General features: G+C 39.3%; 1 protein-coding gene across 1 annotated transcript; it reads right to left on the bottom strand.

The window, feature by feature from the left end:
- Positions 1–41,118: 41,118 nt before the first annotated feature.
- Positions 41,119–55,765, bottom strand: LOC139745198 (monocarboxylate transporter 2-like). Its single transcript, XM_071655604.1, has 6 exons — positions 55,170–55,765; positions 54,550–54,838; positions 53,717–54,071; positions 47,915–48,140; positions 46,797–46,940; positions 41,119–46,060 (listed from the first exon to the last, which is right to left on the bottom strand). Exons 1-6 carry the CDS (start codon positions 55,525–55,527, stop codon positions 45,684–45,686), a joined length of 1,749 nt encoding a protein of 582 aa, XP_071511705.1. The 5' UTR covers positions 55,528–55,765; the 3' UTR covers positions 41,119–45,683.
- Between the last annotated feature and the right edge of the window lie 16,324 nt (positions 55,766–72,089).

Below are 72,089 nucleotides of genomic sequence, written 5' to 3'. Positions count from 1 at the left end.
TTGCTTTGTCACATTTCATAAATTGGCCGTAAGACAATGTAAGAGGCAGGGCACTATAACTGCTTTCTGATGTCGCAATTGCCATGTGACATCATTTCAGAAATAGTGCACTATTTTGAAAATGTCATAAACAGTATGCCATAAAAGAGTGTCCAAAATGCTATTATTTTGAAAATAAATATAAACATTAATATATGCAATCATGTGAAGCTCTTTCAACCGATCACTTTTATAGAGGAACATTGTACAAAGCATGTATACAACTGCGATGTAAAGGCTCGAAACACAATCGCATGAATATTTCAACAATGCCTGACGTTTTGTCTTTGTCTGTCTTTGTGACATCACATTAACAAAGTTTTAAACATGGACAAATTGTGGGAGAGGGTATCTCACCATCCCACAGTAAACAAACCAAAAAAAAAAAACAACAACAACAACAACAACCCGAAACTATATGGGTCAGAATTTTGAACGATGTACAATTGAGCCAAAACAAGGCAAAATTTAAAAAGTAGGAAATTCTCCAAATCATTCATCTTGCCTGAAAGAGTATAACTCAAGCTTTAATATGAACCCAATTATACTAGGATTTTCCCAGAGGAACAAGTTTTTATTCACCGCTGAAGTTTACCATGTCCAGACCAGCGAACGTCCGTAAGGAATAGTACTGCACATACATTTGAATACCATTTAACATAGTTTCCAAAGATCTGATTCAATTCAAAATCCTAACGAAATATCTTAAGGGACATGTGAACGTGATTGCAGAATATTAAGCATGTACTCTTAACCTGTACGTAATGGTAGACAACTGATGATTTAACTAAATTCGTAATTTCTGTGGAAATATTGCTCTTCCGCTAAACACTTTCTTAACTTTACGCGCATTTTACAGAAACTCAATATTTTCACCTCTTCTTTCACTATCCCATACTTTAATCCTCACTCCCAAATAATAATATACCTTTTTAAGATGTATCTGATCTGGGCAGTCTCTATAACCCAACAAACATAGCATAGTTTTCATCACGGAGGTTCGCATGTAGGTCACGGACGTTCGGAACAAACAAGATATTGAACAATGCAGCTCTCTTGAGTTGGAAACGCATTCTACTCACAACAAACAGCAATTTCATGTCGAGAACAAATTCCTCTGCAAAATCCTGAATAGATATTACCAATTCTCAATTATATAAGCTTGTTTATCTTCTCATACTGAGGAATCAAAGAAAACAATTTTTCCATTTCTCGTAAATGAACGTACAAACGTACGTGTAATCTCAGTGACGCAGTCCATCCTTGAGAACGAATATATTTATCAAAATTTCGTTATCATGAAGTAAATATTCAGGTCCTAAACCTGTTATATGAAGTCTACAATGCAAAATTTGCTTTTTATATAACGAACATGGTCACAGCTAAAATTATGACAAAGAATTAATATAGAAAAACAGAAGAAATGTGCTCCGTTATAGAAGTACGAAGTTTAGCTGGGGAGGGCAAACGAATACGTTAGGAAGAAATCCCTCTGTGTTTGCTCTTTGTGTTACACGCTGTTACCGAGGAGAATTTGTGTTATTATATTAGTCAGAAATGATTACAGGTTCGATACTGCGAAGTTTCGTCATAACAAGACAAAATAAGTCCATATAGCTTGGATGGATGTTTGTGACTTTGATATTATACAATATGGTTTTTTATAACAAACCTTTTGTAGCGCGTCATTTCGGAGGCTCGTTATTCATACAGTTTGTCAATACGAATTCGTATAATTATGAAGCTTTTTTTATTCGGTAAATGATAGGAATCTCCGAATGTTAATCGAAAGGCTTATTAATTGGAACATGAAAAATTATATTCGCTTATCCAAATGTGGAGAAACAACTTAACGACTAAAATCCTCCAATTTCAAAACCTCATAATAACCGTTTTCACCTAAACGAATAACATGCCCATTCCAATTTTAGAAGAACGGACCTAAAAATAATGATCTTTAATATCTGTTTTTCGACGAACATTTCTAATAACAAAACTCCTGAATTAACTACAATTTTTTTTTTCATTTTGGAATAACAAACCTTTGGACATCGGAGTAACGAATCTTTGGAAGAGCGAACGTATCAAAGTGCAACCTTAAACCTATTCTTAATCATTATTTTTTTCAAATGTATTTTCAAAGTAAGCACAAAAGCACAAACAAACTGACGATCTCTCTGTCTCTTAAATGTAAAATGAAAAAAAAAATCTTGGAAAAAATTACAAATGAATATTGCTTTTCATTGATGAGTATAAAAAAAACACCATGTGATGATAAGCGGAGGATTTGTGTGTTTTCATCAGACAATAATTGTATACTGCATGATTTTTGTTCGCTTGTGACGGCATTTCGATGAATAAAAAACATAAACAAACAAACAAAAACTTCTCCAGAGGAATTTGGTATAACGGCAGTGCACTGGCAATTCTTTTCTCTGTGTGTTGGAGCTCGATACCTTCTCTGTTTCTCAGTCATTTTCATTCAACTGTTTCCACGTCCTTTTGAAACTTTTCCGTTTCTTATTCAACACATGCTCATTACAGACTTTTTCCGTCATTATCCTGAATGTGATTGCGTAGAACTTTTCGGATTTGTTTTGGTTTGTTTTGTTTTGTTTTGTTTTTGCTTTCTGTTTGGTCGCAGCATGTTCAGGCTATTGAGGGAATGAGAGAAAAATCGTCATGAAGAGAAAAATAAGAATGAATTAAGGCATTTAATATCATGACAATTACAGCGAACGTCCGTTATGGAGACCAAAACTGGATGTGTTCTGTTTGAGACGGCAGCTACCATACTCAAAAGATAAACACTTAGAGCACCTGTCACTAAAAAATGGCACTGATCTTCTTTCTCCTACTATGTAATCCATTGACTTATTCAACCAACGAACATCCGTGAAAAAAACGTTTTCCGTTTGTTATTACAGGTAAATTGAGTGCTGACCGCTATTCACTTTCGGGTATGAGCGGCTCGGTGATTTGGTAATATTTTCAACTAACATTAATCTTATGCGCAGTGATATATTTGTAATTGTCAGAAATTTCCTTTCTCGGACAGAACGTCCGTGAGCCAAACTTTCAGAACCTGTAACAGTACAAATTGTCTCCAGAACCTCATTAGAAAGAAATTTAAACGCACAGAAATTACAGATTACGCAAAATTCCATTTTCCTATAACTTTGTTTTAAGTGTTTAGTTTTTTTTTTTGTATAATTAGAGGGAAAACAAGCGTAAAATTGTGAGTAACTTTTCAGTTGTTTGTTCATCATGATCACATAACACCTTAAAAATTCTGAAACTACTGCTCTAAACTCATTGTTTACTTTGTTAAAAACTTTATTTGTCGCTATTCGAGCCAAAAGTTTTAAAGAATACAGGTCACTTTCGGGACAAGTTATCCCTATCGGAGGGATTGCATACGTAACGGACGTTCTCTGGAATTATCACGGACGTTCGTTCTACTACTAGGGTCATGTTCCAGGACGGATAACTAATCGGCAGAGAGTACCTAGCCTTCCTAACTCTTTCAAAAATTTGAAAAGGTATTGTCAATGCAAATTATAAGAAATTTGACATCCTTACAACATATGTATTGCTCAGAGGGGGATCAGGAGGTGAATTTTCAGAGAAAATATTAATTATTTGCTTGGTTTTTGGTGAATTACATGGTCCAAAAACTGCGGACGAACCTCAGTCCGCTCCAAAAATGACATGCAGCTCCACGGCTAGAGAGCCAAAGGTAAAATGCACCTTCACCATCAAAGCAAGATGGTGTCCCACTCGAAAACGTTTTAATCATCACGGACGTTCTTTCTTTCTTGGAGGTTCGTCTAAAAATATAATTTCGGTTCCTATTTGACAAAGGATGGACAGAAACTCAAAACAAACATATTATCGTGTTGCTAGATCTTAGTTGATTACGACTCAGAACAATATCGCCAATAACGTTTCATGGGCTACGATCTTTATTAGAAAATAGCGGAAGCACGTCCGTGACCAAAACTGAGTATAATTTTGCATAAAAGAATATTACGTCCCATGTACAGCCAGCAGACGTACAATTTTTGCAGGATATGTTCATTAGGTGGAACACCAAATTTTCGTATACGTTACAGTTGGGACAACAAAGTAGAATTTGCAGCAGCGATAGAAATAAAAGTATCACGGACGTTCGTCTGTTTAGGACTTTGATATTTTAATTGTTCTCTGTAATTTTATACGTGCTCATTAAGTTCTTATAATTTTGTGGTACATACCCATGATATGTCAGATCCAGAACATGGTCAGATATTAGATGCCACGTACCATTAAAAATGCGCATCATCAGTTTGAAAAACAAAAATTATTATGAAAATAGCGTTTTTACCGTATTTTTACGCTGTAAGTCCTTGTGAAATGAAAAATATCAGGCAAAAGTCAACCAAACCATATATTTCCTGAAAGGAAATTTACCAATCTTTGAGATGACATGAGAAAATCTGGTTTCTTAGATCATCCTGGCGTGTTCTAAGGGAAAGAATGTCATAAGGTACGAAAATTGGCAATTGTACATCGTTCAAAATTCTCACCCATATACATTGGGCACATTCAGATTTTTTTTCATAGAAAATAGACAATTTACTTAATCCCTACAAAAACATTGAAATCTATACATTTTTTTTACTTCACCTATAAGCAATGTCTTTCATAGGGACACATTTTATTATCATTTTGTAACTGATTGAAATCATAAATATATGTTGTAAAACAAGAGTCCCCTGAGAAAGAGACTAAACAACGCAGTGATGTTATAGGAATGCTGTTATTCAATTTTATATCCCTCATGTAAAGCTTCTTGCCATAGGATTGTACAGAGCACGAACATGGTGTAGTTTTACTAGCTAGCTACGAGCAGCTGGATGCGGTGCAATTGGTTACTAGCCAGCGTGATATAGTACTTTTGGGAATCCACGATTTGCACCCATCGTGATCGTGTGATCGATATCTACATTTCTCACTTAAGAATGTACGCAGTGCGCGTAGTAGCGATACTTTTGAGCGACAGTCCTGTGGCTTGTAGCTAGCTAGCTAGCGCTATAAGAGAGCGCGCGGTGTGATGTGCGACAGCATTACAGAAATCTGTGTGGTGCGATGGCGTGGCCGGTCGGTGTGTAACGTGTGGACGTGTGATACGTGATCAATGCATTCAGCTCAATTGACAAAGTGACTGCTTCCAGTAACGGAAGAATGATCGCAGGAGGACACCATATCAGGTACGAATTAGGAATAAAATAAAACCGATTTTGAAGATGATCTGGGTAACGAACAAAGCCGCTTTAGGCCTACTTCTAACGTAGTCCTGGACCTCGATCTTTCGGAGTTTTGCACGCTGTAGTGTAGCTCGTGTGTAGGAATCAACAACAGCGCAGCGGTGTCGTTCGCTACGCGCTGCACGCACTGCTGCTGCACTGCTACAGCCTAACGTTAGATTTATCGTTCACGAAACCTGCACACTTTTCCAAAAGGGAACCGTCATTACTCTAGTAAAATGCTCGAGAGGGATATAAAACAAATATCGACTGCTTTCTTTCGGGCCATGGTAAAACTATTTGACCTCGGTGATGTCTCAACAGTGCCATGTCCCTCGACTTCGTCTCGGGACATAGCACTGTTGAGACATCACCTCGGTGCAAATAGTTTTACCATCTCCCTCTGCAGCAGTCGATATTTGTATAATACCTAACGACCTTTGTACCGGGAAGGCCGTTAGCGATCGCCCCGTCATTGTACAGGCATGCTTACCTGGAAACATTAAACTGCACATTACCTGAATATGAGACCATTCTGAAACAAATGATTTTCACACAACAATAGATATATAATGCATTCTTAAATGAGTCCCACAAGGATTGGAACAATCATCCCCAACATTCCCACTGATTCCTACTGATCAGTTACTAGCCATCCCCTTTAATTCCCCTTACCACGGACGAGCCCCCTAGAGTTTATCACCCCAAAGTATAGACTCTCTGTCCCAAGACCAGACGACAAATGGTCATCCCTTACGGTCACTGCAGAATAGAGCTTTTGTTCTTAAAGTAGTTTCTTGCATAGACGAAGGTGATAAATGATATTTTGGCTTTTGTAAGAAATTAAAAGTCCGTCTTGAGGAGTATAACTCCTTTGAAGTTGACTGGAGAGGGGGAGTTTGGGTATCAGCACTGGTGTGTGACAGTCATATAGTCTTGGGAGCCCGAATAAAACACTGGATTGAGACATGAGCCATCGAAATGACTGGTTTGCCTGATTTCTTGATGTGTCCTTAGATGTGAACTCTAACTGTCTTGGGTACCACCGCAGCGTCCCAACACTATAAACATACTGCATTTTCATTTCATTTCATTTCATTTATTTCCACAGGGTAGATAAAAAGACATACAAACATTACGTGAGCGCAACTTACATCATGCAAGATGCAATGCAATAAATATATAACACGTGGAGGAATCAACAATAGGCCATAAAGGCCTTTCAAAGGCTGATCCCTGACAATTAAAAATGGTACAATTATTAATTACTATCACAGAACAAAACATTACAGAATACATGGGACTATACAGATGACAAAACATTACAATAAACAAGTGATTAGGCAAGCAAAATATTATCTAAGTCATTCATGCGTGTCTCAAACGAGATTACTAAATCAAAAGAAATTGTTTATACTTTCTTTTAAATGACGAAAGACTAATGGTACTTTTAATGTTGACTGGTAAGTTATTCCACAAAAGTGGGCCAGCACACCTTATAGTACGTCTAGAAGCATTGTATTTATAAAATGGAATATATAACTTATTACTTTGACGAGTACTGTATACAACACGAGTATTGTTTTCAATGAAGCAGTTGTCTAAAAAATGTGGCAAGATATTGTTAATATAGGAATATACAAATGTGCAGGTAACAAATTTATTAATTTCATACACAGAAAGCAATTTCAGCTTTTTAAACAAGGGACCTGTGTGGGTTTGGGGCTGTGATTGGGTAATAATTCTTATTGCACGTTTTTGTAAAATATAAATACGGTTTAAAAGAGATTTTGCACAGTTCCCCCAGATGATATTGCAATACATGAAATGAGGCAAGATCATGGTATGATATAAACTGAAGAGTACGGCAGGAGGAACTATTGCACTTATTCTATTTATTGCTTCAATTGCCCTAGCTACTTTAAAACAAACATCCTCAACATGATTTTTCCATGTCAGATGATCGTCTAGTATAACTCCTAAAAATTTTACTGTATGTACAATGGGAAGGCTGATACCTGCAATACAAATATCAATATCATTAACTTTTATCACTTTCTTTCTTGTTTTAAATATCATACATGATGTCTTGTCAATATTCAGCTTTAATTTGTTTGCTAAAAACCAATCTTGAACTTTGGCTAATTCATTATTCAATATTGCACAGGTACTAGTGATATCATTGCCAGAGATAAATAGATTGCTATCATCTGCATATAAAATTGAGTGTAAAATGTTACTTGAATACTGCAGATCATTTATGTACAATATAAAAAGTAACGGACCTAAAACAGAGCCTTGTGGCACACCAACATTAATGTTCTGAGTAGGAGAAGAATAACCATTTACATATACATACTGCTTACGATTTTGTAGATAACTTTTAAACCATTCTAAAGCGATACCTCTAACACCATAAAAACTTAATTTGTGTAAAAGGATATCATGGCTTATACAATCGAATGCTTTAGAAAGATCTAAAAAGACACCAATAACAAACTCCTTTTTCTCAAATGCCTGTGCAATTCTATCACAAAAGTCAAGGAGAGCCATATACGTTGAGTACCCAGGTCTAAATCCAAATTGTTTGGGATATAAAATCCTAGCATGACACAAATAAGAAAGAAGACGTTTATGTACGAGTTTTTCGAATAGCTTGAAAAAAAAAAAACAGATAGAATAGAGATTGGTCTGTAATTTGATATACTAGAAGTATCACCTTTCTTATAAATTGGTATAACTTTAGCAGTTTTTAATGATGTGGGAAATACACCTTGTTCAAGAGATAGATTAAGAATACTGCACAGTGGTTTGGCAAGATTTTGAATAGATTGCTTTAACACATAAGAATCAATTTCATCACAGCCTGGACTCTTGTTGTTTTGAAATGTTAAAACAACATCAAATAATTCTTTTGGCTTTATAGCTTTCATGAAAAAAGAAGCAGAAGACTTTCTAAAACACAAGTAATCATTGAATTTTCGGTTCGGTGTAAAAATGGCAGAGGTAAAAATGGCAGGGGTAAAAATGGCAGGGGTAAAAATGGCAGGGGTAAAAATGGCAGAGGTAAAAATGGCAGGGGTAAAAATGGCAGGGGTAACAAGAGACCCGCGGGTCTAGCGCTCACCTGAGTATCGCAAGTTCACCTTTCACGCAGTCACTAATCTTATTCACAGCTCTACCAAAATTTGACCAGGCATTCTCAAGTAGAAGATGAAAATGTACAATAAGGGCCCAATTTTTTTAAGATTCCTTAATTTGGGGGGATTGGGGCCCCCGGGGCCCTCTGGGTGGGGCATGGTGCCCATTTTGATAAATTGAGATCCTGACCCCCTAGGGATGCTACCTGCCAAGTTTGACAAAAATCCATCATGAGGTTTTCAGGAGGAAGATGAAAATGTACAATTCAGGCCCCCATTTGGACCCTTCCAACCACACCCCCCCCCCCTACCCAAGAGGGGCACCCCTGGATCTCCTATGAACAAACTTGAAACTACAGTCATTAATGCACTCACTCATAGTATTATCTCAGCTCTATAACTTCTGATTCTAGAGAAGATTTATAAAGATTCCTTCATTTGGGGGGTTTGGGACCCCTGGGGGCCCCCTGGGTGGGGCATGGTGCCCATTTTAACAAATTGAGATCCTAACCCCCTAGGGATGCTACCTGCCAAGTTTGGTGAAAATGGGTCATGGGGTTCTCAAGAAGAAGATAAAAATGTACAATTTAGGCCCCATAAGGACCCCTCCTCACCCCCTCCCCTGGGTCCCAAGGGGGGCACCCCTGATTCTGCCATGAACAAACTTGAAACTACAGTCATCAATGTACTAACTCATAGTATTAACTTAGCTCTATCACTTCTGGTTCTAGAGAAGAAGATTTTTGCGGATTCCTTAATTTTGGGGGGTTTGGGCCCCCTGGGGGCCCCCTGGGTGGGGCATGGTGCCCATTTTAACAAATTGAGTTCCTAACCCCCTAGGGATGCTACCTGCCAAGTTTGGTGAAAATGGGTCATGGGGTTCTCAAGAAGAAGATGAAAATGTACAATTTAGGCCCCATTAGAACCCCTCCCCACCCCCCTCCCCTGGGTCCCAAGGGGGGCACCCCTGATTCTGCCATGAACAAACTTGAAACTACAGTCATCAATGTACTAACTCATAGTATTAACTTAGCTCTATCACTTCTGGTTCTAGAGAAGAAGATTTTTACAGATTCCTTAATTTTGGGGGGTTTGGGCCCCCCTGGGGGCCCCCTGGGTGGGGCATGGTGCCCATTTTAACAAATTGAGTTCCTAACCCCCTAGGGATGCTACCTGCCAAGTTTGATGAAAATCGGTCTTGGGGTTTTCAAGAAGAAGATGAAAATGTAAAAAGTTTACGCACGACGCACGACGGACGACGGACGACGGACGACGGACGACGGACGACGGACGACGCACGACGGACGCCGGACGAAGGGCGATCGCAATAGCTCACTTGAGCCTTTGGCTCAGGTGAGCTAAAAATGGCAGAGGTAAAAATGGCAGAGGTAAAAATGGCAGAGGTAAAAATGGCAGGGGTAAAAATGGCAGGGGTAAAAATGGCAGGGGTAAAAATGGCAGAGGTAAAAATGGCAGCGGTAAAAATGGCAGAGGTAAAAATGGCAGCGGTAAAAATGGCAGAGGTAAATAATTATGTGGTAAAAATGTCAGAGGTAGAGTTGTCAGTGGTCGAAATGTCAGTGGTCAAAATGCTAGAGATAAAACATGCCATTGATAAAAATTTAGTCGTTGAAATGCAAGAGGACGAGGTAAAAGTGACAGAGAATTTTTTTTTTTCTTCATGTTTCTGACACCTTTCTCGCAATACGCGCTTTTCGTGCCTTCTCCTGAAATAAAGCACAGGGAGACCGGGGAGAAATGGGACACGGGGAGAAATATGGGACACTCATGTAACTTAAAAAATGCTCGGCCAGGCAACAATCCAATTATATCAGTAAAAGATGAGCCTCGGTATACACCTAAAATGGACATATTAAAATATTATACAGCTCTATAGGTATCTTGTCCGTAAAATATCAAACTTACTTTAGATCTGGTAGGTCCTATACCAGGTTAATAAGTATTTTAAAAAGTGTGCAAACTTCTGAAAATAAAATTGCTTGATAACAGACATGCAGGTATGAAAAATTGGCAGGGATCTTTTACTGTTTCTGTTACCACTGGGAGAAATTTAAAAGGGCAGTGTTACATTTCTCCCCGCGGCACATGTAAAGAGAGTCTTGCAGAGCTTCAGCGATCCCTGTGTAAATTGAATCGCGATCATAGTGTCATAGGCGGTGATTTCAATCTATACCTGGATGGGGTTGGATTGGATTTTCTTACTGTTGTTGCATAAGGAGGGAACAACGTCATTTTCGGTGGCTGAATCTACCAATCTTTAGCAACACACCATGTTGATAACATAATGGAATCTGACTTTGGAGCAACAGCTAAGTTTGAAAGGCATCAAACATTTACATTTTTTTCGCCTGCGGATTCATTCAACAATGATTGAAAGAAATCCCGTGGCAAACTATCAGTTTTTACTCTCACTAGAACAGTTTATTGCTAAAGTTAGTCTCCAGTTTTAATAGGCATAAGTTTGTAAAGTGACTACAAAGTGTTCATTAAACTTCGAGATATTTGTTTTTGCGCCATGTGATGCTTGAACAATGTAATAAAATATTTTGCAAGAGCTTATTTATTTTTGCGTCATGTGATACTTGAACAATGTAATAGAATATTTTGCAAGAGTTTACTTATGTCTGCCGATACATCTGCTGTAGTTTATTTTTTGCGTTTTGTATTTTTACTTCTACATTATGTCGTGATCAGGCCTTGTGAGATAAACAGGCTCCTACGAAACCTGAATGTGAGAAAATAATATTGAACAGGTGAAAAATTAGTGGTTTGCTTCGACTATGTCTCCTTCACTTCTTTACACTAAACAGTTCAAAAAATGAAAAGTAATGACAATATACTAGCCTGGACGTGAGCGGAATTCGTTTGTGTAAGAGTGTGTATGTGAGAGTATGTATATCTGCGTATATGTTTATACCAAAAGTGGGTTCGTGTGTGTGTGTGTGTGTGTGTGTGTGTGTGTGTGTGTGTGTGATAACTTCATTGGGCGAAACAACGTAGGATTATACTGTTTAAGGGTTTTGCATCATTGTTGGAACGCCCTTATAATGATAAATGATAATAATAATAATAATAATAATGATAATAATAATAATAATAACAATATTAACAATATTACTGAATAATGAAAATAATTTCCCATAGGCCTACTAGGCTCTTAGCTGGTTTATTATTTCTCTGCACACAGACAGATTACGCCACTGCACTTGAATCAAACTCAGAATAATGAGAGTGCTCTAATCTTTTTAAAACATAATTAAATCAATATTCTTCAAATCTGCAATTTGGATTTGTTAATTCGAGAAATACATTTTGCTCTGACTAGGATATCATTCAAGACCTCTTCATACGTTTATATCTGACGAAATCGCTCTCATTACTTCTGACATTTTACCTCTGCCATTTTACCTCTGCCATTTTTACCTCTGCCATTTTTACCCCTGCCATTTTTACCTCTGCCATTTTTACCCCTGCCATTTTTACCTCTGCCATTTTTTACCTCTGCCATTTTTACCCCTGCCATTTTTACCCCTGTCATTTTTACCCCTGCCATTTTTACCACTGCCATTTTTACCCCTGCCATTTTTACCCCTGCCATTTTTACCCCTGCCATTTTTACCTCTGCCATTTTTACCCCTGCCATTTTTACCCCTGCCATTTTTACCTCTGCCATTTTTACCTCTGCCATTTTTACCTCTGCCATTTTTACCCCTGCCATTTTTACCCCTGCATTTTTACCTCTGCCATTTTTACCTGGCACCGAATTTTCTGGATGTATTCGGTATCTTATCTACTATGTCGGACCCAATAAACCTGAAGTAATCATTAAACAAATTAACAATTTCTTGAGGATCAGATATGTCCTTATCATTGTGTTGAAGATGTATATATTGCACTTTGTCCCTTGTTTTATTCAAAATATCATTTATTATACGCCATGTCCCGTACACGGAGAGCGGTGTAATCAACTGTGGAGGTTACTGACATGCATTCGCCGTATGCAAATCGGGCTCGGGCAGACAGACACGCTGATTAGTTGACTTTTGCTCCCGAAATCGGGGAGCAAAAGTCGGTAATTTAAAGGGCTTACAAAACGATGCAAGTCAGATCTCAAAAGGCCCTTGCGCAACCCAACTATGGGCTGGGTTCTCTCCACCAGAGAGCCAGAGGACATTGAAAAAAAGGCTACGGTTGAGGCAGATTCGCAGCATCGTCTTTATGAATCACATTGATAAAAATTGCAGTCAGTCGCTAAACCTCCGCCAGCAAAGTAGAACTACATCTCGTTTGCGCGTCCTAATCTATAGACCAAATGGCTTCATTTGAAGAACATTTGACCTGTCCAGTGTGTCGGGACAGGATAGTGGACGCGAGGCAGCTACCATGCGGTCACTCTTTCTGCAACACATGTATCAATACTATAATATCAAACAAGCGACGATTGGACCAGAGAGATATAGAGTGTCCATATTGTCGAGATATTACAAAAATGTGCGACTTGGGGAGGACTCTGAAACCAAATTACATGGTTAACAATATTCTCGATGCCATCAATTCTGCACAGAAGAACATGTGTGTTCGACACCCGAGAATTGCAAGGAAATACTACTGCGAGCAGTGTGAGGTTGTAGTGTGCAGTGAGTGTGTTGTCAAAGATCACTATGCTCATGGTAAGGCGCCAAAGGCACTCGACGAAGTAGTAGGGATTATCACAGCCGATATGGATGCTCTGCTCGTGCAAGGAGAAGAGCACGAAATTCAGCTTAACACATACAGCAGCTCCCTGAGAAATATCCAGTCAGAAGGAGACAAAGAGTTACAGCGATTAGAAGACGAAGTCATGGCCGAGTATAACATCCTCCAGAAGCATTTAGACGAACAAAAGGAACGACTGCTTTCCTCAATAGCAACCATGAAGTCAGATATTCAGCAAAGGGTCACCTCGGCGTTGTCTGCCAATGAAGAACTCACTTCACGTGTTTCGAAGTCTCTCCGTACAGCCAGAGAAAAATTGTCCACGTGTAATCCAGTGGATCTCGTCTCTTCATTCAAGACGTGGGCTACACAGCTGAAAACTGATCTTAAGAAAATACCGAACACGAGGGAAGAAGAAGGGGCGCTTGAAATGGTAAAGCTCCTTCACTTCCAAAAGAGCACGCTATCCCAAAGTCGCACGCTCGAGTTTGGTTCTATTGGACATCGCGAGCCAGTCGATCTGGAGGGCGAAGCGAACGATGTCAATCAAGACGGTTTCAAAGTGGCACACAATGAAAATGGCCATGAAGTTGAAGGGATCAATGAGGCAAATGACTCCCTTGAATCTGTCAATGGCGATGAGGGAATTGGTCATTCCTGTTCGGACCCTTGCCCAGAGATTTCAGATTTAGATGCTCTTCTTGCTGCGCTCTCTAATGCTACAGTCACACACGGCCGGATTTCGAACCGCCGCCATAAGAAACTCAAACGGTTTCAACCCGGTTCGAGCCGTAGAGACCCGCATTGAACCGCAACATATCCTGTGTCAATTCCTGACGGATTCCGGGGACTACGATATACGGCGGTGAAATTTTTTTGGTCATGTTCAAAATTTTCTAACGGATTTCAATTCCCTATTGATATCCGATTTGACCCGGTTCGAACCGCATTGACTCGCATCGACCCGCTGCACTTAACCCGCCACGTAAAACCGTGTGACCCTTGCCGTATATCGCATTGCCGTCATGCAACGGATGATGACGAGGTTTACATCCGGGTAGGTACGAGTCGAAGCGGGTTAACACGGGTCGATAGGGGTCGGAAAGGATTCAGCTAAGGATTTAAAGCGGATTTTTTTATACGGCTAGATTCGGGTCAATACTTGTCTCTACGTCACGAACCGGGTCGATCCGGTTTGATTTCCCTTTGGACCCGGTTCGAAATCCGGCCCTGTGTGACTGTAGCATAAATTACCCTCGATTCCGGGACTAATCCGTCTCATTTTCACCCTGATCAAATCCGTTTTGGGACCCGGCAGTGTGTGACTGTAGCTGAGGCATATCATTTTTACTGCTTATACTATACGTGCCCTCACGGAGTAGATAGTCCGTTCCGCTGGAAAGCATTTCGACACTGTATCACTTTCGAAGACGCTTTATACATAACACTTGGCTAATTTTCTCTGTGTGCTTTGGCCCTTGGTGTAAGCATCAAACCGATTTGGGTTTGGGTTTTTTTTTTCTCCCTCTCTCTCTCTTCCTCTCCTCCCTATTTCTAGTTCCCCGTTTTCACAATTTTTTTTAAATATATTCCCGATTTCCCCAGTTTCCCCGCACTCTTTGTAATAGTAAGCTTTTCACCCCCCCCCCCCTTTCCTCCTTCCCTCAGAGGTACTCACATGACATGCATGATACAAGCATAGTCTTTTGAGTGGGTACTTCCACTTTTTCGCAGAGTGTATAAATACGATTGTATATCTCTTTTTTGTACTGATCATGTAGACATAAAATTGTTGTTATCCCAAGCTGGCTACTCAGTATGTATATTTTCAGTGACACGCATGTCAGATTTATTATATTTCTTTCTACATTCTGTTGATAAAAAGGGAAAAAATAAAGTTTGAATTTGAATTAGAAATCTGAACGTAATCCTTACGTCAAAATTGGCGAGCAAATAGTTGACGTTAGTTTTCCACTCCATTGTAAATGGTAAACATCATTGCTCAATTTGGTTGGATATGACATTAAGTAAAAGTGCTCGAAACATAACTTTTGTGGCAATGATATCGCACATTATGATATGAAAAAGTATCGCGACCGCAATACCGTGTATCCAATTGATCTCAATGTCTTAATGTCTTCCGACTGCAGGCAAACCCAGCTGGCTAAATAGGTTTGGAGCTCTACTCGTTACCAGTAACTGATTGTGCGTAATTTGTTTACGATAAACCTTGAAACTTAATTTTCAATTTCAAAAAGAATGTTGTCCCAACGAAGAGACTAATTCCAATTTGTTTCCATTGTCATTTCCAATCAGTAGCCTACACGCCAAAACATTTGCAAATGCGTACCACTTTTGCGCTTAACTTCACCTTACAGTTATCATGTTCACTCTATCAAATATTCATCCAGTCTCCACCGTAACTATTGTAGGTCTACATGGTAATTACGGTATGTATCGGCATATACTAGTAAGTCTCACATTCAAATTCTGGCTCTGTGCTGATGAGACCATTAATTACAACTGTACGACTAGTTTTCATGACACACAACATCAACTCAATGTTAGGTACGATGGGTGTCAAAACAGATTATATACTTCATTTTCTATTCCCGCTACCAACACATGTATAAAGATACTCTCCTGCAGACCTTTGATTGGTCTTATGGTCGCATAGTTTGCTGGTACCGCATATTATTAGCCGTTATCGCCTGAATGCAAACATTCGTTTTGATACACTAGTATATAATGGATTTAGACTTCGGGGAATTTGGAGGGAGGGGGTCTTGTTCTGCATGTTCCACTTCATGTAGGTTCTATAACGGTGTCTCGTTTGCTTTTGCTTATTAAGCTCCCTGATAGTGATGCATAGGAGTTGCTTTATAAAGGTCGCATTACTTATTGCTTCTTTTGCCTTACTTTACGCAAATGCACTGACAACCATCATTATGTGTTTGTTTCATTCTTTTGTCATTTTGAGCAGGACTTATCACAACTTCAGGTGAATTTGAATGATTGTTGTTAGGGAACGGAAGTACCATTGAGCCTGCAGTCACTAAATCATGTAAATGATGATCAAAGACGGTTAAGAGAGGGAAAAAAGTTTAGCGGCTGAAGAGCGTTCTCTTCTCCACTTGTAAAAATGAAATCATTTTAACAAATCAGCCATGTTCTCATTGAAGCATAATGTAAAGGAGTAGTTAAGGAGTATCGAAAGGAATATGTATATAAAGAACGTACATTGTATCGTACCTTAAGGTACAGGTGGATGTGACCTTGGGTACGTTCGAGCGCACTAAAGCGAAATAAAGCGAACTGAACCAAAAAGTACCGTACCGAACTGAGCCAGTTTTGGAGCGTTCAGGCGCTCTGTGGAGAAAGCGTACACCACTAGTTATTTTTAGAAAAGGTCACGCTTGCTTGTAGCAAGAATGTCATTCACCTGGAGCTTTAAACTACTTTTAGTGGGGCAGATATGTAGCAAAAATTGGTCGAGATGCTCACATCGGCAGGAAAGTATGAAATTTTTCATATAAGGTATTTTGGGGTGCTGATTTAAAAACTTGCCGGATCCAAGAGATCTGACCACGGAGTCGGCCACCATTTCGAATTCCAATATGGCCGCCATCACAAAACAAATTTAAAAATCCCTATCTTCAGTTCTGAATGACCTGTGACACCAAAATTTGGTACACAAGAGCGTTTGGACATAATGAATTCGATGACAGATTAATTTGAAGTGTGTGACAAACATCGAATGGCTACCATTTTGAATTCCAATATGGCTGCGAAGACAAACATCTCGACTAACTTTCACGGGCATGCCAAAAAGTACAGCAAAAATGAAGCATGATGCACCTTTCACTGACGTCACAATGTAAAGACAGCAGCGCGCACTCAATCAGTAACAAACGCGCGCTCAATCAGGTAGTCTAATTTACAAACAAGAGATAGCGATTTTCAACACTCCAACATGGCAACTATGTAGGAAAATTCAATTGGTTGCCGTGCAGCGTGTCAGATATATCAAATAAGTCTGTTATTGAAGTCATCATATCGCCACGCTTTTATGTATCTAGTTTCAATGGCTTGCGTCATTCAGAACTGAAGATAGATATCTGTGACGGCGGCCATATTGGAATTCAAAATGGCGGCCAACCCCGTGGTCAGATTTCTGGGATCCGGCAATTTTTTTATCAGTGCCCCAAATTACCTCTATATGCAAAATTTCTTAATTTCCAATGGATGTGAGCATCTTTTTCACATATCTGCCCCACTATTACAGCTTTCTCCAAAGAGAATGATGTGACGTATGCGCATGATACTCGCATGCTTTACAACGAACTTTTGGTACGCTTTGGTACGCTTTTGGAGCACATCGGGAAGTGGTCCACTGTTGGCTCGGTAGAGTACGTAACGGTCCGGTACACTTTGGGAACGTGCGAGCGTGTGGAGCCGGGATTTGTAAAAATGCCGGGTTTTGTAAAAACGCTGGGATTTGTAATAACGTCTTGCCGGGATTTTTAAAAACGCCGGAATTGTAATAACGTCTCGTCGGGGAATGTAAAAACGTTCAGTTTTGCCGGGAATTGTAAAAACGCTGCCGGGAAATGTAAAAATCATGTACTTCAACGGTATCATAAACCAATAGATAATTTCGATGTCTAACAAATTTGCTCATGAAACTTTACCGTTATGATTTTCCTGTAAACTCCAACAATTGTCCAAAACGGATTTTCACCAAACTTGGCAGATGATATCTTTATGGTGATATGATCTTAATTTGTTTGAATAAGTCCCCCTTCCCCCACCTTCGGGGGGGGGGGGGGGGGGGAATCGAAGCCTTATAGTCCCTAAAGTCTAAAATTTTTCATCTTCTTTACAGTCGAACCAAACAAGATAGAGGTAAGTTATTGCTATGAAAACGTTAATGACTGAAGTTTCATGTTTGATTAATGCGAATCCAGGGGGCCCTGTTCGGAAGGGGGAGGGGGAGGAGGGGAATTTCAGTATCCTCTTAAAAAATCTGTGAAGGATTTTCACGAAACCTGACAAATAGCATCTTTATGGTGATATGCTCTAAATTTGCTAAAATTAGCCCCCCCCCCCGCTAATTAAGTTCTTATCGCCATAAAGATACTATCTGCCAAGTATGGTGAAAATCCGTAATAGATTTTGCGAGAAGATGCTGAAAATGTAGAAAATTCCCCTCATTCCCCTCAACCCCACCCACCCCCACCCCATCCTCATCAGGGCACCCCTGAATCCGCCATAATCAAACATGAAATTTCAGTCATGAATGTCTCCATAGCTCTAACTTTAGCTCTATCTTTTTCTGTTCGACTGAGAAGATGAAAATTTAAGACTCTAGAGACTCAGAGGCATCAACCCCCACCCTTCATCGGTGTGTGTGTGTGTCGGGGTGGGGGGGGGGATCATTTTAACAAATCAAAATCATATCACCGTAAAGATAACATTTGCCAAGTTTGGTGAAAATCCGTCATATAGATTTTTCAGAAGATGCTGAAAATGTAGAAAATCAATGTAAAAACCTGCCAAGTTTAATGAAAAATCCTTTTTGGAGTTTACAGGAAAATTATCAGGATTATCTATATACAATTGGTTTGTAATACCGTTGAATTACATGATCTTTACATTTCCCGGCAGCGTTTTTACAATTCCCGGCAAAATTGAACGTTTTTACATTTCCCGGCGAGACGCTTTTACAATTCCCGGCGTTTTTACAAATCCCGGCAAGACGTTTTTACAAATCCCGGCGATTTTACAAAACCCGGCATTTTTACAAATCCCGGCTCCATAGAGCGCTCCTCTGGCGCGGGTACGGTACGGCACAGTTCGCTTTAGGAGAGCGCTCGAACGCACCCCTTCATCAATAAGAAGTTCCCTTAATTAACTAAGATAAACGCTTGGGGCAATATGGTTTTTCATACATTATTTTTCGTATCAAGTGATAAATGATTCCATTATTTTGTTCGTAATAAAGAAAAATCATCGGAAGTGACGTTGTATAATGCATTGTATAGATTTATAGTCTCAACGTATTTGTCATATTTGTAGGGAAGCGATTGCCTTTAGGTTCATCACAGAGGTGCAAACAGGCTTGACCATGCATGTAAGAGTGACTGCCAAGTGGGGACTCTGCTGGGGTTCCATGATATTTGCTCCTGCAACAATTGCTCCTATAAAAGATATGCACGCTACGCCAGACATTGATTGTACCCACAAACGTAACCCTAACCGAAAATCCTATCACAACCCTTACTCTATAAACCTAAGTCCTCGGAAAAAATAGGATTGGAGCTATAATTGTCGCAGGGGGAAATGTCGTGTCACCCTCTGCTGGATTCAGAGCACTTGGCACATTGATAGTCAACACTGCTTCATTTGATTTCCCTTGTCATGCTTGTAGAAGACATTTTTATGATGATGTAGATTTTGCTCAGGCACGTCAGGGAGATTTTGAGAAAATGAAACCTCTCATACACAATATGTGATGTAAAACATAATCCTAGAACAGTGTAGGATACGGTGTTTGCTGGAATTAAGGCACGTACAATTTCTGCAGATTGCTGCGGATTTTGAATAAAACCTTTTAACATATTTATATAAAAAGAATAAGAATACATTATATATTTTTTACGAGATTTCACAAGCGCATGATATGCATTGCATGTTTGCAACACTTGTAGAAGTCATGCGTTGTTTGGTCGCACTAGATAGAATGGGGTCTTACGCCATAATAGGAAAACGAGTAATTAGATTGAAGCTTTACAGCTTATGGAGTTAATATCAAAGAATCAAAGGGCTATACAATAACTTGTCTAATAAACTGTAAATATCATTCCTTATGTATTGCCATTATTGTGGTACCACTGGTAAGTTGAGTAGTTTGAGATGTCAGTGCATATTCAGTGTAAAACAAGGCAAGTATACACAAGATGATTGAGTTGTAAGTGCTCGTGTTCCTGTAGCATATACAAATACATCAAAATTGCAAATAGTTTTCCATTGTTACAGTAAACGATTTCCCCTCTTTACTCTGTAATAATTTACTTCGTCACTGCACGCCATTAAGGCTTGAATTTCACCTTAATTAACCACGTTAAATACTTCACATCTCCATTCAACTACCCATCACACCCATTGTTGTATGATATGTTTGATTATGCTGCCTTAATGAAACTTCCCAAGGAATCACTTATTAAACCAGGAGAGCCATGAATTGCTAAAGCAAACATACATGTATGTGGACAAAGTGTTGATTATGACGTCTCGACAAATGATGATATCAGTGGTGTATTATCATCATTATCATTATTATCATTATCATTATTATTATTATTATCATCATTATTATTATTATTGTTATTATTATTATTATTATTATCAATGGTATCTTTATTCAACAAATCACTGATACATGGCAGAAATGTCATGGCGTACGCTCATGTATAAATATGTACATGATTATGTATAGTATGTGTGTGTGTGTGTGCGCGCGCGTGTTTGTGTGTGTGTGTGTGTGTGTGTGTGTGTACATACAATACATCATATAATTATACTTGCCTCGAAACTAGCAGTGGGCGGGTGGTTTGGAAAAGCGTTGAAAACTTGAAAAAATATTCTTTTTCGAAATGGATTTTGATGTTTCCTTTGCTTCGAGCTGCTATAAAACATTTCTTTCTTTCTTTCTTTTTTCGGGCAACCAAAAGTTCAGAGTTAAAGATTCTAGTGTATGAATACGAATATATGGATGGTAATAAATATAAATGAGTGTGTGTGTGTGTGTGTGTGTGTGTGTGTGTGTGTGTTCAGTACTTAGCCAATTTATTTTCAAATACAAATAATTACCTGGAATAAAAAGAACACCTTGTTCGCTTGATCCTTTCCAAAAAGCAACAGGCATAAAGTCATGTTCCTAATTTATACATGGGCTCTTGAACCTTAAGATAATAACAGAACGTCTCGAAAAAAAAAATAGTGTCAAAATCTCTAAAGCAACATTCACGTACCGAATGAAATTAGTCATGAGGATTATATATTAACGTGATAATAACTGGTAATATGTTTGGACTCTAGACCTTATTCCATCTTCTTCTATATACCAGCAATGAAAGTTGCTTACTCTAATCCTTAAAACTGTGACCATCAACTCCAAATCTTCATTTTGAAATTCAATATGCTCCTCACATTCACAAACAGTCTAATTGTTCGCTCTTGCGGATTCCAATCAGCACATTCCAAACATTAGTTAATGAATACCTCCTGTTGTTTTTCCCCCACCTTATAGATATCCTTTTCACTCTTATTCGAATAATCAATCCCATTAATGAACACAACGGTCTACATGGTATCAGCATGTCTTAAAGGAACTAAGAACTGCAAATGCATGTTGACTTGTATTGTTTTTTAATACCCTGTTAATCACTGACATGGCCGAAGAAAAAAAAAATCTTAATGATAATGTGCCACACATTTCATTAAGAAAAATCTGCTTTTCTGCGGATTATTTGGTTACGCCCACAAAAAAAACTCGAAATATATTGTAAATGACATTGCTTGTCAATCACAGCCAATCTGATAGGCACTGAAATGCATCTCCCCCTAAACAGAACATGACTTGCATGTTTTAGTGCAATGTCTTTTGTTCAGCACATTGTCATCACAGCAGCGCACAGTGAAGTTATGCCCAAAGAATATTATAACTCCGACACTTGTCTGAAAAAAAAGTTCAGTTTTGCGGCCGAGTAGGTTATCTTTCGGGGTGGGGATTCTCGCTGTCACGCTCGTGCCATTCCATCGTGGAATCATTTACACTTAATTACAGGAAAGGGGCAATATTTACAAATATTTAAAAAAATCGTGAACTCATGACCCCAAGTGGCCAAGAAAGTACAATGCCACGTTTCAACTCAGAAGGAACTAACTCATCCAGCGTCATATACTGCGAAATATGCATCTCTGCTTTAAAAGGAGAAATTGCGTGTGTGTGTGGGTGTGTGTGGGTGTGTGTGGGTGTGTGTGTGTGGGGGTGGGGGGTGTTGATTTGAAACCTATCTCACCATGAAAGGAATCCTTTTCTGATTTATTTTGAAATTCAGAAATCCAAACTTTCGGCGTGTCCACAATTCTACGGAAGTTTATAGAGCCCTATTTACTTCATTCCAACATTAAAGATAATAAAAAGTTTTGGTACATCAAAAGTTTCCCTGAATTTCCTTGTCTTGGTTTGTGTTTCACGTTAAAGTACGTTGTCTGTGAGAATTACTCGCCCCAAAGTGCTCTCATGTCTTAGTAATCATGCAATAATGGTTTCGTACCAGAGCCGTCGCCGTACAGCGTCGATAAATATTGTACGAAACCACTGACTGCGACCAGCAGCGTGCAGCGCATTGTACGCATAGCTAACTGCGACCAGCAGCCCCATACGCATAGCGTAATGGGGCTTCGCATTATAGCATTCAGGATCATGACAGAATTAGTATCGCGGGTAAATGGCAACTTAAAATCCAAAAATTTCTTCGATTTGAAGACTTACCAATTAAGTTGAAGTATTGAAAACAGGCTTCGAACAACGTTTGGTTCTGCCAATAGTCCCTTTCTTTTCGAATTGATGACTGAATGTGACTCGGTCGAGAGGACCTTGGGAGAGTTACTACACTGACTACTACGGCCAGCGCCTGCGCACACAAACATCTTATTCGTTGATGGATTTGAAATTTGTGCGCATGTGATGTGTTTGCATGCACTGGCTGTAGTATTCAGTGTATGGTAGCTCTCCCAAGGTCCTCTCGACCGAGTCACATTCAGTCATCAATTCGAACAGAAAGGGACTATAGGCAGAACCAAACGTTGCCCGAAGCCTGTTTTCAATACGTCACCTTAATTGGTAAGTCTTCAAATTGAAGAATTTTTGGGATTTTAAGTTGACATTTATCCTGCGATACTAAATCTGTCATAATCCTGAATGCTACAATGCGAAGCCCGATTACGCTATGCGTATGGGACTGCTGGTCGCTATGCGTATGGGGCTGCTGGTCGCAGTTAATTGCATGATTACTAAGACATGATAGCACTTTGGGGCGAGTAAGTCTCACAGTGTTAGTTAATTCAGGGAAACTTTTGAGGTACCAAAACTTTTTACTATCTTTAAGCGTATGTCTTACTACTCGTTCATGCTACCTGGAGGGCATTTTGCATGAAGCATTTTGTCCGACAAGGATGTCAGACAAATCTGCTCTCAGCCAATCAGATGCAAGGATTTTAGTAGCTTGTAACAGTTTGTCAGGAAAATATCCGACCAAAACGCTTCATGAAATGCCCCCTGGTATGGTGATGCTGTAATGATCATTCTCCATGACAAAAACACTCGTACTTCAACACCGTACGTTAGGATCCTGTAATGATCCACACCCACGTGCAACACAGCCTTGTAAAACTATGTCAAATTCACACAGTTGACATCAGATTTATGGAACATGTAGGCCTACATCCATCGTCACACCATATGCATGTGCACAATATTTATTGACCAAGTTCACACCATTACTATGCCGCAGGTAAGGCTCCCTACATCCTCACTTCGATTCTACGTGAATGACTTGTTGAACGCCAAGGTTGAACGCTTACGCGAGGTCCTGAAGTCCAAATGGAACGCACTTTCTACCTGTGGCGATGACTGCAAATGATGCTGAAAATAAACACGACACCAAATGTGGTTTCCCGGGATCCCCCGGCGAGAGGTGGGTACCGTCTACCACCTGTCTACTCCTTTGTCTGGGATCATACTCCACCTCAGTGCCATCGATGCTGAAAGAGGAATTAACCCTCATATACATGTGGATTGAGTGAATGCAGCAATATTAGTAGAACATATCAGTGGCAGCTTGAGGAAAATCGGACAATCCGTTCAAATTATTTTTTTTATTTTTTTTTTACATTTTGTTGACGAGACAGTTGGATCAGAAGACCTACTACAGATCATGACATCACATATTATGCACTACAATATAAAGAAAATATAAGGAAAATTCCACAAAACATCATTCCATTATGATGTCAAGGGTAATAATTATTCCTCCCAGCATTATGAAAGGGGTTAGTCTAGTGCTCTTTCATTATGCTAGAAAAGTGTACAAAATTTTGAATTTTCTTCATATTCTCTTTAAATGGTAGTCCATAGATGTCGCAAGCTCCGAAGTAGTCTCCTGATCCATCGGTCTCATCACCAAAACTTGAAGAGTTTGTTTGCAAAAACCGATAAGTCCATTTTTGAAGATTTGTAAGTACGGTTTCTGTCATAAAGTACAAAATAATACCTTTTGAATGATATATTGGTCACTACATATAAAGGCACATTTTTGAAGTTACGGTCAAAAGAAGCAATTTTTTTTAAATTATTCTCTTTATTTTTCTTGACCTTTAATCGTAAATATCTCCATTTGGCAAATATTGACTTATCGGTTTTTGCAAACAAACTCTTCACTTTTAAAATTAAAAACTTTTGAATGGATTTTCTTCAAACTATCATTGATGTATTCTACTAATATTGTTCCATTCACTCAATCAGCATGCATTTTTGGGTCTCATTATCCTTGAAAATTTGCCGTTGTCGGCCGGTTTGCGGTGAGGGGAAAATTACTATCCACAAAAGTATTGGAACGAGGTTCCTCAATTCTTTCCAAAACTATTCCAAATGGCGGTTAGGCGTCAGTGGCGGATCTTTTGCTGGCCACCAAACTTGCGCAATACGTATGTATGTACATGACGAAGCGTGTTCGCCAAAGAAAATCTAAAAAGCTGCAACAAGTCATACCACTGAGCAGAGAGGTGTCTCTCCCCACCTCCCTGCCCTGAGACAATTCGTTCTCAAAAACAGCTCAGGCATCGAAATAAAAAACAGGGTAGTATAAAGGAAAAGGCTTGGAGCAACTATAGATACTCAAAGCTGTTTATACATGTTTTATTCCTGCCTACGGTCTACGCATATATTTTAAAGTAATAATTATGTTAAACAAGGTTTTAATCATCAGTGGCACAATTATAGCTTTGCCATTTTGACCCCGTTTACAGTGAGCGAAAGGGCGAGCCCGGCCCGGCGGTACCAAAACCGGCCGCGCATTTGGCCAATCTCTGGAGGTAGTCTCGGCCGCGGCTCGGCCGCGGCCGAGCCCGGCCTTTTCTTACTGTGAGCGCAAACTGGGCCAAATGCGGTACCAAATTGCGACCGGCGCGCTCCCAATAATAGTCGTTTGTTTCCCAGTTGTAAACCGTCGCGTCTTCACGTCGTCACGTCCACGTCGCATAAGGTCATCGTCACGTCACGTTGCATCGTCGTGTCAAGTCACGTTAACTTTGTCGTAGAAGAACCTTCGATGTGAAGCTACGTCACATCACATCGTAACTGTCAATCAAAGTTTATACTGTAGCAGCATCGTTGTTATTTGTGTATGATCATCGGATCGTCGTTTGACGCTGAATAACAATAATCTAAGTTCAGCGAAATTATGTGCGCTGACTGATTATTGTTGTTGATGCGTTTGCACAGTAATTAACCCCGGAGTTCCGATTTCTTTACAAGCAGAGCGCCACCGCGAAAAAAATTGAAAAGTTTGAATTAAAATGCCGAGCCAGGCACTATAAACGGACAAATTTGTGGGACTGAGTACCGCAAATGAGGCCGGGCTCGGCCGCGGCTCGGCCCGGTCATGCACTGTAAACGGGGTCATAGGTTACACCTGTTCTCTCTTTCGCTGCCTCTCTCCTGCTCTTTCTCTCTCTCACCCTCTCTCTCTCTCTCTCTCTCTCTTCCTCAATCTTCACATGAATGTCATGGCTTGTTTTTGCTCTGTGACTTACTAATAATTGGCACTAAATGCGCATTGCTTTGCGGCATTAACAATACCACAATAAGTAAATACGAAATGATTCTTTAATGTGACATTTCTGGTGTCTAATGGTCCGCGTCGATGACTTCTTTGATACGAAACAATGTGGAAACCTGAGGGATCGCAAAACTGGGTATTCCCAACAGCTTTGATATAGCTTTGGCCTTTGGCATTCATAACAAACTCCTGGATCTTTGCCATTTAGAGAAAAATAACACAAACGGAAATGCGTTGGGATTTCCCTTGGCAATAAAAGGGTAATGCTTCCATTCCCACTGGAAAGGATTTTGTGAAACATTGATGGCACAAATGAAGACAGCCAGCGGCTGAATCTTTCTGATCAAAGGCAAGGGGAGAGAGAACAGAACATGTTCTTATCTGTGCGTCAAATGTTTCAGCCAAGATGGATTCATTTGTAGATCATTTGACGTGTCCAGTGTGTCGCGACATGATAACGGACTCGAGACAGCTGCCATGCGGTCATTCCTTTTGTTACGCCTGCATACAAGCCATTATATCAAACAGGCGTCAGTCACGCCAGGGGGAAATGGAGTGCCCGTATTGCCGATATAGGACAAGTATTGACAATCTGGAGATGACGCTTAAACCAAACTACATGGTGAATAACGTAACGAATGCCATCAAATCTCGACGTAAGAACATGTGTGATCAACATCCTACAAGTAAAAGGGACTATTACTGTGAGCAGTGTGAAGTTCTGGTGTGCAGTCACTGCGCCGTTCGAGATCACTGTGACCATGGAAAATCGCTACTGACACTCGATGAAATGGTTGGGATCATTACAGCGCAAAAGAAATCCTTGATTGTTAACGGTAGAGAGCAGGAAATTAAACATGCTGAATATAGACGTTCCCTGCGGAATATCTGGTCAGAGGGTGAGCAAGAGTTCCAGCGATTGGAAGACGAAGTCATGGCTGAGTACGACATCCTTAAGAAGCAGTTGAAGAAGCAGAAGGACCAACTTGTTTCCGTCATCGTAACCATGAGGTCGAAATTTCAGGAAAGGGTTGGCTCAGCGTTGTCTGCGGACGAAGAGCTCATGTTACGTGTGTCGGAGTCTCTTCACATAGCTAGAGATGACCTGAGGACCAGCAGTCCCTCTGATATTGTCTCCTTATTCCAGAAATTGGCCAGTAATGACCTAGTTCACAAAGTACCCAGCACCAGGGGAAAAGAAGAGGCACTGGATAGGATCAAGAATCTGCACTTGCAAATGAACGCTCAGTCTGAGAGAAGGACCTTTGGAATTGGTTCCATCGGACACCGCGAATCAAACAATCTGCAGCAGCAGCAACAACAAAGCAATGGCATTTGCGGGAAAATCGACGGGGCGGACAATCAACTTGATGACGGACCTCATTTTAGGGCTAAAAAATGGATAAGCGGAAAACTCCGTGAAATGAATCCTCAAATAATTTTCGAAAGCGTCGGTACCTGTCTGGCATATTTTACTAATTTTATTGATTTCATGGTGATGAAACTATTACTTTTCATCTACGTCACATGTGTCGCTTACTATTGGCTCAATGCTTAAAGCGTCATAGGGCAAAAATGCATAACAAAAAAAAAAACCACACAAAACAGCAAAGTAATCTTACGAAACTGTAATTCGAATGTCCTGATTATCTTGACTTTCTGTGTCAATTATGATATCTTTTTTATACAAACCAATGGGAAAGTTGTAAAACAATGACTAATACACCTGATACATACAAGTGACTTTATTGCTGGTTTTGTCGAGGCGGCCGATGATATGAAAGTTGTCTCTTTTTTTTTATAGTTTTAATACTACGAAGATAACTCTGATTCTATTTCTACAGACGGGACTGTAAAATTGCACGCCCTTATTGACTTCAGCATCTCTGGGTTAGCACATCCCATAACATCGTAAACTTCTCATCTTGTGGAGTGTATATAAGGGTATTAAGGATTTAGTTTTGGAGGTTCAAAACGAGGCTTGCTGAAAATGTTCTTACAACATGAATCATCTTGACTTCTAAAAGAAATGAGAATGACTGGTGGAAATTACCTGCAATATAGGGAGAGTGATAGCCTTTTTGTGGAGCCTGACTCAGGTGTGAGTGATTGCACATGATAATGACCACGAAAAGTGCATGTGGGGTGTTTAAGCTGCATGCTTGCTGTCACTAGTGGTTCGTGGTATATTCTTTGAATAGAATATTGTGCATCGTTGATGATCAAGTGGACGTGAAAAACATAGAAGCAACAGCGCCTAACATAATATGGCTGATATTCAACTGCCACACAATGTACACTGCCAGTTTTAATAGTCATTGTTAACTGGCAGTACATTGACTCTTACCTATGGTGTTTTTCCAGAAAGTAACGCTTGATAGTTTAGCCCAGCTGCAGGATGGTTTCACTGAAGTGGACTGGTATGAAGGATATGATACTGAGGATCGAAACGATATCTGTGATTTATTAACGAGTACATCGATTTCCCTTTTGGATAGGTATGTTCAATTAGTTTGAAAAATATGGTAATTACTAAAGACCCCCTAGGCTCACATGAATATGCAAGTCCTTGTTGCGATAAATTAAGCAAAAAAAAACACACACAAACAAACAACAACAACAACAACAATGATTTGTATTATGTAGATAGAATTGAATATACTGAAGACTACCATTATAAATGTATTTCATATAAGAATGTTCTTACTAAAATATCACGTTGTGAAAAAAAAAATATTTCACTGATCAGATTTCTTGTTTTAAACATGACACCCGAAACATTTAAAATGCTATTCATAAATTAATAAAGCCAAGAAGTGACCGGTATCGTTATGATTAGACAAAGTGAGTTTCTATTGAATGATGATACCTCAATAGCTATACACGTAGTATTTTTAACCAATATTTTTCGGAAATGTGGGAAACCATCTTGCCAAAAATATTTCCCGGACCAATAAGAAGTTTTTTTTTTTTTAATTTCTTACAAACCTCTACTCCTATTTCTCTTTTGTTTGTTTGGTTTTTTTTTTTGCTTGCACTTTACGAGTTCGAAACCCGCTAATCATAGATATTAAAGATTAAGATAGATTAATTGTTGATCCATTGGTACACGTATCTAATTTGTCTCTAAGTAATGGTATTGTCCATGAGGCTATGTAACTATCTAAGGTTGTTCCAGTTTGTCACAAAGGGGATAGAGAATATATTTGTAATTATAGACTAATATTTCTGTTACCTACTATCTCAAAAGTACTTGAAAAGTTGTTTGTTCTTATAGACTTTTGAATTTTGTTACCATGCATAATTTTATTTCTGACAAGCAATTCAATTTTCGGCAAATCACTATACATGTAAATTTCACGCAGTCATTGCCTTCCTTGATAAAGTCTCAAAAGCTATTGATAATTTTTATCATGCTATATGCAGTGATAGGTGTATTCCTGGACATTTTCAAGGCCGGTTCGTTACCATAGACCAGAACAAGCTTCTTTACAAATACTCCCATTATGATATTCGAAGACTGCCTTGGAGTGGTTGAGGAGTTATCTTACTAATTGCAAACAATTTGTATATAGCATCGTCATACAGCTATCAATGCAGGATATCCACTTGTGGTGTACCTCACGGAAGCTTACATTGACCCTTTTTATTTGTTCCTTATATCGATGATATCAAAAATTCATCAAACATCCTTTCTCTTTTATTATAAGCTAATGATTTGAATGTGTTTCCTTCTAACTGCGATCCTGATATGTCGATTGATACTTTTGGTATTGAATGAATATAATCAATTCAATGGATAAGAAGGAATAGATTTGCAATAAATCTTTTAAAACTAAATATTAAATTAATTCACTTAATTTAAGTAATTCTTACAGTTAAAGAAGTGCCTTCAATCAAATTTTTAGCTTTTGATTCTTGCTGATTTACACGTTGATTCAAATTGCCGCATTATTTCTTGAAATGTGTGTGTCATTAACAAAGTTTAATTTTGTTCGCAACAAAAGTTCTTCTGATATTATATTTCACTTCTGATTTTGCCCTACCTGAATTATGGTAAAATTCCCTGAGGTGACACATATTTAGAAATAATATTATATCTGCACACACACACACACACACACACACACACACAAAACCTTTTCGTATTGTTCATAATGAATCATGGAGATGCCATACAAATGTCATATTTCACGAAAATATGATTCTAAAGTTCAATGTCTTCTACCGTGTAGATTCAGGACAAGTTACGTACAAACTAACAAATCATTCTCTTCCCTTCCCATTGTGTTTGATTCCATGCTTATCAAAAACAAAACCTACATTCATGTCATAAGAAGGCAATCTATTGAATTTCACCTGGTATATTGCCTAGGACCATTTTTTACAAAAACTATATTCTTTTTCGCAGACACCACATTTTGGAATTTTCTTGATAATAGCATAAAAAACTTGAAGTTTTAACGTTTTTTCTTTTAGATTAAGCATTTTCAATATTCCCTTATCACGGGGAAATGATTTTTGAAAGAAGTAAATTTGCATCATTATGCATACTTTCTTTTCATTTATTTTCCTTGATTCATCCGAATAACACAGTCTCCTTTTATACCTCGGTGAGCTCGGTCTCATGTGCGTTGTTATTGACCCTTAATTGACACTTTTTCCTGTGTGCATTTTAATCATGCTTGGAGCATTTTCTGTTTATTCATTTAATGGGTATCGTCTTTGTAAGAGATTTTGTGTATATTTATGTGTTCGGTTGTGAGCATGCTGTGATCTTTTTGTTGTTTTCTTTTACCTGTCTTACCCCTTTCTTTCAGAAAATCTGCCTTATAGTCACGTTTGCCCATTATTATTAGTTATTGCTCATGACGGGTCTGTATTTTACAAGATAGGCTTTTCAACAGTTCCCTCCATTTCCAACAACTTTTCTTTAATACAATGAAATCACTGTTAGCTTATTATGACTGTATTTTCTTAGCAGCATTGATTTCATATGTATATGCAATTGTTATATTGTACTTCAGACTTTTGTTGAAAATAAAATAAAATGAAATGAAATGAAAATGAATGACCTTGTTTCATTTCTTGTAGCATTGTTTCAACAATGCACAAAAATACATAATCATGGAAAAAAAATACCAGATCTGATTTAGCAAAAAGTAAGTATAACTAATAATCGTCGAACAGAATTCAGAAATAATGCCATTAAAACCATGTTGCCAATGGAATATTTCAAATCAAATTTCTATGTCAGACACAGAATCAATTCAATGTATATATATATATATATGTATATATATATATATATATATAGACAAAAAAAAATTTTAATGGTTACCTTGAAAGAATAAAGCGCTGTTCATGATTTAAAGGACAAGTTCACCTTCATATACATTATGGGTTGAGTGAATGCAGCAACATTAGTAGAACGTCACATCAGCGAAAGTTTGGGGAAAATCCGACAATCCGTTGAAAAGTTATGAATTTTTGAAGTTTCTGCTCAGTCATGGCTGGATGAAAAGACTATATAGCTTGTGATGTCACATGTGTACAACGATATAAAGAAAGAATAAAGGAAATTCAACAAATTTCAATTTTTCTTGCATAACAAAAGAGCACTCGACTTCTCTCTTTCAGAAGGCAGGGGGAATAATATTACCCTTAACATACGTCAGTAACAAGTCGAAGGAATGTGCACTTAATTCGAAAAGTAAAGTTTTGTGAAATTCTCTGTTTATTTTCCTTATACTATTGTACGCATGTGACATCACAAACTGTAGTACTCTCTAAAAAAATCGAGTGAAAATATTCACTCCTAAAAGAGTGAACGCAAAAAAGAGTGAATTTAGAGTGAAATTGGAGTGAATTTTGAGTGAAAATGTTCATTTTCACTCGTTTTAGGGTGACCTCAGGGATCACTCAAAAATCTTCGAGTGATCCCTGAGGTCACTCCAAAATGAGTGAAAATTAACATTTTCACCCAAAATTCACTCTAATTTCACTCTAATTTCACTCTTTTTTGTATTCACTCTTTTAAGAGTGAATATTTTCACTCGATATTTTTAGAGAGTAGCCTTCTCATTCAGCGGTGACTGCGCAGATACATTTGTACTTAATAAAACTATAACTTTTGAACGAATTGTCCTATTTTCCCCAAACTTTTGCTGATGTGTTCTACTAATAGTGTTGCCTTCACTCAATCCACATGTATATGAAGGTGAACTTGTCCTTTAAGTTTGACGGATAATGACTTCCATACGTCAGAATCATGATGTCTAATTGATTTTTATGCTAACAAGGATCTAGGATTATTGAGATGAAAGTCCTAATGATCATCTTGTGGTGTAAGAATGAATAATGAGTATTGTGTCGTCAGAATGACTTTCGGATGTCACAGTGGCTTTGTAACATTACGCAAAGTCGCCGTAGGAATGGGTAAGTAGCGCGCAATAAATGCTTCGTGATGTCACAATTGCTTTGTGACATCATTTCAGAAATAGTGCACTATTTTGAAAATGTCGTCATAAACAGGGACGTCATTTTCAAAATAGTTTGCCATAGAGTGTCAAACATGCTGTTATTTTGAAATAGCCTAAAATACATTAAAATTTGTAAGCTCTTTCAACCGTTCACTTTTACAGAGCAAAGTTTATATATATATATATATATATATAACAATGAATACATTGGTTAAGAGTTGTAGAGTGCAAGTATATAATTGCGATGCAAAGGCTCGAAACACAATCGCATGAATATTTCTACAATGTCTGATTTTTTGTCTTTGTCTGCTTTGTGACATCACATTAACAAAGTTTTAAACATGGACAAAGTGTGGGAAAGGGTATCTCACCATCCACAGTGAAAAAAAAAAAAAAAAATGATAATAATCAAAATTACAAAAGTATTTTCAAAAATGAGTATAGATTCACTTTGGGCACATTCAATTGATTTCATAGCTAAATACACAATTTACTTAATCCCCATAAAAACATCGAACATTTTACTTCACCTATAAGCAATGTCTATCATGGGGACACATTTTATTATCATTTTGTAACTGGATGATTGAAATCATAAACTTGATAGATATTCTATGTTGTGAAACAAGAGTCCCCTGAGAAAGAGACTAAACAACGCAGCGATATGTTATAGGAATGCTGTTATTCAATTATACACTGCGACCTTTGTACCGGGAAATATAGGTGGAGGCACTGACGTTGTGATGTGGAGATCACACGAAAACTTGAACTGAGGGATGTTAAAGCACCTTTCACGATGATAACAATACACACTATGTAACGTGGTACGCCAGTATAGATTTGCGCGCATTATGGTGTGCGTGTGTGTTATCAAGATTTTAGTAACTCTGAAACGTTACATTTTCATCCTTAAAATACATAGCAGCTCCAGAACGCCTTTATACTTGTTTATAAAGTTTGTATACATTTCGATTAAATTGGTGTTGGAGCGGGCAGGTGGCTGGGAGAGCATGCATGGGCATTGATATTCTTGCTGACCCTCAAATCTCCGTCTTGTATGATGTATTGCACTGTCATGATAACAACGTAATAATAATTGATTTCATAGTGCGAAATATACCATTTTTGATCGATTCACAGGCATTTGAGGGGACAGTATTCCTTGTATACTAAATTGTTGTGTGTAATGATGTTCGTGTGTGCCAATATGTTCTGACCAACATTCACGTTTTCGAAGGTATAATTCATAAAAACAAGATTCTTGATTTGAATTTTCACCCTCATGACGAACCCTCAAGGCATTTCATAAGATAAATGCAACGACAACCACTCGTAGCTTAACTATACTCAAACTGCATTAATTGAAACTTGCTACCCCTATAGCTATTTACACACATTAAGATTCCCGCGTGGGAATTCCCCCGCACATGGAGAGCGGTGTAATTTTATTGAGAGACGGTTGAGGCAGATTTCACAGCAGCGGTCTTATGAATCATAGTGGTAAAAATTTCAGTCAGCCACTAAACGTTCGTCATCGAAAAAGAACTGAGACTGGTAGAAGCACATCTCGTCTGCGTTTCCTAATCTATAGACTAGATGGCTTCATGCAAATTTGAAGAACATTTGGCCTGTCCAGTATGTCATGGCAGGATAGTGGACGCAAGAGATCTGCCGTGTGGTCATTCCTTCTGCAACACGTGCATCAATAACATTATATCCCATAGGCGACAATCGTGCCAGAAGAAAATGGAGTGTCCATATTGTCGAAATATCACAGAGATCGGCAAGCTGGAGAACACCCTGAAGCCAAACTACATGGTTAATAATATTCTTCATGCAATCAGCTCTTCACATGAGAACATGTGTGATCGACATCACAAAAGTGAAAGGAATTACTACTGCGAGCAGTGTGAGGTTCTGGTGTGCAGTCACTGTGTCATCAAAGACCACTCTACTCATGAAAAAGCGCCCAAGACACTAGAGGAAATGGTGGGGGTTATCGAAGATGAAATGGGTGTACTGATCATGCAAGGTGAAGAACAAGAAATCTTTCATACCGAATACAGGAGTTCCCTGGGGAATATTTGGTCAGCGGGAGACCAAAAGTTCCAGCGACTGGAAGACGAGGTCATGGCGGAGTATAACATCCTCCAGAAGCAGTTAGACGAACAAAAGGAACGACTGCTTTCCTCGATCACAACCATGAAGTCAGACTTTCAGCAAGGGGTCGGGTCGGCGTTGTCTGCCAATGAAGAGCTTACGTTACGTGTGTCGGAGTCTCTTCGTACAGCCAGAGAAAAACTATCAAGCTGTGACCCTGTGGATCTCGTCTCCTCATTCAAGTCATGGGCTACACAACTAAAGGCTGACCTCATATACGAGATCCCGCACACGAGAGAAGAACGAAAGGCACTGAACATGGTAAAGCTCCTTCACTTCCGAAAGCGCATGCAATCCCAGAGCTGCGCTCTCGAGATTGGTTCCGTTGAACATCGCGAGCCAAGCATCTTGAGGACGAAGCAGACAATGACACCGAAGAGGATATTATACGGGGCACATAATGAAAATCGATCGGATTGCATGTCATGGAATCACCTGATGAATCCTCTGATGACGAAGAATCCTATACCTTTCAATGGACAATTTATGAACGATAATTTTGATCACTGGATAGCTCACAAACGCTCTGATTATATATTGATTCGATGTTGGCAGTAAAGCTGAAATAACTGCAGAATCCTGTGGCTTGGGGTTATTGTACTAAAACGCAGATACAAGTACTTGTTATGTGGTCGTGTAAGGAGTTACGAATGTTAAAGCAGTCATTTCATTAGAAACTATAGGAAATGCAGCTGGACACAATTGTCCTACATATATTATTATGAACTCTTCTTTGAAATCTTGAATTTAACGGACGCATTTATTTGCATTCATGGGCAGATTGTACTGACTGAATTGCCTCAAATATGTCAAACCATACTTATAAAGAAACATAGTCCACTCTCGCCCTATCGGACAGAGTATTGCATATGCCCTCCCAATACGTGAATCAATCATTTTTATATTCGTCTTGCTAGTGTTCTGTACGCGACGAGCTGCTATACCGTTTCAAATTACGTAGCATAGCAAAAAGAAATACAATGTGCTCTTTTTTCTGTATGTGAGAATAGAGAAGGTAACAGAGTACTGACTGACTGACGTGACTTGTGTTATTCGTGATGTTGTTTTATAAGTTTATAAGTTTTGCTTCCCAACGGCAGGCTAATGTTAACGCTGCTGACTAGATGTTTGGGGCTCTAGCGTCTAGTCATCAGTCAGTCTCTCCGACTACCGACATTCTGACCGAACACTATCGACTTTGTTCTCAGTAGCCGATTTAAACTGTGACTATCAATTCTAACTCTTCATTTTCAAATGGAATATAATCATGCTTCTCACAAACAGATTAATTTCAAATTGCTTGCCTGTGCGGATTCCGATCAGTACACTCAAAACATTTGTAAATGTTGTGTTTAAAGTCACTTTACGTTTGTATTTCATTTTGTATATATCCAAGCTGGACTTTCTGTATTATTATATTTTGCTATATTCTATGTGACCGTGCACCTCAAAACGAACACAAAGTCGCACACACTGATTTTGCGTAAGGACTGAAAATAAGTGAAATGGGTCAACCTAGCCGAACTTGACTTTTTCATATTTTCTGAAAGAGCGTGTCTTCTTTTACATTATGCTGAAATTTGGTAACATATTGGTAACATAAAACGCTCAGGAAAGTGTGCTTTTTTAGCAGTTTATCTCAAACATTTTTGGTAGAATAGTGTGATTAGGTGTGTCTTTAGAATCCCTTTTTCATTTCTGAAAAACCTTGTCCACACTCTTCATTTTCAACTCTTAATAACTTTTGAAAGGATAGTGCTACTGCTTTGAAAGTTGGCATTAATTATGGACAGAATGTGTTAATGAGGCAAGCTTAATTTCAATTTAATCTGATAATCCTTCATTGTTGTTACTCTTGTGGTTTACTTCCTGTTTTTTTGTCCCATCATCTCACAGCCAGCACGGTTTGGTAAAGATTAAGCGCTTGAATAGACACTGTACTTCAGAGCCTCTTTTCTCAGTTCACCCTTTTCCTGAGTTTGTGCTTTCTTTCCAATATTTAGATAGGTTAGGAGAGTCCATTTGATTTGAGTTATACATCATATTAAAGCTTAAAGTCTGCTCTTTCATAATATGGTCTTAACTAAAAATTCATGTCTGGCCACTTTTTGTTTGTTTTGAGGTGCAGGGTCACCTATGTACTTTCCATCGAGAAATACGAAAATAAAATTGAAATTGAAATGAAATTGAACTGTATGTACTTATGCAGCAAAATATCATCCTTATTGCAACTAATTGACTGATCGTAAATAAGCACTGATCCGATCAGTGTTTAGTAGTAGCCGTCTGCTGTCATAACAAAATCATTGGCGTACATACTCGGGCAAGATTCGAACTTACGACCTCCTGATTGCTAGAGTTCAGTTTGTATCAGAAGGTCGTGGGGCAGTTTGTCAATAAGCTGCTATGATAAAAACACAAAACAAAAACTTCAAGCAAGAATTCCTTCACTTTTTAGTATTTTACTCTGGTACAACATAGTACCGATTTTGTGTTACTATGTAGTACTTTGTATATTAAAATATTTTGTGTCATACATGTCATGCACAGCCCGTGCCTCTATAGACGGGCTGTGTATGTCGACGTCGAGTTTCTTTATGTATTGTTAAATATGTGTATGCTTTTTCCCCTTTTTTGATCGGAAAGTTTTTCTCCTTTTTTGTGTAATATAGATGTGTAATAATTTGAGAGGATTGAATGAATACATTTATTGGTAGTGTATTTTGGTAATTTTGTACAAATAAATTGGTGACTAGAAGTAATGTTTTCTGGTGTTAGGTTTAATTTATTTTAATGTATTGTTAAAATAGCATTCTTCTATTTTGGTTTGAAACAGGTCTTCAAAATCTAAATGTATTATGTTCGTTTATAAATGTTTGTAAATGTTTGTATTTTTGTTTCATTCTTTCTTATAGTGTATTGTATTTTCCTTGTATTTACCTGCTTTTGGGCATATATATACAATGAAATGGATTAATGAAATTAAATGAAATGACCCTTTACCAAATTTCAATATATTGAAATATCGTAAGGTAAATGATAGTAACTCTCTTGTAAATTCGCTCTTTATGTTTCGCTTAAATGACAGTCAGTTGCTATCTTCTTTTGTCTTGTTATTTCACGTGAAAAATTGCATACACTGACAATTTTTACTTGCATAAAGCTATGATGGTGATGGTCCTGAAGTCCATACGACACAGTTATATGACTACATATTTGGCAATTTCTTCCTTGTGACCTTCGGAATATAAACAGATAAAGCCCATGTGTTTGTTGTGTTTATTTTTGGGTAAGAAAGCTTTTAAAAACAAATTACTCTCTGCAGATCAATGATCCTCTAAAGAAATTTGATCTAACAAAAACTATTCTCAATTTCATCAGCACATTGTATGCACTTCAAAATTCTGAGAATGTTAAAAATGAAAACAAAATCATATAAACAAATATAATGTTTGGTCATTTGCCATTTGAATTGACTCATTGATTGCAGTGATGTAATGTCAATGTATGTGTACTATACGTTAAATTCTTCCTTGAAAAAATTGATTCACTCAATCTTTTGTGTAACCATGAAACCAACTGATGCCGTTGCATTCAAAACTGTCAAATCAGCACTTTTGATAGTGAGACAAGTCATGCTTTGCTGTACAGTAATCCAGGTGATATATGCCTAACTTTGTGCAGACAAAGTCCAACAGGCAAACATTTGATGAAGCAGTACAATCTCCCCATTCCTTCTCCCCTTTCTCCGGTCATATCTTTACGCAAGTAACTCTTCTCTTTATTTTTCTCTTTATACTTTATTAATTTTAAGTGGCTACTAGCAAATCAAGCTACACTAACTCTATAGCCCTTCTGTGTTATCCATTGTTTCTCTCATACATTTTTGTAAATCCAACGTAAACAAAATAATTTCAACTCAACTCATGTATATGCTACCAACAATGTGTGTAGGAGCCTACGTGCACAGTACCCATGCAGGAAGCAATAAAATCAAATAAAATCAAATCAATTGAATCTTCCCTCCAATCATTCGTTTCTATTTCAAATACAATCGCGATAACGCCTACAGAAGATGTCAACTATTTCTTTTTTGTTTCAAGATATCATGTGGATTTCGCTGTTTACAAAGTGTATAACACCTAAAAAAGAGAAAACTGTACATAATAATCAAAACCCAGTGTCATAAAACGTACAGAATTACGCTGAAAAAAAAAACCAAAACACCAGAACGACAACATCTGGGTGAGTGAAAATACTGCAGTAAAGGTTATCATCGTCGTCCGACATGCAGAGGGATTCCCCTTGTCTTATATGTTTTAAAAGTGGTTGAAATATTGCGACACGGCTCGGACAGACTTTTTGAAATATTTGCCGTATATAATGTTGTAGCTATCGATAGCTAATGGATCTGTGCAGTATGGTAAGAGGTGAGTTTGAAATGATCGTTTTGGGAATGTGGGATCTTATCCCTCCTCACCCATCTGCACCTATCCCCACGCTTATCCCCCGTACTTTTTGCCTCCAGTACGTGCTAAGTACCACTTGCTTACAAAATGACATTTCAAGTTCAAGCTTTTATTTCATATCCCCCCCCCCAAAAAAAAAAATATATATATATAGGCCTATATATATATATACATATACAATGAAACGTTATACTTTGAAGACACCAATGACAAGATATCGGTACAACAATGTAATAAAAAACAAACTAAAGTGAACTGAGATACAAATATATGTTGTAAGTTTTATGGTAAATTCCGAAAGAGAGATATTGGAAATGGAGGGAGGGAACTGCTGAAAAGCACGGCTTGTATAGTATTCAATAATATCACGTATTCCCTATATATAACACAGTGCGTATCAAAAAAAACAACAACACAAGATTTAATTTCAAATTTGTGAAGATTGTGTTAACTTTACACCAAAGTGAGTAGCAACATCTTAAAGCCACATATTTCCTCTTTCCAATGATATCTTATTTATTCTTACACGGTCATGGATGGCTGAGTAATCATTCTTTTTGGACAATGGGTCAAATTGGACTTGGGACCAAGTTTCAGTTTCTGCATTTAACTATGACGTTGATTTTCATAGAGAAAAGCTGAATGTCTCGGCTGGACTTCATGGAAACGGTTTGCTCCGAGGGCCCTTCTTTGAAAACTACATGAACGGAAATGGATACTTCCAAATTTTAAATGAACATGTGATTCCTGAATTAATGGAAAATTTTCCTGTGCAACAAATTAAAAGGGTGTGTTCAGACGCCTATGGTGGGCACAGGATGGCGCACCAGCCCATCGACCAGTTGCAGTAACAAACAGATTGGCTGAGGTATTTGTAAATTGGGTGATTGCCTTATTTCATGATGTGGGCTGGCCACCACGATCTCCGGATCTGACTTGTTGTGACTTTTTTTCTTTTCGGTTATCTCAAGAGCAAAGTGTTCATTACCCCTTCACCTGACATTGCAACTCTGAGACAAAGAATCACTGATGAGCTTGAAGGTCTACGCCACCAAGCCCCAATGATTCGCAGGGCTGTTCGTGAGATGGAGAGAAGAGCTAATCTCTGTGTGGAAAGGAATGGTGGCCATGTTGAGGGGCATGGCATGTAATGTTAAAAAGAGATATCCAAAAGAAGACAATGGTAACGTAAGTTGCGATTATAAATTTCATCATTCCATTAATGTGTTAAGTTAATTTCTAATAAGGTGCATCGATTCTTGTAGTGTGTAAACTTGGTCCCAAGTCCAATTCGACCCATTGTCCAAAAAGAATGATTACTCAGCCATCCATGACCGTGTATGAATAAATAAGATATCATTTGAAAGATGAGATACTGTATGTGGTTTTAAGATGTTGCTACTCTCTTTGGTGTAAAGTTAACTCAATCTTCACAAATTCGAAATCAAATCTTGTTGCGTTTTTTCCGATACGCACTGTATATATACGTATATATATACATATATATATATATATACATATATATATATATATATATATATATATATATATATATATACAGTGTATATACTGTATATATACAAACACATGCATGATAAAACAAAATTTGCTAAAGACTTGTGTGAAGACTTGTGCACCAAATGATTTGCATATACACCTGTACATGAACGTGGTTGCTGCTGAAAGAACAGCTTCATGAAACCCCCCTAAACACACCTCTCATTTCTTGAGGTCTGGGATCCTGCACGGCGAAACTTTGGAGTAATCCTAAAACACACATTCACTCAAACTGTATATGAGTGCACAAGTGTCAGACACCGGTGGGTAAACAGGCACGAACTGTGGCAACAATGCATAAAGTACACATAAATCGATGGATTTCGCCTGTGTTGAATGATGAGAAAATGAACACATTGTGATGGTTTTCATAATAATCATCTTTATTTACAGCTGTCATTGATAATACTTTCTCATCGTGCTGACAAGATTCTGTTATAACATTTTATGTGGTGACACTTGGTGTGCAAACTAAACATGACAAAACAATGAAGTGCGTTTTTCATTAGAACGGTAAAAAATAAACACAGATAAAAGCGCAATTCTTTTATACACACAAAATGAGTTATACAGGGCCCTGTTTTATCAAAAGATTAAATCGACTTTAAATTTCCCTAACACACAGGCTGTCATATACTTATAATAAAAATCAACTTTATAATCCATTTTAACTCTTCATAAAAGAGGGCCCTGGTTGGTTCGAATACACAAACCACAAAGCAAAAGATAAATACAAAATGCGCGTTCAGAATGAACGCAAGTCCATTTTTAACAGCAACTTCATGTTGCGCACAAAGCAAATTCAGCATTACCTGAAAATTACTCCATCATAACAACAACAACAACAAATCAAAGATAAGGATTCGGAGCGCAATAAACGTTGACTTACAAGCACAGTGAACATTATCAATCATAGAGCATCATTTTGTAAAAATGGACAAAACATTAAGGCGTGGTGCGAGCCATAACATAACCGAATGCAACAGCTAATAATCATCATAAGTACAACATTGGTATGATCATTGATAGTGGGCATTATACGGTAGATGCAGACAGAGTCCGTTTGCCTCACTAGGCTACACTCTGTGTAGTCCCACTATAAAGAAGTGAACTTCTATATTTGAGGGTTAGTCCAAAAGTCGGGACCCCACTGGGCTCAGAGGTGGCATTACATGCCGCATTTACTGCATCTATGAACAGGCTATAATTATGTTAATGGATTCCTACCCTAAAGGGAAGTTATCATACTCTACAGGTCTATAATGTTCTACACTCAACATCAATATTACAAATCTTTTGATCTTTTTCATATATACTACTTCAATAGTAATCACCTGTACTTAGGTTCTTTTAGAGACATTCTAAGTTATAATTGTATTCGATATGATTAACACATTAAATCAATAGAAAGGACAAATCCCAAGTATCAGTTTGAAAAAAAAATGGTGCAGCTGTATAGTGTATAGGTCTAGAGGACATGGTATTGCTTGTCTTGTTTGCTTATCACAACACAAAACAGCTGCAAAATACAAGTACCATCGGTGCGCTGAGACGTTAACATTGGTAAACGATGAAAAATCTGAACAATACGACTGGGATAATTTCGCCATGTAATGGAATCCCTATCATGCGCTCGACATGGACCTCCACTAACCATTGCTAACGGTTTGATGAACCTATTGAATCTCGACCACAAACTAAGGATTAACATTAGAAACCCTTGCAGACAGAGATTATTCAAAGAGAGTGTTTCTTTCCGTCATATTTCAAGGTACATCAGCATTTAACTTTCCTATATAGCTCACATCATTGGGGGGGGGGGGGGAATCTTAATCTAAGTGTCTATGACCTCTAATCTTGAACTTTGACCTTTCATACATTTCATGCAATTCATTACTTATCAATTTCGATACCCTTCTGAAAAGATACTACGCTCCCTCTTTTCTGATTAAACTATAAATATGGTACTATACCAGGTATCTGTACAATGTTTAAAAAATTGAAAATAGGCGCTAATAATTCATAATCTTATCATTTATCGTGTTCATATGCATTCATCATGTAAACCTACTCAGGAATTCTGACAAGATAACTCAATTTTTCTCCATTCTATCCACATACAGACTATACTTGCGAACATCCCCAAAGAATCATAGTAAGAAGATTGTTCAAAAATTGACTTTGAAATGGTTTTCCCCATAAAACCACCGAAACAAACCAATAAATAAACATAGGCACACGTTACACTGTATGCACTTTTGGTGCATTTAAACAAAGATCGATGACAGCGTTCTCAGACAAACAAAAGAAAAATATTACATCAGATAATTGTTTACCTTAATGGGAAACAAAGAGTATTGCTAGGCAACAAACATTACATTTTATAAGCATGCTGATTACACCGGTCTGTTTACTTATTGCAGACTGTTGAACAGAGCCTTAAAACCACTAAAACCTAATTTAGTTTAGAGAGTGAGAGTAGTGAAATACATGTACAAGTCTCACACTGGCAAGTTTTGGACCTGGATAAACCATATCCCCGTGACGCCCGATCCTCGGAGGGCATTAGCGTTGGGTATTAACCCCAGAAGAGCAGGGGTGTCTTGAGGCCCCCCTTTCCGGAATTCCCCGGGTTTCCTGGCTTTTCCTGTTAGCCTAACTTCACTTTAAAAAAAAATAGTGGTGATGAGACATACGGTTTGCGTATACTGCTACACATGTCCATCAAACTGTACATGCGTGCTTTTAATTTGCCCGTGTGTCGTTCTATGGCAAATAAATGCTTAGTTCAAAAAATCAAGTTCAAAAAATCAACACAGTGATACAAACAAGACTGAAACATTGGATGTTCATAATAACAGATTCATAAGAAAATCAAAGAAACACGTACAAGCATAGAACTGCATCAACCCTGAAAGTAACTAAAAAATGCGACGAACAAACGCAATATAAAGAAAAATCTTAATTCTAAATGACTGCCATTTGCACAATGGAAACCAATTCATCCAAAATTACACAAAATAATGTCCTAATATGAAGGCATCAAAAAATCGAAAAAAAAAATCGAACTCATTACCACATCCTCCCCGCCATGGCCATAAGAGCCACCAAAATAGGTCAGTCAATTTAAGGTTAGACTGCCCTTTAATTCATCTCTTTGCCCTACCTAGTCCCATGACAGTCGTGGGGCAGCTTGCTTTGCGGATGTATCTAGATTGAAAAAGAAAACTGAAATGAAAATTTGAATGTCTCGACATTCTTGACGATTCTTTCCAGTGAATGATATAGCCACATTACAAAACGTTTTTATAGGTTAGGGAAAAGCCTCCACTAAGGCCCTTGCAAGACTTTAAGTCATCACGAATGACTTTACAGGCGATCAGGAACGCGCTCAAATTCGGGATTATAGCGTACAGTGTTATTCTATTCCTCTGCATACGGCACTTAGATTTTCTGTTTATTCATCTTTACTCCTTCATGACTTCTTCTTCGTCGTCTTCTTCTGCTTCTTCATCTTCATCTTCATCTTCTTCTCTCTTTTTTTTGAGAACATACTCTCGGCACAGCACAGCAAGACTCATCCATCATGTCCATCCTCATGTTTTGGAGACTGTGTGCTGCGAAATTGAGGAGCACCACTGAAAAGAGCTTGGCACTTTAATCGGTTCACACCCATACCCGTTTCCTGCGATCATACAAACTGTCGTAAACCGAACGCCCTGCACAATTACGATAAGAGACGTCTTGAAGTAGCCAAGACGAGACATATTATGTACAACGTATCAAATTCAAAGTGATTTGATATCAATGCACGGACAGACACACACTACTAATTTCGCATACGCAATGCAATTGATTAAACAAAACACACGAATTGGAATGACACTAGTCCCGACACCAGTTTCGAAGCTTTTCCGATCTGATTAACATTTACTTCGACTCCAACGAGGATGACGTCACTCTCGGATCGGCTCCTCGGAAAAATGGACACCAAAAAAAAGCAGTATGAGGCCACAGGAAAAAAAAAACAGTGCCTTACCTCATGGCATACGACGAAGTGCAGAGAAAAGCAAAGCAAGTCATATTCACCAGAAGAAATGCAGCTCGTCATGCGTGCTGCCAAACTCACTTTCTCATTGGTTAATATGATCCCACGTGACCGTACTGTATGCCTGACGCATGACGTGTGAAAAGACTATGATGTCCGTGCATGAAAGCACGCTTGCTTTGGCGGTAAATCTGGTAGTCTGAGGTTCGTTTTATCACGTCGAGGTAAGGTTGTGCATAGTTCATACCAGGGAATATAATTAGTACTATTGTGATGTTACTCTGGCATAAATAGCAGTAAGCAGTCTTTGCAAATCTACATCGGCGTTCTGACATTTCATAAATTTTGTTCATACCTTTTACTGTGCGAGCAAGAGATGTTACAAGTTACAAAAATAGCAATCGATAGCTTTAGGCACCATTGACGTGTAATAAATAGGAATTCTCTTTATTTACTCCACACATTCTTCCAGTCACATTAAACCACTATTTAGAATTTACCACCACGCACAGAGTAACATACTTTCTCAACATCTTCTCAATATTCTAGCACGCGCACACAAACAAAATAGGCACGGTCATACAAACAAAAAACCCAGGGACGCAAAACGAGATATGTGAATAGTATCTCTGCTCCATTTCCCCATGCATGGTATAGTCCCACAGACACACTCATTCAGACATCACTCAACCTAAATAGTGTTAAAAAATTATAAATTAATGAATAAAAACGACTGCAGTAGGCTGGCTTTGATAACATTGCACTTTTTCAACTGAAGAAGAAAAAAAAAGGTCGGTTCCACGCAGGATTTGGTCAGGAGCATCGCAGTGAGACAAGCCGCGTGTAGGCCTACTTGCAAAACTCGTTATGGAGATACTCCTACACGACGGTGACCTTGTCGATGACTGCATACTTTGGTGGCTCTTTAGGTGGAAAGGCCCACACCTCTGAGTATTCTGGAGGCGGCGGCGACGGCGGCGGCGACGGCGGAGGCTCGGGGCCCTGTCCTAGCGGATGCCCCGACGAGCTTTCCGCCTCCTCGCGTTTTGCCTCGCGCGCGGATTCGGCGTCGAGGCAGCCTTCCTCTTCCGCGACGGCGGCGGAGGACTGTTCCAGCGTCTGGGCGGCGAACTGCATCTTGTTACGGTAGTTCTTCATAAAATACACGGCCAGGTATTTCGCACACGCCACCAGCCACAGCACGGAGAAGCAGTAGTTGGCATACTTGTACGTCCCCGTCAAGTCAAAACTGAGACCTATGAACGGCAGAGTAACAAGATACACAACATCAGTCACACCAATACAATACCGAGTGAAAACGTATAATACCTGTGCAACAATAATTATGGTGTGGTTTTTGCCTTTTTGGTTTCAAGCAGGGCTTTATCTTGCCTTACAGCGTCTCATGTCCATTTGTTTCTGCTTAATCGCTCAAAAAATATGCATTTGAAAAGCAACGTTCATTTACCTGCCGTGACGACATTAAAAATCTACTTCTCCTCCTAACCCACGCAGTGAAAGCCAAACGAAAACAGTTTCACAGACATCTGGAACGCGGATGATGAGTTTGACGTAAAAACTCCCATTTTCAATGATTTTCCAAATTTTAGAGTGAAATGAGACATGTCCGTTATATGGACGTTAACGCAAAACTTATTGCGCCGTTGTTAGTCGCAGTCTTTTCCGCGGAAAACCAAATCTCTGAGATAATTACAGTACAATGAATTAGTCATCTACAGGTGTGATAAATCTGACGGCATGTGGGTTGATTTTTCTGAGCATAAAATGGTCCTCTCAAAGGCGAACAAGATGTCAAGTGCAGAAAAGTCAATTCGAATACACTGGGACTGGAGGACAAGATACAACTTCCGCAATATGCAACTCAGACGCTGTAACTTTTAACCTCTTTCAAGATTTCGGCCTGAGAATTTACTTCGATTTTCGCAAATCAATCCACGTGGTTTTGACTGACGCAAGGTTGACGACACTCACCTGGTATGATTGGGGCCAGCAGGCAGCCGAGACCCGTCATTAGCAGGATGAAGGCAAAGGACTCCTGGTGGACGGCGTGTCCGAATGTCTCCACGGACGCGGCGTAGATGATCGAGTAAAGGATAGCTCTGGCTATCCCTACAACTGCAGAGATTAAAGAATACAATCGATGTGATTACAGGCCTATTACAATCAAACCTGTTTATAGCGACCACCATCTACAGCGACCACCATCTTCAGCGACCACCTGCCGCATGCGACCACTAAACACAATTCCCAAAAGAGAAAAGCCATCTTAACGACATTGTCTACAGGGGCCACCTGTCTATAACGGCCACTTTTTCCGTCTCCCTGGGGTGGCCGCTATAGACAAGTTCGACTGAACATGTAGTTGTATACATGTACTAGTACTGTGTGTCCTTGAAGAGATTCTACCTACAAGATGGCCGATCAAGTTTGACTCAACGCTGCTGAGAGGAACATCGAAGATTTAGGGCTATATGGCATCTGAATGATTACTTAAACATTTCGGGTTTGATTTTGCATCAGAATGTAACATCAGGTATGGTGTCAAGAGGAATTTTGCTCTTTAATTGGACCTTTACGCGGTTTTGTTGCATTCTTCTGTGTAATACCAGATCCTCGTAGACGAAATCTTGGAAAACTGAAATGAGGACGACCAACGGGATTTTTTTTTCTTCTACGTAATATAAGATATAGCGTGATAATATCAAGAACTTCATTGGAAAGATACGATATTGAGAATTCTTGATCAGACAGGGATTTGGGATTTCAGGTCGGATCATTTCGCCAAAAAAAAAAAAGACAATGAAAAGGCCTTGCTTGTCGACAAGGAATACTCTGAAATTTTCGCACTTCTGATGCATGGACACTCTTGACAAAATGCGAATGAAATGTTGACGACTCTCTGGCTAGTTTCATACATAAGTTTGTTTATGCACTGCAGTGCATGTAATGTTTATTCAAAAGAACTTTACAAGAGCAGTTTAGACAATGGCATATTTACTACTTGGGTAAACAACTTTAGAGTGAAAAGAAAATAGACTCTGCTCTGAATGCAGACGGAGTGGAGGCATGATATTTCACTTTCAACGCACCAGTAACGTATGTAATCATGGCTGCGGCCTGTGTCGTAACTGTAAGCATGAAAGTGACCCCCGCGTTGGCCAGACACACAGCCGGGATGATGAGAATACGGGAGCAGGGCAGCCGGTCACCGACAAACGCCACGACCAAACGCGCCCCCGTGTCGACGAAGCCCAAAATGGACATGTACAGCGCCGACCGCTCGTTGCTGTACCCCGCCAGCGTCATGATTTCCACCTACGGCACACAGGGAGGCAAGAAAAAGAAAATGGCTGCCGTCAGATACCCACATCACTGGCACACATGCCGTAGCGCCTGTTAGAGCGATACGCTACATGTCACGAGAGCGTTAACTTAAAGGAAGTGACTATACATAAAGGCAGAATTTACTGAAAAATGATTTTAAATTTGTGTTAAAATAATTCTAAAAAATATACCAATCTCAAGGGGTCACCATTAATGCCATTTAATTGTGATTTTTTTTTTCTGGCATGATAAAGAATGAATACATAAATTGAAAAAAAATGAAGATTGAAAATATGAATTGAATCCGAGCAATTTTTCCTGCCTTTAGGAGTTGAGATATTACTTACCTTCATATTACTTCATAATTCCTTATCAACTATAAAACCGAAAGACCATCAGATCTGATGATCAAGTTTGTTTTGTCTCTCTCTTCTTCTTTTTTTTCGTAAAAAGGAATTAAAGAGACTTTTTTTTTATGTTGGTCAAAAATCCTGCACTGGGTTAATTTTTTGGCTTTTTAATAAGACAGCAATCTGAAAAAGTGCAATCCAAGTTAGGAGAAGACATGTCTTCTTTACAAAGACCACACAACAGAAATGGGTTGCATATTAAATTGCAAATTCATACACATCATGCGAGCCATGCTTTACCATGAGGTACAGGTCTCAGATTTACACATCGGTATATGTATGCTAATATGCGATGAAGAGGTGTAGATATCTATTCTTTTGAGCAGAAAATAACATCATACATGAGCTTTACAGTGGGAGTATATTGGTGTTTGATTTTATTTGAAGCATCCATGGCACAAACGCAATGTTACAAATATATTCTGGGAAAGCATGATACATGGATTCTTAACAAAATGCTTCTCGGTATACATTGGATTTGACGATAGACACTACTACACGTGACTTGTGTGTATTCTTCGTTTCTGCTGCTACTGAACAAAAGTCGACGGAATATCAAAATGAAAATCAAGAGGTCACATAACAACACGCATCGGTCATCTCACTTCATTCCAGTTGTTTAAAGTTGTAATAATATCCCAAAATTTCCTGGAACAGCTTCGGGGGGAAAAGAAATTGCCGTGCAGACGTGGCGAGCTGATTACAAGACATTTACAAGTCTGCATATCAATGAAACTATTTTAAACACTTTGTTTGATGTTTAAAACATCTTTCATTTCCTGCATCTATTAATTTGATGAAATTTTGCCACTCGCCATGAAAATGGTTTAAAAATCATGTTGGATTTTTGTTATTCGATGATAAGTTTTCCCACAAAGATGAGGAATATTTAATAAAAAAAGATGAAAACAGAAGGCAACAAGTAACAGGAAAAACTGAACACGAGAAATAATATCTTTTCCTCATCTCATTTTGTCATATATTCGCCATAAACCTAGGGAAGAATTTAAAAATGGTTCAGTGAATTAAAAAAAAAAGAATTTTCCAGACGGGATGCCATTAATGGCATGTATCCTGAGCAAAACATTATGAAAACGAAATGGAAAAAAAAATGACGATCATTAAAAAAAAAAAATACGATTGATGATCTATCGATGTTCGTCGAGATCGAAAGATGGAGGTCTCAAAGTGACGTCAAAGTTGAGGCGATATCGCTGACTGTCGCTTTGAAAGAGCCATGGAGTCGTCGAATGTATCAGAGAAAAAAAAGTAAAAAAAGACCCTCTTTATCTTGAAATCCCCAGGATATCTAGATAACTGACTGCGGTCATTTGGAGCAACCTCTGCTAATGTGGAATGGTTGTCAAATTGTGGGCTTTTTTTAGTACGTATTTTGGAACAATTTGGAAATTTGCAGTGAGTGAAATAGAAAGTAAAACGATACGAATGAAATGTCTGCAACCAACCATAGCGTAGAACCGACATTGCCACTCGCACGGTAAGAAACATGAAGAAATGGAGACGCTAAATTCATTCATCTGCACAGCGTCACTGCCTGATTATGAACGGCAAATAAGTGCCAATCTTTGCAAGCTCGACTATTTTCTTGCCATTCTGAGCAAGCCAGAAAACACTAATGATTAAAATGAGAACGTACACTTTTAGCTCTCACTGCAGAAACATTCTCATGGTCTCCAGCTTGAAGAAAATTGACCAAATGTTTTCAAGCAAGAAAACTTCATACTTCTTTTCTCTTCATTATCATAGATTTCTTTCTACTTCGTACGGCTTTGAACTGGCCTGTTCATCTAATTACTGCATAAATTATACACAATTGAAGCAGAAAGAGTTTGTATTATATGCATATTACACACTTTTGGCAGGCTTCTTCTTGTTTCTTGTACATTGCGATTGGCAAATTACTGGTTCGTACGAGCAAATACAGCACACATGGCTGTTTCAAATGAGGGTTAATCCAGTCTGCTTTGTTCCTCACATACTATGTTTCTTGAAAAATGTTTTTTTTTTTCACTTCACATGCCTGTACTTCAATCATGAATCTAAAGCAAAGTTGGCCAATGGGACGAACGCGTCCTTGGCACGTCACGCATTAGTGGTGATAGTAATTTGGTAGTGAGATCTCTTTATAAGATTATGATCAAAATCAGGTAGCTTTATGCAGCTAGCATTCGTTTCACAAACATCTCAAAATGTCTATTAAACAGCAGTTCATCTAAAAACAACTTTCCTTCACCAATTACCTGCGAGATAATGGCGTAACGCATTTTTTAGGCTATGAAACGATTTTGTTGTTTTGTTTATCACTTCTGAAATATATCCAAATTGCACTCTATAAATCATGATTTTAATTTATGTAAAGCAGACCATATCTTCGTTTTCGTAACACGAAGAAAATAATTCTTGTTAGGTTTTTCTTTGTCATAACTGTGATGGAGGAACAAACCAGACTGTTTTACTGGCGCCTTATACTCACCAAAATGGCGCCAAACAGAGGAAAGTGGGCAAAAATTACATGGTACAGGCAGCATCAGTATCCTCCTTGGGTTGTGACACAATTTACTTTTGAATTTGGCAAACTTTGAGAAGTTCTTTTAATCGTAGCCTAGAGAAACTAGAAGACTTACAAGGCATCTCCATCTTCATGTCAAACATGTGAAGAGCCGTTTTCTTCTGTTTTTTTTTCCAGGTGCGAGCGAATTTGCAAGAATGATTGGTTCAGAATGCTGGAAGAGCATTACTCAGCTCAAACAATCAGATATAATTCCTTCGTGAAGTGCTTTGAGAAAATAGTGTATGCCAAAGTGGTTACTTGCACACTTCTTTTTCAAAAGTGTGGTTTACTGCGCAAAAAGGAAAATGAAAAATCATCCATGTGAAGACGCTTGACAAGAACTTGCAAGAAATCATAATTAAAATGTAAGTTTTTGGGGGGGTTTTTTGCCAAAATGATTAAAACAATTGCCAATGTCTAAGGAGTAGTGCTTATACTGAATCTCAGTACCTCCGGCATCATTTCAGATGGATCGGTTTTAGGTGTGTGTCAAAATCATTGCTCTGTGTGATCTAAGAGGAGAAATTTGTCTTTTTTTCAGTAAGCAGTAATCTTTACATGAGTTCTGTTGACTTCAAATGGATGATACGGAAGACAATCGCTTCCAAGAGAACAAACCTCTTCCAATTATTGAGGTCTACACGTGGGATGTCATGCATTCACATCTAGACGTCATTAAGATTGGAAGAAGTTTGTTTGCTTGAGATCGTTGTTTCTGCTTTCTTGTGCTCATTGGTGCTTTCACTAATAAAAATGAGCTTGAGATTATATCGATTTCGTTAGGTTCTGATGCTGCCTGTACGGGAAAAACAAACTTACGGCTGGAACACTCCCCGGAACAACAAGATTCGCTGTCCGGTAAACCCTGCTGATTTAATTTCTCCCAGTCGACCACATTCCCTTTCTCTCTCCCTCGCTTTCCACACATCCGGGTCGCTAGTTGAGGTTGAGTTCATCCATACAAGCCGGGAGAACGGCGTGCCTCGTCATCGCGGATTAGCTATCTGGGGGCCTCCTGGATTCTTTATCCATTCAAGAAAACCAGATGAAAGGCCTGGGTGCCGGAAAACGTGTAAATGCCTACTAGAGCCAGCGAATGAAAGCAACAGCCTAAGAACGACTCCAATTGAAGCATGCATGACATGTGCTTGTGTGAGTCATGTGTTGTGTGTGGATGACTGTGTGTGACTGAGCATGGCACTCAAAATGTGTGTTTCACCAAGTTCGCATGGCGTTTTTATGCACCTCTGTGTCACGTCTAGTGGTTTGGCTCACCTTGCTAGTGTTCAAGTGTGGTACGATGAAAGAAAGACCCATTCTGGATCGTCATTCAATTTATGGTGTTTCACGCAAACATGTATAGGTCATGTCACCTTGCCTGCTTTGATTTTCTTCTTGGTGTGTGTGTTTTGTTTTGTTTTTTTTACTCTGTAAAACTGAAAATGCGATGTTTCTGCTAATAGCATGATGAGTACATATCGTGCTACATTCCTTCTTGTAGGATGTTCCCTACTGGGAAAAATAAATGAATAAAATAATACCCTTCCTTGAAGCTTGAGCTTAGATCTATCAGTTGGTATTGGCTCATTTTATCTCCCTCCTCTTTTCGACAACCCAGTCTTTTCATCACCTTTTCTTAAACGGAGAAAGGATCTCGCAATGCAGCTCCCCAGAGTAGCTTCATCCAGGCTGGTCACGACCCTCGACCGACAGGGTGAGACGCCCGTCTAGGTCCAATGCCACCCAAGAATGGACGTCCCCGGGTCCAGACTGCAGGGCCGCGTTAACACTCCGATCACCGCCGGGCCCATCACGGTGGAACCATCGGCCACAGTATTAGCCTGACCCGGAAGTCAATGCACGTAGTGCTTCCACTTGGGGGAGCGATTTCGTGTGCCACGAACAGGTCACGCACTTGCAGAAGACTCTAAGTGGCTGCATGTATAAGAGAGAGGCATGGCTAGGCAGATGCGGGACAAAGTCGAATATCTACTACACTTGATGTTGTCCTGGATATGCCTCAATGGACATCTGCTATCGACGTACACAATTTTTTTTCCTCTCTCGCTCTCGTTCTACTTTGAAAGGTCCGAAAGATAACGATTAAAGCTTGAGTATTATCAACATATAGGGACAATCAAATAAATATCATTCCCTTTTAGGGGGAGGCAATTCATTGCTGCGGGACTCATGCAAATTGGCAAAATTCAAACGTAATGAAATAAGAAAGAAACACATGTGACAAAATCTACATGGTCTATGTGTAACTTCATGTAGAGGTAAATTATTCTGACCACGAGAGGTTTGGGAAAACGGCAAACTGAGGTGTACGTCAGATACATATTGAAGAACTAAAAAGGCAAAACAAACCGCGACACAGTATATATGTGGAGGAAAAAAGAAATAAACCTATAACTGCCACATAAAAGCTGCTATATTTCGTTCGGGTTTAAAGCACACATGTTTATATTGTGATTCTCTTTCTGTTATCTTGTTTAAAGTTCTGTTTCTCTCCGTTTCTGTCATAATTTACGTTTATAAAGGCTGAATTTTAATACAGACACGACAAGCACAGGATCACTCACCAGATTTATGGCGTTGCAGAGGAGAACCATGCTGGATATCAGCGTCGCCAGACCAAAGATCCAGTGCATGGGGTCCTTCAGGAGCAACTTGTAGTTGTCCTTGGATTTACGCAGCTTCTCCTTCTTCCGTCTCAGAGCGAGTTCTTTGGCGTGCAGTTTCCTGAGTCTGTCCTCGTCAGGATTAGGGGTAGCTTCCGGCGACCTGTCCTGCGGGGGCAGGGGCGGCAGCCTGTAGAGCGAGCTGCAGGCGAGGCCGCAGACAAGGATGACGGATGATATGACGCGGAGAGACGACCTCCAGCCGAAGCGGTCGAAGACGATCTCCATTACAGGGCAGAAGATAAGTACCCCCGTAATAACGAACACAGTTATAACGAAATTCTCGTTACACAAAGAAAAACACTCAGGTCCAAACATTATTGTCTATTTATCTTTATACACTTTATTGTTTGGCTATAACGAAATATAACAAAAGAAAACTGCCGGTCCCGAGAAACTGCGTTATAGCGGACAGTTGCCTGTGTATGATTTCGTAGGGAGCTATTACGATACATCGTTTGCTACGGTCTAGATTTATAGCACCCTGTAAGACCCAACAAAATAACTATTATAAGTAACACTCTTGTAACGGTGGGGTGACATGATAACCTCATTACACGCAAAATTAGAGAGAAACACGAATTCTGCAATTCTTCAAGTTGTTCAGTAGACTAGGTCACTGTGTTACTGCAGACAGATTAACAATCAACGATTGTGTCTTCACCTCAATTATACGGCTCTACAGGTGCCATACAGGTGCTATATAGGTCTACCTTATCAATGACTCACCTATAGTCGCTCCTACGCCGGGCAGCGTTGTGGGCATGGCGCACTCGTGGCTTTCGAAGTAGGCAATGACGACGTTGATGGTGCTGACGAACACGAAGTTGATGCCGACGCCGAACAAGAGACCAATGGTGATGAAGAGCACCCATGCTTCTTCTACGTACGTCGATGCGAAGAGGCCGACGAAGCAGAGAATGACGCCGACCACGGTGATTAAACGAGGTCCGAGTCTTTGGTAGATTGCGGTGATAAGTGGCGACAAAAGAACTAGGGCCCAAGCGAGAGAGGCTACCCAACCTGTGTGAACAAAATCAAAGGATTCGGTTATTGGCGCTTTTGTACATCTGGAGACATAAACACAATGGACACGCGAGGACATTTCATTTACCGTAATTTGCGTCCTAAATCCCACCCTCGATCGGCGTGTGACGACACGAAGAGCGTGTTCCACTCGTACGCCCGTCGAGATGGCCCATGCACTAGCTATACCGCTGAAATGCTAATGGAAGATCGAAAATTAGCTAATCACTGCAATGCCTTTCCAGTTTAGGTCAATTTGGCCCAGATGCTGTCGATTACGCCGAGCTCTCATCAACTGCTTCCTTAGGTTTAACATTTCGCAATTCACCTGTTTCTGTTGCCGAGGATTGCAGGTCCCTTCTGAGGCACATGTAGAGGACACCAAAGCTGTTGAAAAACCCCATAAAGCACGCAAACATTAACGACGAGGCTATGGTAAGAAGCCATCGGTAGTACCGAGGGCTCTTCCATAGTGTCGTCATCAGTGATGTCATACGCGAGATCCCGCGGCGACTTCTGACGGCTTCGTCGAATCCCTCGCCGACATGGAGCTGCGGCGTGCCGGGACCGATGCTCTGCTGGGACGAACGGAGAGCGGCTCGCAGAGGCGATTCGTCCGGCCAGATGGACGAGAGGTCCCGCTGGGAGACACACTCGTAGACGATCCGGCTGCTTCCGGAGTTCATGCTGTTCGCCCCAGTGATCTAGTCGTGCAGCTGTAAGGCAAGAGGAACAAACGTACAGACGTGATTGAGCCAAGCCCACACTACAGGCTGATGCAAGAAATGATGACATTTTCAGCGGAGCAACTTTGCAGGCACATAAACATACGGAGGGTACACATCCAGCATGAGACCTAAGTGAAAATGAAAGGCACTTTTAAAGAAAGATTTATGTGCACATGCATAAAATAAGACATTTGCATTTAATAAATCATGTAATTCGTGTGTATTTTTGTCCTTCTTTGTTTGTATACGGTTGAAAAAAATAAACAAATAAAAACACACAACTGACGAGACAATAGAAGGACGAACCAGAGGTGGAAGAAAATCACGCGATTGTCTTATTACAATATCGAAAACCTAAAGAAGAGTTTATGACTGAAATGTACTTTTCAGGTTGAATGCAAAACAAGAACAGTAAAATATGTCTTTGTTGCGTACGCTTCCAAGTTCTCTTATAAACGATCGTATACATCCATCTAGTTGCTGACATGTCATGCTATCTCGAGAGCAAAGAATACTCATAAGAGTTTCATTATACTCATTTAAGTTGGTATACGCTGCACAATGTCTATCTTCGTGTGGACAAAGGGCTACTCCTGAAGCCATACATTTTTATAATAGCGAGATTTAGATCTGTGACGCAAAGGCTATAAAAGACGACGCAGCCTCCCGGGTTGAACAATGGCAACAGCTGCTACGCGCATGTGCAGAACACCATTTTCGGCCTAATTAGCGTCGTCTTAGCGTTCGCGTCGCAGATTTAAAGCTCGATAATGAATGCAGAGATGACGCACTTCGAAAAGAAGCCGACTTCTCGGTCTTCTCTGGAATCACTTGTTTGGTTTTAAAAAAAAATGTTGCTATTTCATAGCGACTTGCAATAATCATAAAAGTTTAGTCGATTTCTTGACGTAAGTCTACATGCGTAACCTCATCAGATAAAATCTCCGTGGAAACGTTTTTTCTATTTCCATAGCAAACCAACAGCTTACTAATATCTCTTTTATCATCATTATTTTCTCTCTTTTTTTTTTTTTGGTATGATTTTGATTTTGATTTTGCCAAAGGTAATTCTAGGCCACAGAGTGTGTGTCTGTTTATTTTATTCTTTTTTTTTTTTTGGGGGGGGGGGGTACTTTAGGTTTAAGATGACGTGCTCCTGTAAATTTCGCAGTATAATGTATTACGAGTTACAATCAGCAATCTATCAACAACTATCAGCAATCTATCATCACTTTGCATTTACGCGCAATTTTCATGTGTTAGAGTGATACACATTCGGTGCTCTACACTCGGTGCTGTACACTCTACACTGCTCTTTACTCGGTGTCAACTGCGGCGACCTATGACCATGCGGGCGTGGATGCCATTATTCTGGAAAGCAAAACAATCCTTGTGTTGGCGTATACGACTCCGTGACTCGGTTTCACTTCAGTTCCCGTATCACGATCCATGATCCAAGACGAAACAGGATTCGCCTGGCTATCACTTAAGTATCGAAGTGAGAGAACCGCCTTAAACCGGATCAAGATATGCAAAACATCATCACTGCCAAAGTCAGATAGCAAAAAGGGTTCCACTTAATGGCCGTAATTACATATACCCGCCTACACGAAGCAAGCTAGGTTGCAAGAAACCTCACAAGTACAAGGTTTCGGCCAAGTCACGTTGCTGCACTGTTTGTTGTTGTCTTTCTAGTCCTGCTTGTTTTATGAGAATGGTAACCCGTAACGTAAGCTTGAAAGGGATAGGCCGCAAAGCGAAGACTGAGTGGACTAAAACAATATCGTGCCCACACGCAGAAGAAAGATTGATGTTGAGGCATTTTGTCATTATCAATACTTCGAAGTGTTATAAAAATATCCCACAAACAAATCTTTTCCAGGAAAACGTTTTGAAAAAGGAAGCTGTATCATATTACATTGCGCCCTGTGCCGTCTCTTTTTTGCCTGGTTTCATATCGTTAATACAAAAATAAACACACACAAACACGCAAACAGTTGAACAGTATCGGCGAATTCGATACGGATGATAACTTCCGTGTGTGTTGGGCCTCCGGCGTTTGTCGGGTGACTTCACGTGGACTGCATGTGGACTGCTGAAGATCGATGGGCATGACAAATTCAGCTTTGCCTGCGAATACTCGTGATCAACTGAACAATCCCGTTTCACACAGCGCAGTATAACCATGGAGCTACAACGTACCTCCATAGTCTAACCATTGTGTTTGTCACAATACTCACGGGGTCGCATAAATTGATAATAATAAAGTCTTCTTTATCCAGGGTAGCCTCTTCAGTGTTTCTACCAGAGGGCCCTGCCACTATTATTACCCTCGTGTTGCCAGCTACCCATTTATACACCTGGGTCGAGAGGGACATGGTGGGTAAAAACTTCTTGTCCATAAGAAAAGGAAATAATATGTAGGCCCTACGTCAGAAATATAAGATAAGATCTTGAACATATTGAGTCTGCTGCGATATGTACATGATCTGAATTATCCCATTTGATATAAAAAGTAATGGATATGTTTAGTCTGATTATCATTATGTGATGTAGATGGCAACATTATACGTGCAAGTAGTGCAAGTATAATATTGAAAGTAATCGTACACCAGCCCCCGTGGGTCTCATTATGACATTGTGTCGAAGAGCCAATTACAATTCGAGGATGGCGTAATTATCCTCATTAGCTCGACATAATTCCTCTACAGACCTCTAGCGCGTGAGTGACGGCGACCTATACATGGCCCAATAACATGTAATGGCTTTGGATAAGCGAAAGAAATGTAATAATCGGTGACTCATTCATGAGCAGACCAATTGAAAGTCAGGTGTCAGCCAACAAAATTACATGTGGGTATCATTGTCAAACGAATCGACAGCATTCATTGCGTGACTCCTACATTCCTATAATGATTTCTTTATTTGATTTGTTATCCTTTTCAGAGAATTTCGGAGGAAGGAATGCCCTCCTTTAATTTTTGTTTTCATTGAGAACCACTACCCTTTAATTTATGTTTTCATTGAGAACCAAAAGTAGTTGATACATTAATACGAATAGTGACTCGATGAACTTTTCCTTTCGAGAAGGTCAATAGCATTTTGCGCCAGTATAAGGAGTAACACCGAAACTCGATTCTTTACACTTGACCCGTCACTCGCGTGCGCCAACGCTTTAAATTATACACGAAGACACTCCGACATCATGACATTATACACAGCACTGTCTAGACGGCTGCTGAGCAGTATCCATTATGCATTCACCTGATGGTACCGTTTCGTGTCGTGGTGCTCATCGAGTCGCATTCGATGAGAGACGGGGTGGGGGGTGGGGTGGGGGCCTCCGCCCACAACATTAAGCCTGCAGAAAATGACCGGTGCCGTGGGGGTGACTCGTTCACGTACGGACAAATCTTTTCTGCAGATGATCATGTCTGTTTCACGCGAAGCAATAAACAGAAGATGCTACTGTTTATCGGTGTGGTTTGAATACACAGGCATAGGCTACTGACATATCGGAAAACAGACAAAAGAATAAATCGCTCTCTTGAGACTGAGGTGCCCATCAAGAACCCATCAAGTCGGATCCTTCGATGTGTGATTTTCCTAGTTGTGAAAGGGAGTGAAAGGGCAGGAGAGAGAGAGAGATGAAGAAGGCGGAGAAGAAGAAGAAGAAGAAGCCTGTTAGAAGGAGAAAGAGAGAGACTGCAAGTTGGGAAGATATGACGAAATAATTTATATATCTTCTCCTCGTAGATCAAGATTTTTCCCGATGAAAAACGTCTACGACTATTATTTATGCCCTGCAAAGCACACTCAGTACAGTGTATAGAACCCAGTAAATTCACTACGCTGAGAGTCGCATGCATGCTGTGTTTCTTGCGCTGAAACACACTGAAACGATACCCTTGGAAATACAATTGTAATCGGTACCTCATAACTAACTCAGTACACCACATTGTAATAAGCGAGGCACTGCTCCGACTACGGATGTATTGTAGAGCCGCTGTACGTCAAGCACCTAGTCTTCGATCCAGCCGCGAGTCGGCAAGCTTTTCGGCAAGCTTTGTCCAGGGTGGCGAACATGCGACATTTACTTCCCACCTGCTTCCAAAACAGTCAGCGCCTAAAATTGATAAAGAATCATTTCCAAAATTCAAGTGAGCGGTACCGACATTATAGAGCGCTCTTCTCGAATACACTGATCTTGCGCTGCAGAAAACTGCTTCTCCAAACATACCTTTCATCTGATGGGCTCGAGAAGGTATAGTAGTGCAAGGGCACCCCTGTACAAATACGCAAGTTAGTACATGTAAGATGAGCAAAAGATGAGTGACGAGAACAGATATTATGTGTGGAGTCATATACCGAATAATACGTGTGGACTGTGAGTATATTGCACAGCTGCAAGATGACTGATAGCGTGATGACAGGGATCTTCTGGTGAAGGGCCAAGTCTGCCGCAAACCAACGATACTGATAGGGCTGACAAACTTGCACCTTTTCATATTATTCTTGGCACCACTTAAAGGACAAGTTCACCTTCATAGACATGTGGACTAAGTGAATGCAGCAATATTAGTAGAATATATCAGTGAGAGTTCGAGCAAAATCGGACGATCCGTTAAAAAGTTATGAATTTTTGAAGATTCTGCTCAGTCATCGCTGGATAAAAAGACTACTATAGTTTATGATGTCACATGAGTACAACGATATAAAGAAAGAATAAAGAAAATTCAACATATTTCCAGTTTTCTCGCATAACACTCGACTTCTCTCTGTCAGAAGGCAGGGGGAATAATATTACCCATAACATACGTCAGTAGCAAGTCGAAGAAATGTGCACTTTATTCAAAAAGAAAAGTTTTGTGAAATTCTTTTTTTATTTTCCTTATATAGTTATATGCATGTGACATCATACACTGTAGTAGTCTTCTCTTCCAGCAGTGACTGCGCAGATACTTAAAATATTCGTAACTTTTGAACGGATTGTCCAATTTTCCTCAAACTTTCACTGACGCGTTCTACTAATATTGCTGCATTCTCTCAATCCTTATGTATATGAAGGTGGACTTGTCCTTCATTAAATTTAAATAGGCAAAAGAAAATGAAAATACGCAAATATCAAGAAGAAATACCGACGAGGAACAAACCTCCTCCCATGAATGACTCAGCGGAACGTCTTGCTTTATATCTCCCCTTTAGGTATCATCATTATTTCTTCTATCTTTTTTTTTTACATTTTTCTCAGCTGTGAAACGCTTGAAATGTTTTATACGATAAACAGATTCTTGTGCCTTTCAGAGCAAGGATCCGCAGAGACGAAAAGTGTCCACAATGTTAAACAAAGGTGGTTGAATATCCAAGGCTAGGAATTGCTGGTATTTTGAGATACTTCACACACATTAAAGGGATCGTATAGTTTTGGTTGAGATTTAATTTCAGGTTTCTAACATTTTTGGTGAGATAATGGGAAACCTCTTATGAAATATGAAAGAGCATGTAATTCCATGAGGAATTCAACGTTTATTTGATGCAAATAGGTTTTGAAATGGCTGAGATATCCAAAACAGAGCGATTCTAATAAGTGTGGGACCCACACTTTATTACGATCGCTTTGTTTTTCTTTGTTTTTGGATGTTTCAGTCATTCCAAACCCGTTTTTCATCAAATAAACTTTGAATTCCTTTTAAAATGGTGTGCTCTGCACTATTTCATAAGTGTTTTCTTGGTATCTCGCAAAAAGTTAAAAGCCCAATTCTCATCTCCACCAATACTGTACCATCCCTTTAAGTGGTCATTATTTTCTATCGAGGTATGGAGTGAAGTATGGAATCCGTCTCCCTTGCTTTAGGGCAGAACGCAATATTTGGATGAACACACACACACACACACACACACACACACACACAAACACACACATACACACACACACACACTCTCTCTCTCTCTCTCTCTCTCTCTCTCTCATACACAAACAGCTCTGTTTTATCCAGATCCTCCACTGAACTTCTATGCCAGTGGAAACGAATGACCGTACTGGAAGGCCGGAAGTCGCTATTATGTAACGACTATGTTTGGGAGAGTTCCTGGAGCTGCGGCTACAACATTGAGATTGGTGCATGAATTACAAGGTTCTGATCGAGATAAATATATGATAGCTTGCCTAACTAGAATTATATTAACGGAGTGACTGTACCATAATGACAATCATGCAGGCGTTATACTGCCCCGAAAGATATTCGGCTCTGATGGTGCACATTAAAGCATAGGGTCAGGGTTTCTTGAGCCATATCGTATGATTTCAGGTATATATCTTCTCAGGATCCAACGGCAACTTCGTGAAAGGTGGCAAAATCTTCGTGTAGTCGTGGTGTTTCCTTCGTGTGTCCGTCGGGTAAACTTATAAATAAAGATTTACATCTTCGTGTAGCCTTCGTGTGTAGTTCAGGGCCCCATTTCATAAAAAGTTGATATGATAGCAACTCTTGCTGGAATGGCAATTGTCATAGTAACGACAAGAATCCAGCTTCCTGATTGGCTGTTACAACTGGAAGTTGCCATTCCAGCAAGAGTTGCCATCCTAACATCATTCATGAAATGGCGTGCGGTGCAGTGCGGTGTGCACTGTGTAGGGATGAATCTTGGTTTGTACGTTGAGTGTTATTTTGTGTATCAGTGTGATGAGGTGAATGTTACTTCAGTTATGGCCGTGAACTCATTGTTTAGGGTGTTTGTTGACCAGGTGGTATGAATATGTATCGTACTTACTTCGGCTCTTGATTGGCTGTTGACCACGTCAACTTCGCTCGAAATTGAAAATTTCCCATTCGTATCGCCATCTTGGGTCAATTTCGGGACATTTTGACGCCACCCTGACGGTTCCCCAACACCGACGAAGTCGTATTGTAATTTGGCTCTTTATGTGTGCTGAACACGAGTCGTTTGCTTGAAGCTCACTAGTAACGGCAACAATGCACTTAAAATAGTCAAGAGGCTACCGACAGGACTGTAAAGAATACTACAGGTATTATTGTTTACAACGATCATGGAGCTACAATGCATACAATCTGGAACGCACCGGTAGTGCATCGTGAAAATGTCTTGGGTATGACACGGAGAGGGAAAATAAAACTTCTGAAGAAATGCGGCGGTGTTATGGTGTAACGGCATGTAGCGCTATATAGCAACGATGACTTGTTTCTTTAACAAAATGGCGTCGACGAATCTCCGTCGTACATGGCCCTTGAGGCACGAATCAACTATTCATTAACTTGTTTACTTGGCATTTCAGCTCCCGTGAACGCTGGGCGAGCGGTGCTGGGAGGCAGAAACTACCGTGGGGTGGTGCTGGATGGAGAGAACGCGAACGTTGGATAAGAGTGATGATAGATGTGTATGAAAATTGACAAAATAATAGAGTATGTCAATCAAAAACATAAGGAAATGGAGACGCAACTAACACACAAGTAGCGTACCGCATATTCACAATAATATTATCTTGTGAACGAATTTTTCCCCCTCCTGTCTCATCAAATTTAACTGCCGCAATATTCTCATCCTGTTCGCAGCCATTTTGTGCAGAAATATTGCTTAACGGTCAATTGCGTGTGGCTACAGTAGATTAAGGCGCAGTTTCACAACTTGCGAAAGACTTTACGAAATAATAGAGCACTACGAGTTACACATTAATCTGGCACTGAGGCCCTCAAATTACTGTGACATTATATGCATGACTTTTTAAAGGATTGTATAGAGTTGGTTTGGATGGGGAGTTCAGATCTTGACTTTTTGCGAAATAATTAGGAACCACTTACGAAATATCGAAGAGCATACAATTTTAAGCGGTATCTAAAGTTTACTTGATGAAAATCAGTTTAGAAAACTTTAATACATCCAAAACCAAAGTAAAACAATATGGCACTAATGAACGATGGGTCTCATCTTTTGTTAGGACCACTTTGTTTCTGGATATGATATCTCAGCCATTAAAAAATTCCTCTTATAGACTTGCATACTTTTTATTTCATGAGATGTTTCTCATTATCACACACACACACACACACACACACACACACACACAATGGAAACCCATCTCAACAAAGACCTGTTCCTTTAATTCATGATTCACTGCAGGCTTCTAAAGGTTAAAGTCGAAGTTCCAAGTTGGTCTCAAAGATATGACGTAGCGCAAAGAATATAACATCTTAATGCTTCATCGCTGGAAGGAAGGCGCAGCGAATTTCCAATTCTGTCATCTCGTTGCCATGGTTACACATCCTCCCGAAATATCTAACTAGCTTCCGGAGATGCGGCGTAAGAAGAGATCATAATTGTAACGCCGTACTAAAATATGCACGCGTTTAGTCATCCTTGTATCTTCTCGAGCCCTCTCATCTGCGTGGGCGATGTTTCCTTGGCAATGCAGAGACCCCAATCCTCCCTCTTTCGGCGGGAGATCTCACGCTTTGAGGCCTTTATCACAAATTTTCCTGTTCTCCCACTTGAGTTTGAATTCTCCCAGTCTATAGGTGTGTTTCTCCTGCTTAAGATGTATTTCTCCCTTTAAGCTTAGTTTTCTCCCACCCAACTTCAGTTTTGTCAGTCGCAAGGGACGTTGTGCTTTGCGCACCTGAAATTTCGCGAATTATGATCCAAATCTCCAGTTGAAGAAATCTCCAAATTTAATTAATGCTTGGGGCCCCGTTTGGGGTTGGAGTCTCTGGAAAATGTTAGCACATTTAGGACAGTAATGTTTGTTACACTGAAGAGCGCCTACAAAATATGGTTCAATATAGACTATAATGGCTTCCCCAGCATACATTCTAACTGTGGTATCTATACAGTAGCCTACTGGTCGTCTGTATGACCAAAAGCACACAGGCGCGTCGCTGTCCAACCAGGGAGGTAAGACCTCCCTGGTCCAACCGAGCGAAACTCCTTTCATTGCGATCAGCTGTCCGCATAACCGGTTAAAGGTCGATATTATTATGCATTGTACATTGCAGCCAGCGCTACACAAATTGGATGCAAGGCGGAAAATCTACTTCTACCTCGTAGTTAAGCCGACAAAACAACAACCATCATAAAACATGGACCAGCTATTGTGCCATCTATAGGCCTGCCTCAGAAGTCAGAACTGAGTGCCAGTAAAAAGGCTTCTCACATCATTTAACTTATAACACAGGGACGCGCTACACACACATTGCACACACATACAAACACATCCACACCCATTCAACTTTCACAAACATTATACAGACATTCACATGTCGAAACAGTTATATAGTCTAAATCACGCTTCTCTCACTAATCTCTTCTCTACGGGTCATCTCTAACAAAGTAGAAATATGTACCCAGCTGAACCTTTTAAGATTTACAAAGGCATAATGTTAAATCCAGCTTTGTACAAATTATAGATTCATTTTCTCCGTCTTTCTAGTAAAGAATGTAAAGCTAGATTCAGCGCGCCTTGAACGTTTGAATTGTAAGTCCATACCTGCAGCACTGTCAATGTCAACATTAAAATGCTAAAACTTGAAAAGCAAAATAATTCTTCACCATTTCCATGTATTCAAAGTAGATGAAATTTTTTGCATTATAGAATATGGTCACTATAATTGTTATATTTCTCGTAATGCTAAACGAAGTTACAATGGCATCCTGTGTTAGCAAAGAGTTAAATTCGTGATGTAAAATGTTCTGTGAAGTCAGTAAAGATGTAACTCAAACGTTTTACTTTTTTTCTGAGTTCAAGGTCGAGAGAAATGTGATATAGAGATAGGAAATTTGATAATCATTGATTGCATTCATAAACCACCTAGCTTTTGATGTGATTCGTAAACCATCTGTTCCGTCCACTGTGAAAATCATGGGAAGGGGATAAAACAACTTTCGGCACACGACGCATCAAATGATTTTACTACAACACCCTGTGTTGTTTATACCCGCAAATGGATGCAACGGCCGTTCTCACTCATAGCAGTGTGAAACGAGAAACATATTTGCAGAGAGAGAGAGAGAGAAAGAGAGAGGAGGGGGGGGGGGGAGAGAAAAGAAAACACTTCATGCGCAGTACGGTATATCAGTATACGTCCACTTACCTCCCACGTTTGGTGAAAAGCCAAGATGCGCAGGATCACAAAGAACGGAGCGAAACAAGGCTAATAATGGAAGACACAAATGATTTTTTAAGAAGATTGGTAGTCCTATAGCTGATACCCAGTCTCAGTATTACCTTCACAGTTTCATCATCCGCCCCAGAAAATTTACAGTTTGATCAGCTCCGCCACCCGAATGATCGGTAAACCAACTCGTGTTTGCCAACATCTAAATAAACTTACCCCTTGAAAGTTGCGCGCTATAGTTTTCATTCCGGTCTGGTCTGTTGAACTCAATCAGATCGAATCTGAAATGCTCAATACTTTTGAACCATGTTAATAATCATAATTATGGAACACTTACCTTATATGTGGAAATCAAAAGGTTAATCCGAATCATCACCTTTCCGATCATAAGCCTCATTTTTTCTTTAACAGTTTGGCATAATATTATTTGGCTTGACTCGGCTTGACTCAAAAATATTTCGTGCAGACGGTATTGGGTATAGTGAATCGCCCGTGAGATGACAAAACTGCTCTCAAGAGCTCTGATTTAAAAAAAAAAAAAAATGACTTTCGTATATAGCTTAAAAATCAGCGTTAAGTTTAAAAGCCGCGATATAATGTCTTGATGTCATGATGACAAGCATATTAACCTCAGATCGAACGTTAATGATGGGCATATAGAGCTATATACTTACCAAGTAAAAACTGTGTGTCAGGTTCAGAGCAACGACAGCGGCATCAACATCACACGAAGAACTGTCGGAGAGAGAGAGAGACCAGAGCAGACGCAAATGGAAAAAATGGCTGCCACAAGATGTCAGAGGCAAATCGATGGAATTGTTGCGATGAAAAGTTGACGCTGATTACAGCGTTTGATTAAACTGGGGTCTGAGAATCTTTGGTGTGAATCAGCGACGAAGCTTAGGTCATGTCTGTTATTTGGTACAAAATTGGACACGATTTTAGCAGGGAGGATTGTGAAGGTGACCGTTAGGGAGATTTTATAACGAATCTCAAATCGATCACAACACGCAAGCAGCCGACATGAAGATCATTCCGCGGTTTCACTCGGGAAAGAAAAGCAACTACATTGTAGATGTGCACGCACCCGGTACCCAATCACGTTGGCTCTGGTGTGCGAAGCAACAGACAGCTGCAATGGGGGCACCGGTCAGAACCGGTGTAGGGTATAAAATTAACATAAATTATTAGTTTCATGCTATTGCGCGCAGGCGCAGTGTTAACGTCGCCAGAGGCTTGGCTGGGGTTGATAATCAGATGCATGTGGAAGTCCACCTGCGTTTGTGGTAGAAGGACGCTTTCGCGTATAGTCTAGTAAAAGGCGTCAACTGACATAGTGAAATACAGATTGTACGTGTACTGTTTATTTCATTGGGGTGGCGCAAGCATGACTTTCGTATTCCTTTACAGCGTGTCATGAGAAACTATAACGGTTCCGGATTGCTATGAATCACAACCAACACAAAAAATTTGAAATGTTTATGATATTCGATCCCATACAATCCCGGCTAGTTAATTTTGCCTCGGGGAGAATTAAACGGCCGCGGACTGTCCTTGAACAAGGACTATCCCTTTCAACATTTTGCAGAGGCTGCCGCTTATGTTCTCTCTCAACAAGGCGAAATATATATAGTATACATGTACCTTTGTCACGTACCTACCATATTCAGTCGGAAATCTTGCATACATTCAAACTCTGTTCAATTAATCATTCGAAGGCACACCCAACGCTTTTCTTACATGAACTTAATAATTATATATCTTGCCTTATGTGGCGAGAGGGAAACCGAGACTGAATCGTTTATTTAGCTCGAGTCGTAATATACTTCCTTTATTTACTGAGCATTCAAACCAAATATTAACTTTTTTAAAGAGCGCCATCGAAATCAAACTGGTCATGATGGCGGTTTCCTGTATTTTCTAATTATCATTTAACGACAAGATGATACATGGATATGTTAATTAGATAATTTCTGAGGCATGTAATTATTACATTGGTTAAGATGTTCTCCTAAACTGTAATGAATTATACGTTGCACCTTGCAGGTCCCTTATACTAGTATTAAGTTATGTGTCTACAGTATGTTATATTATTTAAGTATCATGTTCTGTTTGGGTTTTTTTTTTTTGTGTGTGTGTGTGTCTAACAAAATACAGGAATTGAAAAATATAAATATATATTACCATGTACAAAACCCATACAAGCCAAACAAACCCAAACCAGATTGATTCTCGGCGACGAAAGTACGGTGCAGATAAATGCGGATGTACAACTGGCTGCTGGCAATCTTCGGAAATAATATGTTCATTCACGCGCGTAATTGCCCCTACAGATTGCATAACGCAAACTTCGTATGATTGCACTTTTCAGGCTATGAGGTTCTCATAACTTTAACCGTGAACCCCACGCTGTGCTCCACTCTCTTTCGGGAACTATACATTAGCTGATTCTACATCATGTACATTGTACGTCTTATACGACACATGGACTCCAGCATAATTAAACAAAGATGAATAAAATTTTCTTTACCAAGCCTATGGGTGAGAACAGTAAACAATATGTCAATGAAAGAATAGCTGGGAGGAAGTCAGAGATAAATGTTTTACTTTCCATTCATGGGATTCTGATATTGCATACAAGTATTTCAATGTGGTACGAGAAAGTACTCCGCTTTGTAATGATATCGTGATGCTCTATTGATAGGAAACAAAAAAGATTTATACATAAATGTACATGTATGTTGTACAAGTATTCGACATCAGGCCGCTACCAAAAACACCTTATCGTGCAAACATGCGTGGGAAACGTTGAAATGTCACCTGGTTCACATCTCGTGTTCAACTGAATAAAACTTTTGCCGCTCCTTTTGTTTAATGTGATTGAAGTCGTCTTCATCGTAACAGGTAGGGGATTACACTTTGTTTGAAGAGGTATCCTACACACCTAATTGGTCATCAAACTGAAACTTCTATCGAATTTTATCGCAGACAGAAATGTTACTTGTGTGAGTACAGCAATTTCTTACAGTGTTCTGTGCAATTTCATTTGCTGTTTATACGACTTTACTGATGCAGATGGTTGCTTGCCGAATTCCTGTAAATGTTTTCAAGCATTTTCTTTTTATTAGCAAAATCAATTTGATTTTCGCCCAGTAATTATTTGCACAATGCGAATTGTGCGCTTTTTAGTTCCTCTTTCCACGCCATTGCCTTGACAGATCTGGTACTTTTCTTTCCGAAATCAAAACAGAAAGAAATATAGGAAGAGAGAGAGAACGTAAATCTTTTTATATAGGGGCAACATCGTGGAGAATAATAGAGAGGAGAAAATAGACTCATGATGACCCCTTTGCACTTATTCTTTTGTTGTCGGGCAGACGCTATTGTAAACTGGTTTTCTCTGGTTTTCCTCCGTCCACATCAATGCATGTACAGTGGTTGATGACTATAAGGTAGCTTGTTCGTCGCGACGTGAGTTGAGACAAGATTTCGTCATTCGACCACAGGTACTGCATGAATCAGGGTATTAAAGTACCATTCAGTGACCGGTCGACAACTGGTGACGGAAAATCGAATATTGCGTGGAAATCCCGTCGCCCGTCGCCTATTCCAACGGAAAAATGAGTAAAATATCAATATCCTATTTTCAACTGAAAATGGAACACAGGATAATGGATTTGCTCTTGAATTCTGTTTTTCGCGTTTCATTATAATGAAATGTCAAAAAAATGACTCAAAATCCTATTTTCTGAACATTTCAAAAAATAGGAAATGAAAAACAGGATATCGGTTCGATATTCGTTTTTCCATTTTCCATTTGCAACGAGCGACGGGATATTGAAGACCGCCCCCAACGGCCACTTTATTTCGACACATAAATCAGTGGTAGCGGTTCCGTCTTATTCAGCGTCTAGAAGAAGAAGACTATACCTTGGCTACGATATGCTACGCACCTCATCAAACTATCCAGCAGGCACATGGCGTGTAGCTCTTTGTAGCGACGTGCTCTGCTGCGAAACGACAAGTTTGTAGAGACTTCCGACCGTAATTATGCGATATTCCATCTACTGAAAACCTTTTTCTTCTCCGACTGAAACTGAGATGAACTAAGGAAATAATTTCAGATGAAATCCTCGAATTTCAACAACTTCACCAATCACAATGTCGGTGAAAACGGAGAAAGGAGTTGCGTTTCCCTTTTCAATGTGCTAGGACCAGGATTGTGATTTTGTTTTTGCTGTTACTCTTTATGTGACTGCTCTTGGTTGCTATGACACACAGACTATTTTTTTTTTTTGGAGGGGGGGGGGGCGAACACCATTCACCACGGGATTTCAGTTCGAAGGTACAATTGAATTGAATTTAAGATTATTTTTTATACATTTTGATTTATGATTGACTGATTTATATTTAGTTTTGCTTCCGATCCAACCTTATTGTCCCTGGGTTTCAGACTTTATGTGTAGGACATACATATAATTGATCCAGTATTTCACTGTTTTTGTCTTTGGTTGTTTTTTTTTTTAGTCATTCTTCACAAAACCCAATAGTATTTATGAATTTCGGTGCGTATATACATTGTTAATTGCACAGTGGTGTATGTATTACCACATAAGGATTTTCATAGAGAAAACGGGTCATGGAGCCTCAGGTTAACGATACACGAAGCTAAGGGTTTGAAATCATTTTTTATTTTTATTTTTATTGTGTATCTAAAATGGTTTGGGTATGTTGATGATACCTGGTATCGTGAATTTGTTGTCTGAAGGTGATTTTTTATTTGGGGGGGGGGGATGGGGGCAAAGGTTTTGGGTCATCGGATAGGATTTGGGTGCTAAGAATATATTATTAGTTAGCAGTGCAGTTATATTTGTTTTTGTGGGGTTTTTTTCAGAGATGTACTCTGATAACACTTTTTTTTGTGGTATACTGGAGTGACTTTTTTATGGGGGGGGGGGAGGGACGAATACCATTTCCCACAACGATATTTCTAGTTTTCATGTACAATAATTCACCTGGTGTACGTGCTCAATTTGAAATTATTTGTATTATTATCTACTATTATTATTTTTTATGTGTGTGTCTTCAAATACTTCCTGACGTGCTTCCTTCAGTTGAGTTTGATTGCTTTTTTCCAACCCGGCAACATAGGGAAGCTCACCATCAAGGAAAACCTGACATCTTGTATCCTTAAAGTAATTTGTTTGCTTTGTTTGTTTATCTGTTATCACTTGTATTGTATTGCAAATGTTGAATAAATAATGATAATAATGATAACAATAATAACTTCGTTTTATGTTCACCTGTATTTTTCTTATTATCTGCAAACATCTAAGATTAGATTCACAAATTTATACACAAAACATACACCAAATGAAACCCTCTGTTGGTTGTGATTCATCATTTTTCTCACCATTAAGTTCTTTAGGTGCCCCTTCTTTTCTTGCTTTTCTATGTGATCATTTCATTTCAATTTCATGTGATGGTGTATGTCCAGAAGTAACCACCAGGTGGATCATGAGACTACACTCTATTTTGTTTTATGGACTGTCCACCTGACTGGTCATGACAGAAAATTCAATGTAACATATCGTTTAAAAGGCACCTTTTATAGAACAATATTAACTGATTCAATCAAAGATACATGTCCAACAATGAATTCGAGACAACACTCACAAGCGCGCATACATAATCAAAGAAAGATAGTTTTCCTCTTTATTATCTTTTATTTTATTTATTCGTTTTCCACTCATGGGAAGAAATTTGCCCTTTCAGCTAAACTTAGGGCTAATTTTCAAAGAGAAGCATGAAAAGTAGGGGCAGCTAAAAAAACATGCGGTGAGAAAAGAGGTGAATCATAACCAACAGAGGATTTAACTTGGTGTATCCATTGTGTAGAATATGATTATAAATTTGTCAGACTAATCCTAGATGTTTGCATAATAAGAAAAAAACTTAGAACAAAGTATGTAGCGCAATGGTCTGGTCATAAATGATAAACAAATTCAAAACAGAGTCTCTATAATTATATAGAATTGCTGAATAGGTTTGGAAATAAGATTTACCAGTTCCATCCCCCCCCCCCCCCAAGAAAAGCTATGATTGGTACTATTCTCCCTGTTGTCCTGGTACAGTCAGTGCCTTATATACGGCACATACGGCACTGGGTACAGTGACAACGGAAACGCAACTCCTTTCTCACGGTTTTCACCGACATTATGATTGGTGAAGTTGTTGAAATTCGAGGATTTCATCTAAAACTATTTTCTTAGTTCATCTCAGTTTCAGTCGGAGAAGAAAAGGGTTTTCAGTAGATGGAACATCGCATAATTACGGTCGGAAGTCTCTACAAACTTGTCGTTTCGCAGCAGAGCACGTCGCTACAAAGAGCTA

Source organism: Diadema antillarum, unplaced genomic scaffold (assembly GCF_040938485.1).
Source record: "Diadema antillarum isolate AM-2024a unplaced genomic scaffold, OU_Dant_1.0 seq00001239_RagTag, whole genome shotgun sequence".
NCBI classification, from domain to species: Eukaryota; Metazoa; Echinodermata; class Echinoidea; order Diadematoida; family Diadematidae; genus Diadema; species Diadema antillarum.
This window is presented reverse-complemented; position numbering and strand designations above follow the sequence as displayed.

What these genes read in the sequence shown, in the direction of transcription:
- LOC139745198 (XM_071655604.1), bottom strand. Translation starts at nt 55,527, where the DNA reads ATGAACTCCGGAAGCAGCCGGATCGTCTACGAGTGTGTCTCCCAGCGG. An exon ending in TCTGCAACGCCATAAATCTG is followed by an intron (nt 48,141 to 53,716) that starts GTGAGTGATCCT and finishes TGTGTGCCGTAG; the next exon opens with GTGGAAATCATGACGCTGGC. An exon ending in GCTGGCCCCAATCATACCAG is followed by an intron (nt 46,061 to 46,796) that starts GTGAGTGTCGTC and finishes TGCCGTTCATAG; the next exon opens with GTCTCAGTTTTGACTTGACG.